A 71,021-nucleotide genomic window follows, 5' to 3' on the forward strand; every position below is an offset into this window, starting at 1 on the left:
ATAATAATAATAAAATAATAATAATAATATTAAGAAATACTTTTAATTTAATGGACTCAAAAGAAATATGTAACTCATAAACATCATTTACAATACACTATAAAATCTGTCGCCTCAAATGATTTTTTTTTCCTTTTTTTCCTTAAATTTATATTATTTTCCAGATATATTTAACTCTGTATTGGATGGCCTGTACAGCAGTCTGGAAACCTTTCTGTCAGTATATTAACTTAAATTGCAATCAATTCTAACCTATGTTTTTCGGAGTCCAGTAGTGTCCAGCCCTACAGTCAGAATTCATTTGTTCAAACTTAAGTCCTCATAGACAGACTGATGATCCAGTATACGATTAGACTCCAAGCCTGCACAAAAACATTGAGTCAGGTGGGATTTATGCAATGAGGGACATTTGCTGCATGACTCAGTAAGTTCTTAACTCTAGAAAACTTTCCTTTAGTTCAAATTCTTGCCTGTATTTTATGTAAGATCAAAGATGACCTCTGTAGATCCATTACAGAAAGTCAGACTCTGAGCCCAGAGGGAGGGCGAATGAAAGAATATATTTTTCAAAATAAGCCCTGCTAAAAATCAGTGATTGTGTGAGAAGAACTTTGATTCCACTGGGGGCGAGAGTAGAGGTGGGAGAAGAAGAAAAAACAGGAAGGAGGAAATTGGGAACAAAGGGATTTGCCGAATCCCCTGTGCAAGCATCAAGCAGCACCTCAACAACAGAAACAGGATGCTTCGGTCTGATGGGCCGTGAGACAGAGCACTGCTTCAGCCAGTTTCCTTTGAGCGGGAAACTATGAAGCAGGTGCACAGTAGAGCCTGTAGAATTCAACACAAGGGTGTGAAGAAGATCAGCCATGTCTTCCTCATCCATGCAGGCAGACAGTGATGTCAGGAGGCATTTGGATGCTTTGCGCCATGCTGGGGGTTTAAACGAAAGTACCCCTGAGAGCCATTTCTCCCTGATGCACTCCGTCTGCACTTTGTTTAAACTAATCAGCACAGGATAATGATGGGGATGATTGAGATGTGCATCATGGGACGGGCTGACCAAACTCTGTTCTGCAATAAACGGACATTATTTATTTTCTGCAGAGGTTAGAGAGAGGAAAGAGAATAGGAGAGACAGTGGAATCAGTTTAACTGCTCGTTGACTGCATCATAATTTGCTCACTACTACTATGCACTACAGTTATGTACTCCGCTAGAAGAATTATGTCAGTAATGGGACAAACACATCACAAAATAAAACTGCAATCTTGATACCACATGAGTTAAACAGTCTTTTAACCAGTTTCAAATTCAAGTTTCAAATGACAAGCACTTTGTTTGTTAACTATTAAGGACAATAATACTAAAAAAGAAAACTTTCTGTTGGCATATATATATATATATATATATATATATATATATATATATATATATACACACACACACACACACACACACAGTATATGTGTGTGTGTGCGCGTACATGCATGTGTGTGCGTTTTAAAATTTAAACAAAAACACTAACTATTGAAGGAAATAAAATTATAAAAGTTAATAAATAGAAAAATCTGTATATGTAAGTATTTTTATATGTAATTATTTACATATTTAAATCAAACTAATTGCAGATGAATATGTTTATACATACGCACACACTTTGCTTTCAGCAAAAATACAGTGAAAACATTATTAGTGTTTGATTACACTCTAAAAACTGCTGGGTTGAAAACAACCCAATTTGGGTTATTTTGACAACCCAGCGCTGGGTCAAAAAGGGACGAACCCAGCGCTGGGTTATTTTAACCCAACCAGTTGGGTTATCATATTTAACCCAGCCTGCTGGGTTGCCATTTTTTATGGTTTAAAATGACTATATTGCAGGGTTTCAAAAACCAGAGCGGGTGTTTTTTATCACTGTATTTCAGAAGGAAAACTACTGTATTTAGAAAATGTTCGATATCATTTCGCATGTGCTTGATAAGGCAGCGTTTGTGAGCTCAGCACCGCTCTGCAGCCGTTACCGGAGAAACCTACCTCTCCCGCTCTTAGCGCCTCCTGCTGGCAGAACATAAACTCGCAGAGTGCAGCCATGTGGGGAAACAATGCATTTCTACGTTAAAATTAACCCAAATTGAGCTAGGCATTAAACCTACAAATGTTGTTCATTTTAAATATCACTTTTACACACAAATAATAATTACCAAAAGGAAAATATTTATTAAAAACATGAGAAAAGTCAAAAAGTAACATGTTAGAAGAATTGCAGAAAAGGATGGCATTAACAGCTACATTACAGTTCATAAACAAAGCATTGAACATTTGATGAATATAACTCAAGATCAAATTGGACTTTGTTCAATTGTATATATTGTATAAAAATATACGAAAACACATACAATAAATTTACAATTAGTTAGGTTTTTTTCCAACTATTCTGGCATGACAGTACACAAATAAATCACAACATTAACTTTGATATTATAACATTTAACAGACGCATGTGTGTGTGTGTGTGTGTGTGTGTGAAAGAATGTGAGCAGGTGTATGAATGACAGAGTGTAAACTCTTCTACTAAACAACACAGAAAAAGCATTTAACTTTTTTTTTTTTTAACAAATTATACACTTACAGTTTGTTTCATAGTCCATTAATACAGATCATGCATCACGGTCAATTTTCATGATCTCTTTAGCATAACTGATGTAATCATGAAGAAACCCCATCAGCACAGCATGTGACATCTTCTACATCATCCAGGGCAGCGTCCTCCTTTAAAACCACCGCTGCATCAGTTTAGGGGAAAGAAGATTCTCCTCTCTGACCAGCATTCATCCCAGTCAACGTCTGTTCTTCATCAGTGGCCTAAGAGAAACACATGAAAAAATTAAACATTTAATTAAACTATCGATTTTCAGGTAGAGGTGTATTCACATCCGTAAGGATAGGTAAATAATCGGTTTTAAAGTTTCAACACTTTGTGTGCTTGTTTAATGTCTGTCTATCACAGCTCTCATGAAGTCTATAATGGCAGCACTAGTGTGAGGGCAGGTGATATTGTTTGAATAAATATTGCTTTCAGAAAGCTTCTTTACTGAAACATTAAAACAGTCATGACATTCACATACCTCACAAATGTTCATGTACGTGGAGGGCTGCTCTTCAAACCGTTAGTTCACCAAATAATTAAAATGTTCATAATTTACTCTCCCCATGTTTTTCCAGACTCATACAAAATCTGCTAATTTTTTGGAAAACGTATGAATATATTTAATATTCTCTTTTTGTGTCCTCCATTGCTGGTCTGGGAGACCAGTATTTTATTTTGAACATGTTTGCTATCATATAATTTAAGATGTATTCATATATAAATATCAGAATTTACTTCTACAATAACTCTATATTTACGAAGCTTGAAAATACTGATTATCTAAACTATAAATGGATTAACAAATATTATGAGAAAACTGAAAATATATTAATTTATGTTGTAAAGACAGACAAAAGTCTTATAGGTTTGGAATGACTTGAGGGCAAGTAAATTATTTTTTGTGTGAACTTTACCTCTAAGAGCGAAGACCAAGAATAATGACTCTCCAAATCAGACAAGACAACTCCAAACTTGGTTTGATTTCTGCAATAAAAAACACAGACATCAATGGTCTTAATGAAATGAGCACGTAATCACACTGTTGTTGCATCAAAATGTGAAGTAAACCGGCAGGAGACAACAGAAAAATTTATTTTCTAAAAATAACTTACATAAAATCTCAAAGGAATGATGCTCTCCCATGTCTCTTGCTTTTAACATCTACAAAAACAAAAAACAAACATTATTTTACTCTTAGTAAAACACAACAACAACTGATAACATGAAATTATGAAGTTTACTTGCCTTAAACGATCTTTCCCTCTCTTCAGAAGAAGCTGAGAAAACCACCTCCTCACAAAAGCACACTTGTGTGTCCTTAACTCCAGTTAGTTTGAGTTCTGCAAAGAGGGACATCAATGGTTTCAATAAAATATTAACATATACATACATATATATACATACATATATATACACACATACAGACAGACATACAGACATACATATATATATATATATATATAATCACACTGTTTTTGCATCAAAATGTGAAGTTAACAGGCAGGACACAACATAAACATTAATTTTCTAAAAAAAAAAAAGTAATAATAACTTAACTTACATCAGTCTCAAAAGAATGAAGTTATCTTGTCTCTGGATTGCAACATCTAAAAAAACACACACATTATTTTAGTCTTAGTAAAAATAAAGATAACTTGATGTTATTCTGAAGTTTACTCTCCTTAACCCGTCTGTCCCTCTCTTCAGAAGAACACCTCCTCATCCTCACACAGGTCTGTGACTCCTCACACAAACAGCTTCTGTGTCTTTAACTCTCAGCGCGAGGACAATGAAGACACAAGCTGGACAAGTCTGAAATATTACATGTAAAACATACTTTTAACAGTTACCACTTCAACAGCCTCAAAATAATTATGCTAGTCTTTACTACACAATGCCGTTTCCTTTAGGAGACAAACATACTTTCAGTTTAACCGCGAAAAAAAAGACAAATTCACATGAGCGTAACCGTGACCATAACCGTCTGTTAACGCCTCAAAAAGTACAGATAATGTTAAATCTTATGTAAATGACAAAATACATTCACAGACGTTATATTAAAAGTACATCCTCCATTCAGTACCGTTCCATGAGGCAGTTAAGACCTCCGTGTCTGAGGCGAAAACCGCGTCCGTTTTTTTTTTAAATATATATATATATAACGTTAAGCTCCTTTGTTTCCGCCTTTCATAAAACCTTCCGCCTTTCATACAACCGGGTAAACAATAAAAGATAACTTTACATTTTGAATATTTACTTACCATAGTCTTTCACTCGCTTCTCGCTTCTATCACGCTGAGAAAATGGCGGCTGCTCGCACTGGAGACGTACGATCTTGACGTGACGTGCGTGCTCTCCTTCACGTCCGCGTCCTCAACCCAGACCCGCTGGGTTAAACATTTTTTTTTTTAAACCTTATTTTCAACCCAAACTTGGGTTAAAACATCCCAAAGTCCTATCCAACGGCCTCAACCCAGCAGTTGGGTTGAAAAAACAACCCAGCGTTTTTTAGAGTGTAGGTAATTAATTAATTAATGTGATGCCAACAAAAAAATCATACCACAAAAATATAATTATTAATTTGGCTTAATTTAGTTTGTTGTACAAATGTTTAGATATTGTAACAAGCAAGGATTTACTATTCCAAATATCACACACTGAATATACAGTATTAATAAACTAAAAATTACCCACCTTGAACTTCCATCTCTCCATTCCATCCACATTTTCTCTTTGTCTTTCACTTTTTCTGATACTGTCACTACACTTCTCATTCCTGTATCCTCGATAAAGCTGAGTGTTGTGATAAAGCTAAAATTTGATTATTATAGAACATCAACTGTTGCAGAAGCCCCCCGGTCCTTTAGGTGTTTTGTAATACGGAGTTGTTATTTGTTCAGCTGTAATGGAAAAGAGGTTTTCAGTGATTTATGAGAGGGAGAGTAGCTGCTTTTGTTTTCTGCATTTCTTGGGGTTTGTATCATTGTTTTAAATCAGTGTGTGCTCCTGGAGATAGCTGCGACCACACAAGATTATATCTCAATGCAATGCCACTACACACGCTTTCAAATACTGCACTCTATTAATATCTGAAATACTGAGACCACCCATCCCATTTCTCTCTCTTCCAGTAATATTTTCCAGATATTAAAGTGATAAACCTAAATTAAACCTGCATGACTGGAGATTTAAAAAAAAAATCAATACCAAAATCAACTATTAACAAACTTGCATTAAAATCCATAATAAATTTAGAAGTGCTGGTGCAAAATTTTACATTTCAGGCAATCAATTCTGTCTGGACAGACTGCTTCCCTGTACTCTGTTACTGGAGAGCAGCTCAGGCAGGGAAAACTGATTTTGCTGTATTGGGTTCCTCCTCTAACTCGCAGCGGAAATTAGAGCAGTACCTCTACACTACTGTGGTTTAATAAAGCTTAGTTTATTAATTTTCAAAAGCCACTAGTGCTGAATATTACATTTATTTTTTTCAGACTAATATATACGTAATTATTATTCATACTCAATGGAAACATGAATCTCAATAGTTTTTTCAATGGTCTCAATAGTCTATGCATTAATTTCTTAACAGTGTATTAATTTCTCAATAGTGTAGTGTTTCCAGCAGCCAGCATACTGCTAAATTGTGGCCTGTTACTGGAGAATGACTCAGCCAAGGATTTGAAACTTTACATTTACATGCAGGTAAAAAAAAAAAAAAAAAAAAATGATACCTGTGAAAAGTGTTAATCAGCAATTGTTACTTTCAAATATTTCTACATGATTTAACCCAGACAGAATTGATTTGCTGGTGCAAATTAATGTATTAAGGTTGATTGTGATATTAAGTATCTGACTTGCATAAGAAACATTTTTGTTTTTAGATGTTACAATTTTTAAAGTTATCCTTTTTTAGTGTAATAGCTAAACATGAAATGAATAGCTCAGCCAAAAATGAAAATGTACTGAAAATTTACACAACATCAGTCCATCCAAAATGTAGTTGATGCTTCTTCATCAAAAAAGATATGGACAAATGATCCATTACATCAATTGCTCACCAATAGATCATCTGCCGTGAATGGGTGCCTGTCACGCTGCCAGTCTTTGTTTTCCTGGGTGTTCCCTAATGAGCTCACTTCCCCTTAGGCACTTCACCATAGGCACTTTAATTCCGCTAGTCTGGTTGTGTCTTCACAGTAATTGCACTCCAATTAGAATCGCACAGGTGTTGACAATACTCTGTCATTAGTTTCCCTATATAGAGCTGTCTTTCTCTGTTGTCTTCATGGAGTCCTTACCCTATGTGTCTCATGCTCTCGTTCCCCCGAGACTTCCTCTACCTTCTCATTCTTCCGAGTTCCCCGTTTCATCCGGTTCCCTCTTTTGGTTACGTTTGTCTCTCATGACTGTTTATTTTTGTAGTTACCCCTCTGTTTAAATAAAAACCCTTACCTGCATTTGGATCTACCCTCTCTTTGTGTTTTCCCAAACCCAACCGTGACAGAAGGACTCCATCATGCCTAGATCCAGCGGTGTGAGATTTCGAATCGGTTCCCCAGCCACCATGGAGGAACGGAGGGGGAGAGTCCGGAACTTAACCACCCTTCATCAAGAGGGAAGGGAGGTGGGGGCCTGGCGCAATTGTTTTGGACTTTGGCAGTCGGGTTAGGTTACAATGATGCAGCACTAAAGGATTGGTTTAATAATTGCCTGGATGATCCTTTACCTCAATGGGAGATGAAGGGGTTAGAGATCCTGGACTTTTGGGGGTTTACCAATTACCTGCACCATCGTGCTCAGTGGAATGCAACAACCACACCAGAGTTTCCAGACAAGGCTGCCAGCTCAGCCCCACAACCCAAGATGGCCACCAGCCCAGCCCCACAGCCCAAGATGGCCGCCAGCCTAGCGCCACAGCTCAAGATGGCCGCCAGCCCAGCACCACAGCACAAGATGGCCGACTCAACGCCACCGACTCTCCATCGTAGAGGGCGGAGGAGGAGACAGGCAGCTACTGTTCCTCAGGACCCGGAGAACGTTCCCGAGCGGGCGGCTGCCGTCCATGAGGCCATTCCCGATGTGGTGCCCGCTGCTGTTCCGGAGGCGGTGGCCGAGGCTGTTCCCGATGCGGTGCCCGCTGCTGTTCCGGAGACCGAGGCGGTGGCCGAGGCCGTTCCCGATGCGGTGCCCGCTAATGTTCCGGAGGCCGAGGCGGTGCCCGATGCAGTCTCCAAGGCGGTGCCCGATGCAGTTCCCGAGGCGGTGCCCGATGCTGTTTCCGAGGCCGAGGCTGTTCCCGAGAAGGTGCTCGATGCTGTTCGAGAGGCCGAGGCAATGCCCGATGCTGTTCCCGATGTGGTGCCCGCTGCGGTTCTGGAGGCCGAGGCGGTACCCGCTGCTGTTCCGGAGGCCGAGGCGGTGGCCGAGGCTGTTCCCGATGCGGTGCCCGCTGCTGTTCTGGAGGCCGAGGCGGTGCCCGCTGCTGTTCCGGAGGCCGAGGCGGTGACCGAAGCCGTTCCCGATGCGGTTCCCGTTGCTGTTCCGGAGGCCGGGGCGGTGGCCGAGGTCGTTCCCGATGCGGTGCCCGCTGCTGCTCCGGAGGCCGAGGCTGTTCCCGAGGCGGTGCCTGATGCAGTTCCCGAGGCGGTGCCCGATGCAGTTCCCGAGGCGGTGCCCGATGCTGTTCCCGAGGCGGTGCCCGCTAATGTTCCGGAGGCCGAGGCGGTGCCCGATGCAGTCTCCGAGGCGGTGCCCGATGCAGTTCCCGAGGCGGTGCCCGATGCTGTTTCCGAGGCCGAGGCTGTTCCCGAGAAGGTGCTCGATGCTGTTCGAGAGGCCGAGGCAATGCCCGATGCTGTTCCCGATGTGGTGCCCGCTGCGGTTCTGGAGGCCGAGGCGGTACCCGCTGCTGTTCCGGAGGCCGAGGCGGTGGCCGAGGCCGAGGCCGTTCCCGATGCGGTTCCCGTTGCTGTTCTGGAGGCCGAGGCGGTGCCCGCTGCTGTTCCGGAGGCCGAGGCGGTGACCGAAGCCGTTCCCGATGCGGTTCCCGTTGCTGTTCCGGAGGCCGAGGCGGTGCCCGATGCTGTTCCCGAGGAGGTGCCCGATGCAGTTTCCGAGCCGGTGCCCGATGCAGTTCCCGAGGCGGTGCCCGATGCTGTTCCCGAGGCGGTGCCCGATGCAGTTCCCGAGGCGGTGCCCGATGCAGTTCCCGAGGCGGTGCCCGATGCAGTTCCCGAGGCGGTGCCCGATGCAGTTCCCGAGGCGGTGCCCGATGCAGTTCCCGAGGCGGTGCCCGATGCAGTTCCCGAGGCGGTGCCCGATGCAGTTCCCGAGGCGGTGCCCGATGCAGTTCCCGAGGCGGTGCCCGATGCAGTTCCCGAGGCGGTGCCCGATGCTGTTCCCGAGGCGGTGCTCGATGTTGTTCCCGAGGCGGTGCTCGATGTTGTTCCCGAGGCGGTGCCCGATGCAGTTCCCGAGGCGATGCCCGAGGCGGTGCCCGATGCTGTTCCCGAGGCGGAGCCCGATGCTGTTCCCGAGGCGGAGCCCGATGCTGTTCCCGAGGCGGAGCCCGATGCTGTTCCCGAGGCGGAGCTCGATGTTGTTCCCGAGGCGGTGCCCGATGCAGTTCCCGAGGCGATGCCCGAGGCGGTGCCCGATGCAGTTCCCGAGGCGGTGCTCGATGCTGTTCCCGAGGCGGAGCCCGATGCTGTTCCCGAGGCGGAGCCCGATGCTGGTCCCGAGGCGGTGCCCGATGCTGGTCCCGAGGCGGTGCCCGATGCTGGTCCCGAGGCGGTGCCCGATGCTGGTCCCGAGGCGGTGCCCGATGCTGGTCCCGAGGCGGTGCCCGATGCTGGTCCCGAGGCGGAGCCCGATGCTGGTCCCGAGGCGGTGCCCGATGCTGGTCCCGAGGCGGTGCCCGATGCTGGTCCCGAGGCGGTGCCCGATGCTGGTCCCGAGGCGGTGCCCGATGCTGTTCCCGAGGCGGTGCCCGATGCTGTTCCCGAGGCGGTGCCCACAAGGCCGTGGTGGTCTTCTACTCCGCCCTGGGGGACTCTGGCGGTGACCACGAGGACGTGGTGGTCGTCCGCTCCACCCTGGGGGACTCGGGCGGTGACCACGAAGACGTGGTGGTCGTCAGCTCCGCTCTGGGGGACTCCGGCGGTGACCATGAGGACGTGGTGGTCTTCTGCTCCGCCCTGGTGGACTCCGGCCTCGACCACAAAGACGTGGTGGTCTTCCGCTCCGCCCTGGAGGGCTTTGACTTTGACCACAAGGCCGTGGTGGTTTTCCGCTCCGCCCTGGTGGACTCCGGCCTCGACCACAAAGATGTGGTGGTCATCTGCTCCGTCCTGGTGGACGCCTCAACATGCCCTTCATGGACTTATGTTTTGTGTTTTTTGAATTCTGTTTCTGTCTGTTCCTTTTTAGTTTAGTCTGGCCCTCCTTCCCTCCCCCTGAGCCTCCACCTGCCCGCCTTCCTCCTGGACTCCTTGTTTTGTGTTGCACCTTTCCATTCCTCCTGGTTGCTCCTGTCCCTGTTTTCTGTCCCTCCGTCCCTCCCCCTGGTCCGCCGCCGTTCCACCTCCCTCCTGCCTCTTTTTCTGTTGGGGTTTTCCTGGGTTTAGGTGGAGCATCTGGTAGCTGCTCCGTAGGGAGGGGGTAATGTCACGCTGCCAGTCTTTGTTTTCCTGGGTGTTCCCTAATGAGCTCACTTCCCCTTAGGCACTTCACCATAGGCACTTTAATTCCGCTAGTCTGGTTGTGTCTTCACAGTAATTGCACTCCAATTAGAATCGCACAGGTGTTGACAATACTCTGTCATTAGTTTCCCTATATAGAGCTGTCTTTCTCTGTTGTCTTCATGGAGTCCTTACCCTATGTGTCTCATGCTCTCGTTCCCCCGAGACTTCCTCTACCTTCTCATTCTTCCGAGTTCCCCGTTTCATCCGGTTCCCTCTTTTGGTTACGTTTGTCTCTCATGACTGTTTATTTTTGTAGTTACCCCTCTGTTTAAATAAAAACCCTTACCTGCATTTGGATCTACCCTCTCTTTGTGTTTTCCCAAACCCAACCGTGACAGAGCCGTCAGAATGAGAGTCCAAACAGCTGATAAAAACATCACAGTAATCCACACCAATCCAGTCCATTAATGAACATGTCATGATGTGAAAAGCTGCATGGTTTTAAGCAAATTCATCATTACGGCGTTTTTTTTTTTTTTTACTATTGCTCTATTCATATATATTTTTCCAGTCCTTCAAATTGCTTTTTTAAGTGAATCAGGCTTCCTCTTCTGAATCAGGAGAGAAATAGGCACAAATCAAACACTGTTTACAAGACAAAACAGACCAAAACAGTTCTAAACAAATATGTTGGTGGATTTTGATGCAAGAGGACAACATGTGATAGACCTTTTCACTTTTCGTGATGTTTTTATCAGCTTTTTGGGCTCTCGTTCTGACAGCACCCATTCACTGCAGAGGATCCATTGGTGAGCAAGTTGTGTAAAGCTAAATTTCTCCATACCTATTTTGATACATCTACATCTTAGATGGTCTGATTTTCAGCAAATTTTATTTTTTGGGTGAATTATTCCTTAAATGAATCGGACACAAGATTCATTCTGACTTTGGACTGGAGAACTGAACAGATCATTGTGATGACCCGCCGAAAAAAAAAACTGTGCCTTTCAGCTGTTTAGTGAAACAAAATACTCAGAAACTCACAAATTTTAAAGCCAGCAGGTGTTGCTGAGCAACTGAACTCTTGAGTAAAGCAAAAATGAATAAGAGCGAGAGCAAAGAAACTATGGCAAGTCACATGGAAAGGAGAAAGGGTGAGTGAGAGAAGATCAAGGAGGGCAAGTGAGATTAATGCAATCGTGAGGTGGTGTGGGAAGCTCAGGTGCTCGGCAGCTCATTAACACTAGAACACAACACGCTCATCTACTCTCAAAATAACACCACAAGCATGTATTCAGACCAGGAGCACTCAAACTTGTTTCAGCATCCCAGGCTTATTAGTATGTAAAAGTACAGAGTGAGCAGAATGAGCTGAACAGATGACGAGCAGAAGTAGAATTTGTGAGGAACAACACCTTCCCCTGATCATTAGCAATAGTAAACAGTTTTGTAGAGTCCTTTGTTAGATTCATGAATAATGCAAGTGAAATATGAAAGGGCAAATTACAATAACATAAACATGCAGAGACAGATTCAATGAAAGCTCATTTTCAAACACTTGACTTTGTTGTCTCACAGAAGGCTGTATGTGCAAATAAACGCGAGATGAGAATTTCTCCAAATTACCGTCCTCAAACAAGATGCTCTGCCAGTGATGAACTCAAATTGTTTGCCGAACATAATTTGCCCAGCAATGAGGATTTGCTGTGTGTGAACAAAATCATCCAACAGCCATTCCCATGTACGGCGGAAAACTTTCACAACTTTGATTTGTATTATTTCGTTAAATAGAGTAACAATAACTTTTCATAGGGGAATACAGCCCGGGATATGAGCCTTATGAGATCACCATTCTTCATATAGAAACTTTCATTCCTTTGCTGCATTGGTATTCATTAATATTAGCTTGAATTAGATTCTGTTGTCCTACCCAAGCTGCTAACTCTCATGGAAAGCTTTTACTTGCTCCACATGAGACCAGAGCAGGATCTAATTATGCTGTTGGCTGTATAATTACTGATGTGCCTAACATTTGCGAAAAGTGATTGAAATGCAGGTGGTTAAAAACTGCATTCATCCAACAAAAAGAAATTAATGGTTATTTATAACAATGGATGACCAGGTCTTTAAAGAATACCCACTGTGTCATACTGAAATATTATCTTGGCAGTAGGTGTGTTGAGTAACCACCTTTGCCTGAATGAATCTCACGTAGACTTCCCCCATGGAAATCAGTTCAACTTATGAGGGTGGTTTTGGAAGATGCTCGACATCCGTTTTGCATAAATCATTAACACTTTAGGATGCTGTATGTCAGTATATTCTGTCTCTGTCAGAACTGCATTGTATTATCAGCATAAAAATTTAAGTAAAAAGTTAAATTGAAAAAGTAACTGTGTATCTGCACTGTAGAAAATGACAGTGAATTTAACGGTAAAAGGCTGTAAAAATGCTACGGTAAAAACCTTAGATTTAAGGTTTACTACTTGTTTACTACGTATCTACTTAGGTAGATTCCCCTACTATAATATTAAAAACTGTATTGGACATTACAGGAAGTGAAAAATACCAAATAATTTACAGTGAATAACCATGAATTAACATTTCCAGAATCCCTGCATTATATTTCAGTGTTTTTTTTTTTTTTCATCACCACCTGAATTTGGTGGTTATCAGTGTATTACAAAGGTACAAAACATACTTCAGTACTTCAGTAGGTTGGTATATTAACACTACATCAGTTAATGAAATTACAGTACTAAACTGTAAATTTAAGTTAAAATCTTAAAAACCTAGATTGTTGCTACCGTATTCTTACAGTAAAATTCCGGCAACTTCAGCTGCCAGTTTTTTACTGTAAATTTTACATAATTTTGTTTTTACAGTGTGTACCTCTTTATTTTACGTATTTATTTTACCATTTTTATTTAACAACCTTCAACTACTAAAATTTGCTTTGCACTTTTATACAAATATATTAACATTCACTAAAATAATGCAGGTGGTAAACTGAAGGCCATGTGATTAAAGTTCATCAAAACTAACCTTTCCATGATCCATGACTTATAAACATATATACTGTAGGTGACATGCATCTCACAAAAATAATGCAATAAAAAAAAACACACAAAATAGCATGCACACTGTAAAAAAAAAAAAAAAAAAACACCTAATTTAATTTGAATTTCTAAACATTTCTACAATTTTAAGTTTTATTCTGACGTGACACAAAATAGTGGTATCCAAGCAGAGAGATGTTTACTTACTTTATAATTAGTCAATAAAACCATAATTTTCTTCCTTCAGACCAAGAACTTGCAGGAAAACAAGAGGCAGAATTTATCGCAGGAATCAATCACATCCAATCATAACTGATTATATCCAATATAGGATGGAGACAAGTGACAAGTGAAATATTTTACAGTCAATGGACCGAAAGGAGGCAAGCCTTCGCTGTAACTTTACCTGCGGGTGTCGCTGTTGGACAGTGTTACTTTATACAAAAAAATAGTGCCTTTTAAACTTTTAATATCATATATAGTCATATTTGCGCTGTTTAATTTTACATCCAATTTTTTGATAAGACACTGCTTCCCTTGCATCATCGGAGTTAAAACACCACTGTATGTATTTTACCGAGTTTGACGGTGAATTCCACTCAAAGTCGCAAATATTTGACAGTTAACAGGTAGCATTTTGCGTGCAAATTAATAGTGTAAAAATAGCGCCTTTGGGGGCTATTCATGCAGAAAGCGTTTTTCATCCCTTGCACTACATTTATTTTGTTTTTTCTAAGTAAACGCGCTAAACGGACGTGTTTGACCGCTGTTCTCGAGTCTCGCGTCTTTTACAGCAACCCCAGGCCCCGGACAAAAAGTATTCGTCTCACTCTTATCTTTGCTTCTGCTGCCATAAGGCACACATTCCCATTTGCAATTCCAGGTGGAACTTTTGCCGTGTACCTTTGCTCCATACACCAGAGACGACCGTGGCAACATGACCATTTAAGCTCAGATAACCAAAGTGTTGCGTACATTTGGAAATATGGCGTGTTGACTCCACAGTAAGCCGCGTGCACTCAGCAACGTTGCTCAACAAGTTAACGTTTGGAATAATCAAATGATGTCATATCCGTTGTGAAGGTCTCCGTGGTAGTGTCGGGTGGTCACTAGCTGCTGAATCCTCATGCGCGTGCGGTCGGAACTTTGGACAGTGCGCGCTCAGTATTGGCTGCACGAGGGAGCTGGCGCGGAGGAGCAGCACGGTAATGAATGTGGATCTATCCGCCCTGTTCTGTTCGGGCATCATCTGCCACGCCGAGGACGCGATATTAACGCCAGAAAAGTGCGATAGAGTCGTGACAGCATGATCCTTCTGTTCGGTGCGTTAAATCCCCTGCTTTTCCTCATCGTCTTCGGACTGTATCCATCCATGGTAAGTTGATGTGATGAGTGGCAAGCTTAAAGATTTCAGTATAACGCATTTCTTGATTTTGTTTCTGTGGGTATATCTGAAACAGACTGCATATGCTTTAGTGGGAAATAAATGATTTATTATTTAAAATCACAGCAAGTTGCCTACTGCAGCCTCAAAGATGTTATTTGGTCTAGAATTATTTAACATTTCATAGGGTCATCTAACACTGGAGTCCTCAGTATTATGCATCATATGAAATATGTACGTGTTGTAGGAAAATAAATCTATTGCATCTAAGTTCCACAGATAATAAACTTTGGTTTAGTCAAGCATGAAGCACCATTTGTCTTTCCAGATGTTTTGCAGTTTTGCTAGGAATGCATTGGTGAGTTATAAACAGATAAAGTGACATGCAGCAGATATTTATTACGCATTGAAAATGTGAATTTTGTCTATTTTTTTTTTATTTTTTTTTACATTGTTGGCAGTATGGATGCATACTTATGATATGATTTCACCAGCCAGTGAATATAATGGTGTAATGATAAATTCTGGTCCACTGCCCAGCACAGTAAATAAGCAGAATAACCTGTCACTGTAAAAATGATAAAGGAAGCAACATAAAGCAATATTATTAATTAAATATAATGTTTAAAATAATTAATCAAATGGGCTCCACAAAAGTGAATAATCAAAATGAGAAACTGCATAGAACGAACAATAGAATAAAAATTATGTTGTTGCAAAACAACTTACATTTTAATGAATAGTATTAAACATTTATTAATTAGATAAATTAACTAAGATATTTTTTATGATGCTGTATCAGATGAAAAGCAAATTGTTACCTTTGTTGGAAAGTCCCATGCTTGTCTAATGACAGCATCACATGAATACTCATTGCATACTGTAAACGTGACATAAATATTAATGGAGTACCTACAATGTAACTCACAGATGAAACCAGACAAGGTAACAGCACTGATCATTTTAAATCCAAACAAATGCACAAACCAACAAGTGATGACAAAAGCGACAACAGCATAAATAAAACTGCCAAAAGGTTAGACAATGCAACCATAATTATTCACGCCCCAGTGCACCCTGGGAAGGGTACGGATGGTACTGAAAGGAAATGCATTTAAATTTAAAATGGTTTATTTGCATTATATTGGATTGACTAGTTGATTATAACCTTAACAACTAAAAAGGTTAACCTAACTTTTGGCATTAAAATATTAATAAAATAAAAAGTATTATATAATAATAAATTATAAAATATAAATCCAATATGTAACAATAATAATATGTTATATTTAGTTTGCAAATAGCATTTTCATGAAAACAACTTTATCCCTTTTCATTAAGTGTATTTAAATAATACTGCAAGACGTTTTCATTTAAAGATACTTCTGCTGAAAAAAAAATCACTGTGGCAAGATGTAACAATTGCTAAAATGAGTGAGGGGATGTGCTTCATCTGTTTAGTCATAGGTGGACAGGAGCTGTCCACACTGCTGTAGTGCTGAAGTGGACTAATCGCATACAGACATAAGCCTGCATGGACTAGACAGTGAATTGCTTTTAGTCTGAAGCATTTGTTTAACCATGAAACAACTAAGCTAGTAGTTCTGTGCCGGCTGTTTGACCTCCCCATGTAAAGTCTACAAAAAGTTGACAGAAGGTCCATAAATAAACACATGCAAAAAAATAGCAAATACCCCATAGACCCCCAGCAAGAGGGTATTTGAGTTGTTTGACTATATATGAAACTGAATGAACGCTAGTGTAATGGGCTTCTAATTACATTGTTGTTGCTTGTGGGATGAGTGATTCATGATGATTAATTTGACATGCTGAAATGTGCTTTTTATGGTGACAAATTGCATTACACACCTACGGGATACAGCATTCCAGTGTCAGTGCAGGGATCCATAATAATACAAACCTTCACCTCATTTAGCATTCAGAGTTTAGTTTTATAGCATGACAGTTTTTGCGTGAGTTTCAATGGAAAAGTCAATTCAGTCATGTATTGATCCATCGTCATGACGTTTTTTAATGTGGTGTTGTGAATGTGGTGTTGTGAATCAGGGTTATTATAGTTCACAAAATACTAAAATTATTATCATTTTCATTACTTGAAATAAAGTAAATAAAATAAAATAAAGTAAAATATACAAAAACATATTTTATTTTAGCCAGTTGCCAAGGATCCATCTGGTCAATTTCATTTAGTTTAACTTGATCTACTAAAATAACTAAAACTAAAACTGACATAGTAATTCATTAAAACTATAATGAATTATTTAAAAAAGAATAACAAAAATGGCAAAAACACAACAAAATGGCAAAAAAATAAATAAATAAATAATAATCATAAATAAAACAAAAAACAAATGTAAATTATTAATGCATTATTCAATGATACTAAAATAACACTGTTGTGAATATCTTTCATGATCTGAACCAGAATACATCAAAATATTGATGTAGCCTATATGTGACATTCATAAAAGATTTCCAGAGCATAGCTGGCTTTATGAAATCTCAAGAGATATTTTTGCTGACTATCTTCTTTTCTAATCCGAACACTGCAAACAAAAACGAATGAATGAAAGTCACCGCATACCTTACACATGTATTTTCATTTGCCTTTGCAGCACCGATAACCATTGTACACACGCACATGATGAATGAAATAAACCATCACACCCTTACAATAAATAATAAATCTGCTACGCACGAACACTGCCACACCCTCACTTTGTATTCTACAGATTCCTCGCTGAGACTTTATAAAGATGGCTGATAATGAATTAAATCCTTTGGTTTATCTTTCTATGCCTCGATAGCTTTCAGAAGTGTACTCAGATATTGAGATATAGTCTAGAGGTCAGAGCACAAGAACGCAAGCGTGAGCAAGCCACAGAAAGGGAGAAAGAAAAAATAATTTCAGTTTCTCTAAGCAGCAGGGTAAGCCTTTTAATTTTCAAACAGGTGTCGTTGATATCAGCACTTGATACAAAGCACGGCAGAGACAAATACTAGCGAGAACAAAAGATTAGAGGACTGTTTTCTCTGCTTTGCATTTATCACAGTAGAAATATCATGAACCCATGTATTTAGTGTGAGCAACACACCCACAAATGTACAACTTTACATATTTTTTTCTTAAAACTTTTTTAAATCAACTATTTGAATTTAGTCATAAAAGTAACTGTTACATTATGATTTCCACCATCAGGACAGAAATGGGAGTCCATTTAAAAGATATGATCATCTGTACCTGTATGGTCAGTGTATATTCCTCCATGCTCCATAGTGATATATTTTAACTCTCCCTTTCTGTCTGGATGGCGTGCACAGTTTGTTTTTATCTTGACTTAAATGGAAAGTGACATAGTCTGTGTGACTGTAAAAGAATCCATCAGTTCATAACTGAAGTGCTTTGTTGAGATACTGCTGATGTTGAAATGTCCAGTACATGTATAACTGCCTTACACTGCATTTATCATAAATTACTCTATTTCAAAAAACATTGCAATTCAAAATAGAAGCAATTTTACGTTAAGACAGGCTGTCAGTCTGTGCAGTAATGGTGGGTATTTTTTCAGTCACTCTTAATGCAAGTTATGTAATTTCACCGGTTGGTGGTAACACGTGAGTGCCTTTCACTCAACCAATTTGTTCAAAACGGATTCATCCAGAAACATAACCCTTATAAGCAAGTTACTATTTACAAAAATAAATTCATTCAAAACACCTATTTATTCAGGAAAGAAGCAAGACTGCCTTTATGAGTGAGTGACTTGATTATACACTTAACATTTCATTCAAAAAACACCAGTTCATTTAGGAATGGAACTAGTGGCCATCTTTATGAGCAAGTCAACTGATTCACTCAAATGATTTGTTTAAAACACCAGTTCATTCAGGATCGATAGTATTGTGTCATTTTACTTTATATTATGCTATTTACTTAATATGGTATTATCTTACTTAAAGTGCCCCTATTATGCCTTTTCGGCTATTATCTTTCATGCAGTGTGTCATGTAGTTGTATTTGAACATAAACTATCTGCAAAGTTGTGAAGCAGACAGTGCACTATAAATTAAGTTATTGTGTGTCAAAAAAAAAGAAGAGTCGACTCTCAATCGCCTAAATGAGTCATCAGAAAATCAAATCTTATTCTGTTACGGCTCTACTTCACGAAGTAATACATTTGCATAATGTCTGCACACATTCTATATCGCCAACTTGCCTGCCCACAAACAGTTAAATTTCCATGTAGTTAACATGTTGAGAAGATGCTGTATCCTACGCTGTGAGAGTAAATTTGTTTTTTCACATCTCATAATTACCACAAACTTGTCATCACTTGACACTTAGCACTGAAACGTCCTGCTCCAGTCGTGGTTGCGAATCAGTCTCTTGTCAATCAGCCAGTTTAACCATTTCATCATCAGACTCCAGCTTAATTCACCACCAGAGGCCATCATCCATCACACAGACTCTCACACCACACAATATACCCTGGACTACATTTCCCAGCCGCCATTTCAATAATCACACCATACACCTGAGACCAATTATACACAGCTACAATCAATCAGACATGCTTTAATAGTATTGGACTTCCTCTCTCATACTGCCAACTTGTTCTGCGTTTCTCACTCTCCCAGTGTTAGCTGTGATATGGAGCCAGTCGATTTACCTAGTTTAGTCTAGTCTTTCCTTGCCTGTTTTCCCGTGTGTTGATCTTTGCCTTTGCGTTTTTTGATTACCCTGCCATCTTGCCATTTGGACTCTGTTTGCCCCTGCCTGGACTATTATCTGTGCCTGGATTATCTCTTTCTGTCTAGCCCTCTGGATATTGTTAGCTGATCAGAGACCCTTGCTTACCCTTAGATTATTCTTGTGTCTTGTCCATACCATACCTGTTTGCTACTGTTTCGACCCCGTCTGTGTTTCAAACATGTCAAGGAATAAAAGCTTGCATATGGATCCGTACCTCTCACGTCTCTGACACTTCGTTACAGAATACTCAGCCACACAAGGATCCAGCAGATTTCCAGTGGAACATTTGTCAGGTATGGACACAACAAGAATATTGTTTGCCCTTAAGCAAGGCACACAAGGTTTAGCCATCACTGACTATTCTGATTTAACAGACATTATTTTGATTGAGATTTTCTCTGATGGCATAAAGACCCCTTCGGTCTAAGATTAGACGTGAGGGTCCACGTTCATCACTCTGTCAGTTTTTTGACAATGCTTTGTTGTGTGTTGGCTCTTCATTTATTTTGGGTGTCGCGGAGGAGGACCGCAATACCACACTCACTCATGTAATGGCAGCCGCACTAGAGCAAGAGCACAAAATGGTAGCAACAGCAGAGCCCGATTGCAAAATGGCAGCCACACTGAAACCTCACGAGTCAGGTCAAGCCACCGCTGATCTTCAGAAGTCAAGTCACTGCTGACCTTCACAAGTCAGGTCAAGTCGCAACTGATCTTCCTGAAGCCAATCAAGTCACGATTGAGCTTCATGAGTCAAGGCAAGCCACAGCTGCTGGTCTAGAGTCTCATCACGCCTCTGGTGATCTTCCAGAGCCCCATCAGGTCTCAGCTGATCGTCCAGAACCTCGTGTCATCTCAGCCATTCTGCCAGAGCCTCACCACTTCACAGCTGATCTGCCAGAGCCTCGTCATGTCACGGCTGATCATTCAGAGTCCTTCCTCATCCTGTCTGTTGCACCCAGATATTCAAGGTCAGTCCTTCGGTATCCCAGTCTGGTGTCCAGTGTGAGGGATACACCGCTGGTATCGGCACGCATGCTGCAGAACCTCCTGAAGCGGCAGGGCTTGCTTCAGCTTCTTGCGTTGTGGTGGTGCCCAGCAATGAACTTTTAGCTGGTAATGTAGCGGGCGAAGGAATTGTTTCTGAGCTTTCCCTTTTCCCGGACGGGACTGCTGTAGAACTTCAAAAGGTGGCAGCATTTGCTTCTGAACCTCCAGAGGTGTCAATGGTATCGACCTGTGAACTCTTGTTCTGTCCTGCCACGGCTATGGAGGCCATCTACAAACTCTCGTTCTGTCCTGTCATTGCTATGGAGGCCGTTTATGAACTCTGTGTTCCCTGCCTCGGTCCCTGAGACTATGCATGCACTGCCAGTGTTGTCTGTCTTTCTGCTTTCTCTAGGCCCCAGTCTCTTCCATGGGTCCCAGTCCCATCTTCTCCGCCCTGGTGGGCTCCAGTTCCGTCTGCTCCTCTCTGCCCTGGTGGGAAAACACTCTATGTCCTCTGTGGTGTTGGTCATCAGCTACGCTCTGCTGGCCTGTTGCTCTGGCCTAGTGGTCTTCTGCTTTGTCTGCTCCTCGGTGGTAGTCGCATGCTCTATCTGCTCCGCCGTGGTGGTTCCCTGCTCTGCCCTGGAGGGCTCCTGCTCTGTCTGTTCTGCCGTGGAGGGCTTCTGCTCCATCTGCTCTACTGTGGTGGTCTGTTGCTCCATTTGCTCAGCCGTGGTGGTCTTATGTCCTGCTCTTGTGGTCTTCTGCTCCGCCAGGTTGGATCTTCTGACCTGTTTTGCTGGTCCTGCATCATTCCCAGGGTCTTACATTTTTACATGGACCTGGCCCTTCGTCCCTCCCCCTATTCCGCCTCCACTCCACCGCCCTCCTGGATTGTGTAATGTGTAGAGTGTCTTGAAGTCACTCCTTGGGCAGGGGCTCTGTCACAAATACGGTCTATGAACTGAGACCAAATACACATACCGCTACAATCAGACATGCTTTAATAGCATTGGACTTCCTCTTTCATACTGATGTCTTGTTATGCGTTTCTCCCTCTCCCAGTGTTAGCTGTGATATGGAGCCAGTCTATTTTCCTAGTTTAGACTAGTCTTTCCTTGCCTGTTTTCCCGTGTGTCGATCTCTGCATGTGTTTTTGGATTTCCCTGCTGTCTTGCCATTTGGACTCCATTTTCCCCTGCCTGGACTATTATCTGTGCCTGAATTATCTCTTTCTGTCTAGCCCTCTGGATATTGTTCACTGATCTGAGACCCTTGCGTGCCCTTGGAATACTGTATTCTTGTGTCTTGCCCATACCATACCTGTTTGCTACTGTTTCGACCCTGTCTATGTTTAGACCATGTCAAGGAAAAAAAGCTTGCATATGGATCCGCACGTCTCTGTCACTCCATTATACCAGGGCTGTCAACACAAGATGTGATGGTCTTTATGAGTGAGTCATCATTCATTCAATTGATTCATTCAAAACTCTAATTCATTCAGTAATGAAACTATTGGCTGCCTTTATGAAGAAGTCACCATTCACTCGTTTAAAACAGATTAATTCAGAATCAAAACAAGTGACCATCTTTATGAATGAGTAACTTATTAATTTACCAAATTCTTTAAAAGCACATATTGTTGTATAACAGCAATGTAAAACTTACAACACACACACAAAAAAATCTTATGGAGAAGATTTTTTTTTTTTTTTTAAGAAAATGAAAATATGTGGCAGCGGTAGGATAAAAAAATAAGAAGCAGAGGCGGTCAAGGGTGGTGACAGTAAAATCAGTGTGTGCACATGCATTGAGGACATTGGATGCCTCTGTCCTCAGCTTATCTTTATCTCCTCTCAAGTGAATCCACAAAACCTCCCCATCTTTTCTCCATCCTGTCTTTTCATTATCCCAATTCTTTCTTCCTGTATAGTTTTTGTTTATTTTTTAAGCCCTGCTTGTATTTGTGGATCCATTGAGTGCACAGTTACAAGTCTCATATCAACTCTCAGACTCGACTGTGCAAATTATACATCAAAGCTGGTAAATTGGATCAGTTACAGTGCAAGTGGATTACAGCGAAAGAACACTGGCATTATTGTGACTGACAGGTACACGCCCACTTTATGATGTCACAGGCAGTCGGGTCCAGTATTAGACAGATTTCCAATAGATAAAAGCGGGTTTATGATGTGGTCTCCTTGGCTTTTCAGTCCACCTAAGCAATTTATTTCATTCACCTCCTGAGAAACTGCTGTCTGGAGGAAATGGCATGCCTGCTTGACTGTTATAGTCCACACAAACTCTTTAATAGTTAGTAAGGCCTCCGTATGCTTCATGTACTGTAAATGACAATCATGGGTTTTAGCATTCGTGCCGTAGCCTTGTTGTTGGAGGTGATCTAAAGGCTGCACAAGAAGAAGAATTTACAACAACATTCCTTTGAATTCACCCAGTGGATAAAATCTGTCATATTTACCTGCCTACAGCACAATAGAATGAGTTCAATGATAAGTAAAAGGGACAGTTTATCGCAAAATAAAAAAATTCAGTCAGTTTCTCAACTTCATGTCAGTCCAAACCAGTTTGACTTTTTTCTGCCGTATCTTTCAAGCTTCAAAAAGGGCACAAAAGCACCATAAAATGCAATCCATATGACTTATGTGAAATATTTAGTCTTTTGAAGTTATGATAGCTTTGTGCATCCAATAGATGGAAATCTGCCCTAGTTTTCTTTGCCATTTTCATGAAAAGTAGCACTGTCCAATTCATAAACAAATCATTTTTTGATTTGGATCCTTTAATGAAACACCAGTTTTATTATGAATCGGACAGACATGTACATACGTGTAAAGTCCTGCCTGTTTTTTGCCCAGAGCTATTGAACGACTTAGGAAAACTTTGGAATAAGGCAATTAAGGAACATGGACCTCTCCAAAGTACTTTTAAGGTGCTTTTGTATGCTTTTTGAGGTATTAATTTCCCCTGTTCATTGTAACTGCATGGAACCGTCTTCTCTTTTGAGCGGAAGAAAGTCATACCGTCAAAGTCATGTGTCACACTGTTTTGAAAAGACATCAGGATGAATGAATGATGACAGAATTGTAATTTTTTTGGATGTATGTGTGTGTGTCTCTCCAGACAATTGGTCCCAAGGAAGGATGGCAGGTGTATAGTTCGGCACAGGATGCTGATGGACGCTGTATTTGCACTGTGGTCGCACCGGAACAAAACCTCTGCTCCAGGGATGCCAAGAGCAGACAGCTCCGACAGCTGCTTGAGAAGGTCTCATGCAGAAACACACACATTTTAGCACACTTCTTTATTTTTCTGATGTATATATATATGTGTGTGTGTGTGTGTGTGTGTGTGTGTGTGTGTGTGTGTGTGTGTGTGTGTACTTTAATGCTGTATATGTAACACTGCCATATTTACAGTACATATTACCTTTCAACAGTTTGGGGTCAATACTTTTATTTAGCAATAAATAAAATGCATTAAATTGACCAAGTGAAGTAAATACTTTTACATTAAAATACAAATAAATTAAAATAAATGCTGTTCTTTTGAACTTTCTATTCATCCAAAAATCATTAAAAAAAAATAATAATAAATAAAAAGTTTATTACGGTTTCCACAAATAGTAAGCAGCACTACTGTTTCCAACATTCCAACATAAAAATAAATCTTTCTTGAGAAGAAAATCAACATTACATTGATTTCTGAAGGATCATGTGACATTAAAGACTGGAGTAATGATGCTGAAAATTCAGCTTTGACAAGAATAAATTACAATTTAAAACATATTATAACTGAAAGTTCTTTCAAATTTTATTTTTTCAAAGTTTTACTGTTTAACTTTATTTTTGATCAAATAAATACAGCCTTGCTGAGCAAAATATTATTCTTACCTACCAAAAACTCTTACAGACCCCAACCCTTTGAACAGTAGTGCATATATATTTACTAAGAATCAAACTTACAACTCTAAAGTTATTTTTGCAACTTAATACTTAAGATATTTAATGTCATTAGAATGTTTCTGTCTTAATGTTCTCATACTCATTAAAGGGTGAAAAACGAACCAAATGGAACGATCTTTTGGAAACTTAATGGCCTAACAAGACAGCAATTTAAAATCATGATATTCACATTCTTTCTCAGTTTTATATCGCTAGCACATGCACTGGGAAAAAAAAAATATTCGAAACATTGCAAACCTAATAATAAAAGTTTTTTTTTCTCTCTGCATTTCTTCTCACTTACGTTTTTTTCAAACAACACACACACACACACACACACACACAGGCATCATTTGGCTAGTATACATTGTGTGGACAACTAATGTACTGTTTTGCCTCAGGGGCTCACACAGTTCAGGAGCTACTGTAGCCTGCCACTAGTACTGACATAAACAAACTGTCAGGATTAGAGATCTGTTTTGTTTTGCCCCAGTTTTTGTTCCCGTGTGTCCTTATTTGATCACGTTCCTGTCCTCATTTAGCTTGATTATGTTCCATTGATTGCTCTGTGTTTAAAAGTCCTAGTCTGTTCAGTTTGAGTTGGTCAGGTCTACTCGTTGTCTACGTGTGTTGGCTCAAGGGCCTATTGTGGATTATCTCGTGTGTTTCCTTGATTAAAGACAGTTCTGATTTACTCGTACTTCCTCAATAGCTTGACCTGACACAAACACACACACACACACACACACACACACTTGTCCTTTTGCTCTTTCTTTCTCTCAGTCTTTCAATCACACATTAAATATTCTTCTCCCCCATCGATTTTATCCTTTTTTATCCATCTCATTCCCACTTAGGAACATTAAACACACACACAAGGAAAAAAGAAAAAGCGCTGATGGATGCTTCAGCTGTGTTCACAAGAGGCTGATTTTATGCAGGTCATTAATACCTGATTTTATGATAAATGATACATGCCTCAATCCAGCGGGAGCCTGACTGCCGTTAATATTGATATGTACATTTATTAACGCCTCCATTTTCCCTATTGCCTGAAAAGAAAGTCAGGGCCTACAGAGGACGCCTCTCATTCATGATTCATGGATTTCCACATTTCTCGCGCCCCAGTCAAGGTAGCAAATCAGAACGTTTGACGGGGACAAACACAGTGAGATTGGAGCCATTGTTTACGTTTTTGTTGTTGTTGTTGTTGTTTTTAAATCAGTCCCTTTTTAAAGATTCATTAATTGTAGTCAGTTTTTCCATAACTTATGCAAAGAAACGTATCTTTGGAACATGCTTCCCATTACGTCTTACAGAGACCTGCCGAGGTTCAATGGATAGATCACACAATAATAAATTCATCTACTCACCCTTATGAAGCCCAAGTAATGTGAAAAATGGTGACCAGTTGTTGAAACTGTCTGTGGATTATCATTTTCTTGTGTTAAAAAGTAAAAAATATGTTCGAAGTCAGTAAGATTTTATTTTTTTTATTTTATTTTTATTTTATTTTTATTTTTTTTGGAAAAGAGGTGTCTTATGCTCAACAAGGTTGCATTTATTTAATACAGTAAAAACAATACAATTGTAAAATATTAACACAATTTAAAATAACTTTTCTATTTGAATATATTTTAAAATGTAATTTATTCCTGTGATGGCAAAGCTTAATTTACAGCAGCCATTTCTGCAGTCTTCATAGTCACATGATCCTTCAGAAATCGTTCTTAATATGCTGATTTACTCCTCAATTAATATTATTTTTATATTATTATTATCAATGTTGAATACAGTTATGCTGTTTTTTATTATGATTTTATTTATTACTATTATTTGTTTGTATGTATTTATTTACTTACTTTTTATTTATTTATTTATTTTACTACAACCCTCTGCCCCCTAGTTTTATCTAACTTGCTAACTTGTGGTCTTGTGACGCAGGTGCAGAACATGTCTCAATCAATTGAAGTCCTGAATCTGCGTACACAGCGCGATTTCCAGTATGTCATGAAAATGGAAAATCAAATGAAGGGGTTACGGACCAAGTTCCGTCAAATTGAAGAGGACAGGAAAACTACAATGGCTAGAAACTTTCAGGTACATTTTTATTAGGTTACAGAAGACCTGCTGCTGGAAATGCAAACATCAGCATTAGCCATGAATATTGTATGTGTTATGTCAAAAGGTGAAATGTATGTATAATAGAATTTTACTATAACTACATCATGAAATGCGATTATGGCTAAACACTGTTTATTGGGACCAACGTGCAAAGTGTAACAACATCTGTGTGGGTGTGTGTCCACAGGAGCTGAAAGATCGGATGGATGAACTCCAGCCATTGATTCCTGTGTTAGAGCAGTACAAAACAGACGCTAAGCTGATCTCACAGTTCAAAGAGGAAATCAGGAATCTGTCTGCCGTGCTGACGGGCATCCAGGAGGAGCTGGGAGCTTATGACTATGAGCAGCTCTATCAGAGAGTCCTCAGCTTGGACAGCCGTCTGCGAAACTGCATGAGTAAACTCAGTAAGTTAGTATAAACCACAGCATGTATAGTGAAAGCATTTTGTGAGGGAATTTTAAAGGGACCATATTCTACTACAGTGGAAAATGTTCAAAATATGTAATTGACCTCTGCTATGATTAATTTTAAGTTAATGACCAAGTGGCATATACATGTAGCTCATTTGAAAGCAGCTTGATGGAGATGGAAGTGAAGCAATATACATAATTTTACTGTAGTTGGACTGTCTTAAAGTGATGTCTCAGTTAAAAAATTTAATATTCTGCCTATATTTAGTTAGTTAATTGCAATTAAATAACAATGTGTTTTTAACAGTCCTCAAATGACACCTGGGATTCTGAAGATGATGTGCTAAAAAGCCTTATAATATTAATAAGTTGGTTAGGCAAATTCAACAGATGTTCCAATATGTTATTAATATCTCTGATAATTACATCCTAGCATTGAGAGTTGGATGCACTAAGCTAGTACATCATTAACAGTTGCTGTTGTTTTTCACACGCACTGAAAGCAACAGTCTTTAGAATCATGAAAATCATGAAAAAATAGAGTCATGAAATCGCTTCTACGGAATCAGCCATTCAAGAGAAGATGGTGATATTAAAATAAAGATTTTTTTTTTTCCCAGCATGTGGGAAATTAATGAAAATCACTGGCCCTGTGACTATAAAGACATCTGGAACGCGGTTTGGTGCATGGATGACCGACCCTCTAGCATCTCCAAGAAATAACCGGGTGAGTTCTGGAGTGGACAGCGCCACTTTCTTCAGTCTGATGAATGCTCTGCCATATACAGGACTTGATTTATCTTCTTCATCCCCAGGATTACTAACACCCACTTTCAACCAGGTGCAAAATAATTTAGTGTGCCGCTCATCTACATACTCTCACTCTGTAATATTCCCACAGGTTTGGTATATGGACACTTACACCAACAGCAAGGTGGTTCGAGAGTACAAAAGCATCGCAGACTTTATCTCCGGCCTGGAATCGCGAACCTATTACCTTCCCTTTAAATGGGCTGGAACCAACCATGTGGTCTACAACGGCTCTCTGTACTACAACAAGGAGCAGAGCAACATCATTGTCAAATACAGCTTCGAGTCTGGACGGGTTCTCGCCCAGCGTGCCTTGGAGTACGCCGGCTTCCACAATGTCTACCCCTACACCTGGGGAGGCTTCTCGGACATCGACCTGATGGCGGACGAGCTGGGTTTGTGGGCTGTATATGCCACCAATCAGAACGCAGGAAACATTGTGATTTCTCAGTTAGAACCGCAGACGCTGGAAGTTCTCCAGACGTGGAACACGGAATACTCCAAAAGGAACGCAGGCGAGTCCTTCATGATCTGCGGCACGCTCTACATTACAAATTCTCACCTGACCGGAGCCAAAGTGTATTATTCCTACAACACAAAGACCTCGACGTACGAGTACATTGACATCCCGTTCCACAACCAGTACTTTCACATCTCCATGCTCGACTACAATGCTCGAGAACGGGCACTTTACGCCTGGAACAATGGACATCAGGTCATTTTTAACGTCACGCTTTTTCATGTCATCAAAACCGAAGACGACTCCTAATGGGCTTATGGATAAAAGAAAGAAGGAAGATTCAGTTTAAATTTATGCTGATATTTTCTACTCGTTTATGGTTCTTTTCCCAATGTTAATGAGAATATATTGCCTTTACTCCACCATAGACTGATGTCTGAGTCAAACATCACCTTGCTGTGACTGATGACACATGAAGACTTGATGATGCAACGTCATAAACAGAATGATTTGACATTCTTTTATTTACCTGCTCATAGATGCTCTAAAAGTTGGGCCTTACTTGCAATATTTCACAACGTGAGCCACAGACGAATTGCTCTACTGCATGAATGTCTGATTCTTTCGCCATTTGTTATCCGTAACGTGGTCTTTGTATATCAGAAATTCCATTTTTCTTATCTAGTGACGTGTTTTTGGCGACTTGGATTTCTCAAGACTCTCCTGGTAATCTAATGCTGTGTCAAGTTTAGTTGTACAAACAGTAGAGCCCTGAATATGAACCTATGTAAACGGTTATAAAATGAATTGTCACTGTGAGAGGACATATTTTATATTAAATCTAGAACAAAACAATAAATCGACTCAAACCAAACCAAGCCACAAATCTATATCCATAAATGTAAACAACAGAACAGAAAATGGCTGTGTGCGACCGAACAATTCCACAGGGATTCAGCCTGAAATCAGGGGGTTATAATGAGGTCATTTGCTGATGATTGTGACAAGCCAGACGGCAGTAGCGTTTGAATGACTCTGAATGCTGTCCTTTGGCATTTTCAATCAAGATCAAGGGCACAGAAGCTGGGAGGGGATGATTTCAACTCCTCTCTGCAATTTCCTCTCGCTTCATGTCTGCTAGGGCTCTGGGAATTTAAATGCACTTTTACTACCATCAATTCTGCACTGGGAATAGATCACCCACAGGGATTTACAGTACTAATGCTGTTTCCTCTTATCATGAATATTTCTTGCGACATAGTCTTGTAACATATCTGCTAGCAGAAAGTTTAAATAGCTTTTTAGCTTTGATGTTTGTGGATTTCTTTTCCTTTCTTTTTTTCAAATTAAAGTGTAATTTGGAGAACTATTTATTTAAATCAAAAAATGCAGTAACTTTCCTATATTTCTACCACTGCAATACCTGTAAAACAGTTTTAGTTAAGGCAATGGAGTGTATTTTGCTTCACACTGCAACTTATTTAAAATTCCAGAGAATGTGCAAAAAAAGAAAAAAGGAAAACTTCTGTTACTATTTCTATTCTCCATCCTTTCACAGATATTTTTAGATCCATCTTACCTCTTCTGTAACCCACTCGAAACATTTCCCCTTCTAAAGCCCTTTTATATCAATCACATGAGACTTCAATTCACATACAGATGTTAAATTCACTGAGAGGTTCACTTTACTATTTTATAGTATTATGGAGCAATATCCATATTCAGACATTTAGTTCTAGCCTTACTTTGGACTTCATATTTGAAATTTGCTGAAAAGTGTAGTCACGTGAAAATTATTCTGATCTCTCCGAAATATCAAATTTGAGTTTGAATGAAAATCAATATCACAGAATTCAATCATCAAGAAATCAGAAAAACAGTCACACTTTAAATCTATTCTTCATCCAAGTAATTTGTTCAAGCTTTCTCTCTCCACTAACTAGTCGAGAAATGAAGGCTGAGTTTTAAAAATAATAACGCAAAATGAAAGGAACAAACTTCGGACTTTCCAGTGACTTTTAGAAACCGTTGTTATTTTATTGAGTTTTCTCAAACAAATTAAAAACACTGGGTCAATTATGTAATAAGAAGAATAATCTAACACCAATCTGGCTTTCGCACCTTTCCTGAAAGACATCTTTCTGCAGCTTGAGCTGATAGTATGTGTCTTTAATGCTGAACTGGCTTTTGTCTTATTCAGAAAGACACATTTTCGCAAATAGACTTCAGTTTTGCCTCGCTGATGTGTTACATTTGACTGCTTCAGTCACGGAAAATGAAAGAAAAACACTATAGTTTCAATATTTAATATATTTAATATTTAATATTCACAGATGAAAGTTTGGTATTTATGAAGTTACGTGCATTTCTTATGAATTACGAATTACGAATTCAAGCAGGATAAATGTCAAGCCTGTGCCTGAGTCTGTGCTTATATTTTCTAATTTACAATGTATTAAACCATATTTTAGATCTGACACATTTAAAAGGTGTGCAGTATTATTTATATTATATTAATTATGCGTTATATTATTCAAAAGAAATTGTGGTTTACTTTGCACCGGAGCATTAAAAGTGGTAGCCTATTTTAGAGGGGTAGGCTACATGGATTAATATGCAAAATGTCAATATTTTTATATATGATGCCTATATTTTAATTTATATTTTAAATATAAATATATATGACTAAACATAAACTCACAATTGGGTTTGTCAGTTTGTTTGAGTTATAGGTTATTTTCGTATTGGTCCATTTATTTTCTTTCTTTATTGTCTGTATAATAAGCTGCACTAAATTAACATCTTAAATCCACAGCCCTTAAAGGTATATTCATGAGACCATCATTTTGCTATTATTCCAAAAATCCCAACAGCTCTAGAGAGAATTCAACACAATTTTACGAAAAAAGGGTGAAAGCCAAGCCTAATGAAACATGTTCAATTTCTCACCGCATTATGAATGCAGAGCGGTATTTTCTGAACAACCTTTGATTATTTCCCCACACAAGCCTAGCATTCCAACATTGCTTTTCGCCATCTTGTCACTGGCCCAAACCAAAGCCAAGAGTTATTTAACCGGCACATCAACAGCAGCCAGCATTTCATTTCACATTGAAAAGAGTTTTTAAAAACCCCAGCTGATTTCCATATCAATCATGGTAACCTGTTATTTCTCTATGTACTTGAGTGTGCGTGTAGGTGTGATCCGTTTCTAACAGCTCCCCAGTGTTGTATTATTGGTATTCTTTATGATTTCTCCACTGCCGGTGTGTCGCCCAGTGCTATGTTAGGAAATCTAAAGTCCCCCTCAAAAAAGGCACATCGAATCTTTGTGAAGGATCTTTGAAATGGAGAGAGGTAAGTGCCTGAGGGAAAGGTCTTCCACTGCCATGAATTTCAATAAAGATGCTAAGGGAAAAGACACGGTACAATCAGCACAACCCCACAGTCCATTTCTGCCTAATCAGGTCACATCGATAATAACAGTGTCAGATTAATATTCTGTCCCTTGATGTCCAATTACTGCATATTCCACAAAAAAAAAAAATCCAATTATTATCCTTATCATTCTGGTTTCTTAACAGTCTTTACGTGCCAGCAGGCCACGTTCCTCACCCTTGAGTTTTCCGCCAGTGATTAGAATATGAGATTACGGTCATGAAAACACCACAGACTCACGGGTGACATAAAATGGACATGAATCAAGTTGGTGGATGACATTCTGATAATTTGTGGTCATCTGCTGGTGAAAATGCAAGCATGAAATCAATGAGGCCACCTTAAATGTGCTGTGTGCATACAAGGGTAGTTTCATAACCGAAATGAAACAAAGGCACAGGCAAATCAATCTTTCGATTGAAAGTTATGCAATACAACTGGACCTGTTTCTGAGGGAGCCAAAATATGGAAATCAAAAAGTCTGCCTTCATTGTTTAGCATTTCTCTGGTATGTTATGTTTGAGACATTAATCAAAATAGCCTTTTTAAACATTCTGAATAAAAAAATAAAATAAAAAATAAACTATATATATATATATATATATATATATATATATATATATATATATATATATATATATATTTTTTTTTTTTTTTTTCATAGACTATTGACATGGATCTATTCCACACCGTGTGGTGTCATATTGGTGGACTCCTCCAGGATAAAGGAGAAAAGTTGTGTCTGTATTCATGAAAACTGATTTCATCTTATTCACAGCCTTCCTAATGCACAACAAACGTGATGCGTCACTTTCCGGAGATAATTAATCATTCTGTTTGTTATTTACATTCTAGTTTAAATTAAATTGTCCTCATAAATCTTAGTTTCACTGCTTTTCCCTTCTGCTCCGAGTGAATGACTCCTTCCCTTTTGAAGCTTCATGAAGTTGTCAGAAGGATTTGTTTGTGTGGATTTCTCTTCTCAGGGGGTGTGGGTGATTGTGGGTTTTTCTGAAAATATGTCTTTTTTTAATCTGCTAGAATGGCTGGTCAACTAATAGTAAAACTAAGTGCTAAACATGTCTTTATATCTAGGCTGAGAAGCACTATAAATGCAAATTGAGGGAACAATGTAATATTTACATCAGAAGGTAGACTGAGCATGGCGCTTAATTGGAAAATTAATTGTTTCCGCATGATCAGTTCCAATCAAAGAGACACCATTTGATCAAGTGTTGTTTCAAAGGATTGCGATGCTTTTATACAGAAAATGAGTAGCAAAATATACAAACTTTATTTTATTTTTTAATAGGTGGTTGCTATTGTGTTATTGCAAATCTGATCACATAATTCAGCTGGTGAATGTGGATGTTTGTCTGAATTATCTATACACATACAGTAAGGCCAAACAAATGGATATTTATATGGTCTGTCACAAAAATGACTGCGTAAATACCTTTTCAGTGCTAATTCTTCCCTGTGTGCCTTTAGTAAATACTGACAGCAGAAGCTGTTAGCAAATCTGGCCCATAGACTGATGCTGGATAACTTGCAGTCATGGGACAACCAAAAAAAAGAAAAAAAAAAAAGAAACACATCAGTTGAACCTAGTTGGCTGGCTGTACTGAACACAATTCCCTTATCATCTCTTTGGCATTGACTTACATTTGAAGTTTGCTATAAAGGGATGCTTAAAATGTCATTGAGAATAATGAGTCCAGTGCCTGTCTCTGCCATCCAGGTGTACTGCCAGCAACTGTCTCCCTCCAAACCCATCACTCCCCTGTTGATCACTCTCATGGATCAGTCGAATAAGAGGCTCACTCAGCTTGAAGCTGAGACCACAACAAGGTCCCAAAAGAGGAAAAGATAAGAGAAGCCAAAAGAAATGTTGCAAGTAACAGAGAATAATTGTTGCAGCTGCAATAAAGTCACGAAATCCGAAACATGCATTTTTCTTGAAGATATTTATTATCGCACATGGTTGATCAATGATATACAGAAGTTCTTGCGCCTCTATAATTACTCTCAGCAGCAAGCAAATGTAACAACACATTGGAACTGGTTGATTCCAGACAGATGCAGTCCAAAGCCAAAATTAAATTGAAGGTTTTATTTGCTTGGTCAAATGAAACCAAAGAAAGCTCTGCTTCAAAAGACCATCACTGTTTGCCCTGACCTCTTATGATGAACATGATGAGATGAACATGCATGTTTGTGCAAGGACTGTGTTGTTTGCTGATTGAATGTGTTTAAAATGCATAGTGTCAAAATACAGTACGTGTTGTGGCCAAGGACAAGTTTACATGCAGTATATTGGTCAGTTCCCATCTCAAAAAGAGCCAATCAGTCAGGCGTCTACTTCAAGGGTTGACACCCCACAAAATAATGTCACTTGCACATTCTCTAGACATATTCATCATGTTAATGCAAGCTTGGGCTGTATCATGCCTGATCATGGATCTTATAGTCAAAGTAGCCACTGTTTTTAATTGGACATGACTGAGAAAGATACTGATGAAGCACAGTTCAGTTAATTTAGTTGGTATAAATATATATATATAAAAAAAAAAATATATATATATATATATATATATATATATAAACTCTCAGAAAAATTTATACATGCATGTAATCTATAAAAAAAGGGTCTGTAATATGATTATTTTAGAGCATTTTAAAATGTAATACAATCTAATTATAGGTACTAAATTTTTGGAATTGTTAATCAGATTACACACTAAAACAATTTTTAAAAGGTTAAATAAAAAAAGACTATTCCATTCCATAAAGCATCATCATAAATGTGCTGCGGAAGGAATTCAAATAAACATCGCTAATTTCAATATGTTGATTCAGACTCCTTGGAAATTAATTACCAGAGTCACTCACCTGTTTTTTTCAAAAGTGAACATTCTGTTTCATGTGGAAAATGTTTTTCGGCTCTGTAATTACTTTCCCCTCTATGCACAGACTTTAAACAAATTAACTTTTTGTTCCACAACGAAAAATAACATGTGAATGTGTCACAGAGCATGGTTCAATGCACGTCTTTCTTTGTAAATAACATCATGTAATCTTGCTTCTCGACCGAGAGAAACAGCCTGCGACATGATAGATGGGCCACAGAGATGAAAGATGCTTAATCACATAAGATGTTTTTAAAGTCTGGTGCATTTCAAGGACTAGATGTTCATTCGCTGCTATGGTAGATAAACCTAATCATGAGTCTATTTTGCTGAAGCAAAAGAAAAGCGGTAACTGAAAAGGAATGCAGTGGCAGCGGATCACTGTTCATCTGCTTTGTTTTTGTCATTTTAGTCCTCATCATACGGTCCTCTGGGATTGCTGTGCTCAGAGGAAAGGTCTGTAGGTCCGGCCTGACCTAACGCACTAGTGCCATGGTAACCGCAAGCGAGAGGGTGATGAAGGCTTACCGAAAGCTACGGGCATGATTTTCTTGAAACACAAACATAAAAAGATTTCAGTAGGACTCGGGCTGTCCAGGGCTGTCAGGCTGTCAACCATCACTTTCACGTAGCGCCCTGCTTTCCATGTGTTTGCCTGTCAGGTCATATGGTGCCCATACTATTTCAGAATACCAATTTTTCCTGCATTCATTTAATTAGATGTATTATACTTTTTGACCAAAATTTCAAACAGAATATTAATGAAATAAAATAAAAAAACATTGAACAAATCTGAAAAAATAAACACACAACACATATTTGACCTAAATAAAATACTTAAACACAAATTCTACATGATTCTTTAAAATGCGCTTTATTCTCTCCCTCTATCTTTGCCTCTGAATTCTTCTTCTTGTTTGTTTATTTTTGAATTTTTTTAATGTTTATTTATTTAATTAGTTCACGAGGTACACTTTCGAAATGAAATAGAAATTCACCGCATTTATTTTCTAAATGCATCGTATTGATCTTTTTATAATAAATTCATCCATGCATGTTAACTTTTTCCTTTTTTCTTTTTTGATAATCCATTTAACTCTATGAAAGAAGAGATCTCTAGTTATTTTCAGGCCACCTGTTGGTCGCTATCTACATCACCGTCTGGATAATGCACCTTATATTTTAAATGAGCTGGTTGTCAGTTTTTGAAAAATACATTGGGTTATTAAATAAAGACTGCAAGCTTTGATTGTGTAGATTTGGCTCAGTAAACAATCACCAGCATGCTATTGTTTTTCAGCCTTGGCTCTCCTCTTGATAATGATTAGCATAGCTAAGTTCAGCTGAGGTTATTTGCTCATATCTCTCTCATTCAGCACACAGCTCTGGCTGTGCCCCACCTCCACCAATCTGAGAGAGTCTGGAGCCCATCCAGACATTCAATATGCCAGGAGCAATGATGTACTCCGACATAGCAGGTGTGGAGAAGCTCTAGGTCTCTCTTGCTTTGAGTGAGGGATCCTGCCACGCTGTTAATAAGAGTTCGACTGTCATGGTTGACCAGGCTGGAACAAGCAATGACTTCATCATAAAACAGTGACTGACCGAGCCTTCAGAAAACGGGCCACAGAGAAAAATAGAACATAATGTCTCGCTATTCAAAAATATGAATGAATGAATGAATAAAACTAGGCTTGTAAACAGCTGACAGAATATCAAGCATGCACACATTTGAGTGCTCAGATCACCGCCTTCTCTAGCTTCAAGTAGCAAAACCTTTTGCACATTATTGAGAGTAATTAATATACATAAAGTGTCATTAGCTATTTATTTGAGTCTGCATTTAGACCTATTATTTTGCAGCAAAATATTTAAATCAACTAAACACTGTTGATAATACAGTATAGTGGCTTATATTTTAATTTTATTTGTTTAAGGAATAGTTCAGTCAAAAATACCAATTTGCTGTAAATGTACTCACCCTAAGGCCATCCAAGATGTAGATGAATGTTTCATAAAAGATTTAGGGAAATTCAGCATTAGATTATACTTGCTCACAATGGATCCTCTGCAGTGAATGGGTGCCGTCAGAATGAGAGTTTAAAAAGCTGATAAAAACATCACAATAATGCACACAACTTCAGTCCATCAAATAACATCAGTTAAAAGCTGCATGTTTGTAAGAAACAAATCAATATTAAAGACATTTTAACTTAAATCCATCACTTCTGGCCAAAATAGCAGTCCATAATTTCTCCAAATTTGTTCCGGAAAAGGAACTGGGCTGCCCTAAGAGTAATCCTTTCCATCAAATTTTCATTTTTAGGTGAACTATTTCTTTAAAATCATAAAGTCAAGAATACAAAAATGAAAAGGATCCATCATTTCATTTAAATGCAAGCAGGAATTTGATGTATTATTTTGTAGCTAAATATTTAAAGCAATTAAACTCTGTTTTTAAATGAATTAGGGTTAGGTTAGGTTAGGTTAGGTTAAGTTATGTTAGGGTTCAAATTTATTAGGGTTAATTCATTCACCCTAATGAATTTTATAAAATATCCCAAATGAATACTGCTCTCATTGTAAAAAAAAAAAAAAAAAAATTACATCATGTGATATTTGTGTACTTAAAAAATTCACTTCATCTTTTAATGGACTGAGTACAGTATATCTTTGCTAGCTATGTCTTCATCAGATATAACTGCCCATTATCCAAATATAATAACTATTATTATTATTATTATTATTATTATGTGAATGCATTTTATTTAGTATTCAACTGAACATGTTCTCTGTCTGGATCATTTTTGATGGTATGGAATCTATGGTTTGCTTTTAACTCTGAATGTTTTGCTTTTAATTCTAAATTGCTTGAGGGGTTCACTAACGGAGTATAGTTTGATCGTTGGAGCCAAAGAGATATGATGGCTCTCTTAACTGCAGATGTGCATTACAGCCGCTCTTTTAGAGCCCTTCTGGTTTTGCTTTGGCTACATCACAGAAGAACAGCTGACTAAACTCACCATTTTTCATCCTCATCATGTGGGGTATCTGCCTGCATGTAAAAGCTAATGGCCAGCCACACAGTGTCCCCAACTGTCACCCACCCCTGTTTTATCATACTGTGACTCGGGCACCTCTGGCAATAAATCTGATCACCACCAAAACACCAACAGCGCTCAACACATTTCACAGCATTGGGTGCCTCAGTGCAGCACATGACTGGTCGCTTTGCATGCAAATGCTAGTGCACAGAAGAAGGTGGCGCGCCTAGAGAGGACCGCAGCTTTCTCCATTGCTCAGTATGTTCACAAAAGGACCAAATGCCTGTGAGCACTTGTATGTGAAACCGCGAAGACAGATGTGAATGATTGGAAAAGATTCGGGAGTTTAAACACAAGGTGTGCGGGCAGAGTAATTGAGTAATAAATCACCGGAAGTCTGGCTGATGCAAGTTACTGAAATAAGAACGTCGACAAAGAGGCAAATATTTTATAAAGTTGCAAAAGTCTTTTCAACTTGCCAGAATTTAGTCAGACAAAGCCAGATAACAAAAAGGAGGTCGGTCTGTGATGCACGTCTTTATGTATTAGAAAACACTTGCCATAGTTTTTTCTCCCAAAAAAAAAAAAAAGTTAATTCACTCCTTTAACGACAGTATATTATCTTTCAGCCAAACAAAGGCACAAAAAAAATTCTAATCAATTGGACAGCCCAATTAAAAAAAAATGGAAATGGAGGAGAACATAAAATGAGTCCAGTAAATCTCCCTTAAAACAAGGAACACTAGAGGGATTTCCCTGCAGTGCCAGCTCAATAACATTAATTTACAAATTAAGTTAAGTCCCTTGTTCTGACGAAGGAAAACTGGCGTGAAGCACAACGGTTGCTTTTATTGCCATATCAGCTCTTTTTATTCACGTCGGTCTCGGTGACATTAAGAAGAGGCAGCAATTACCCTTCTTTGGGTCCTCCATGAAAATTTAATTTAGCGCTCCATCCACTGCAGCCAAAAACGCACATACCAGGAAACACTCAGCACCTCCGATCTATATGGATTTTCTCTAATGAGCCATCTTAAACGGCACAATGGAAAGCAGACAGATGGTGAGGGGAGCAAATGAACAGGTGTTGGTGGGTTCGGATGAAGCCTGTATGAGTTCAGGCAAAATTACTACAGAGATGTGAAACAAAACTCTGACACTTAACAAGCCATCAAAATCAGATATCAGAATAGAGCCAGAGATAGCAGACATCTCACCAAATTTAAAGGGAATATCAAAAGAACATGAAGGCTTAGGGATTTGCAACAAAGCCATGGGGTACAACAAACACCATCATAAATCATAAATATCCTAAATTACCCCAAGGCAGCACCAGCATAATACACGATCAAAACAGATAGCAAATGCTGAAAAAGCAATTAACAGATTGCACATTTTATTTTATTTTCTTCAATTCTCAGAGAAAATGGCCTTTCTATGTCAAATATAGCCTTTATTCAAAATGATGAAATTACTTATTGAAAATGCAAAGATTATAATTTCATCTTCATAAAAGTGTCATTATTAGAGGCTTTACATTTACTATTACATTGCAGGGTTGAGTTTTCTATTATTTAAGACAGTCAGGATAGATTTAAAATCTAAATTGATTCCTTACCTGGGCAACTGAAATTGGCAATGCCTTGATATGCTTTTTTGAGAGGCTATGCAGATAGCAAGCAGCAAAATAATAATGATAGTACTAAAAACTAATAATAATTTGAGATTAAGAATAATAATTTAAGTAGTCTTGCAGGTTCAAGGTCAAATTTGTTGGCTGAAATAATAATAAAAATAAATTTAAAATTAATTAAATTAATTTCTTCACAGTTCCTCCACAGGTGAAGGACCCAAGAGTTTAGTGTTCGGCTAATTAGCATAACAGAATTAGCCCCTGTTGTTGGTATAGTAGATACCATAATTAGACCATCTATTGTGCATTCAAAATTAAACAAACTAGTCCTGCACCAGTATAAGCTGACACTGAAATCAGAAATTTGAACTGATATCTCCAGGTAATATAGAGATGTCTTAGGTCCCCATATCTTCAGAACGCCACTTTCTAATTTCCTCCATGGGTGATGGGTGTCAACAATCACAGATGTTTTAACAATACTACAGCACCCTCTAGTGGCAAACTTAATAAGCACTACTTCATATCAAACGGTGTGATAAAATATATTTTCCTGCTTGTCTCCCTTGTTTCGAGTAAATCCACTAATACCTTCATATTTCACGCTATTTGTCAGTGAGACACTCGTGCAGTTGTTACACAGCCCTGTATCAAATAAACACTCTCCGGGCAGCGCTTGTGTGCTCATTTTGCCCTTGAACGCTGAAGAGAATCTCTCTGTCAGCCGACTTCCTGTTCACTTTCGCTGAAGTGGCCTGAGTGCCTTTGGCAATTCAGAGAGTCTCTTCATCTGAATTTCACAGCTCAGTGGCAGTGGGGTCAGAAATCCCGTGAGGGGGGTTTGCCTGTGTGGCTGAGCATCCACAGATGGGAAAAAGATAAGAAATAGAGGATCCCCATCACGATAGGAGAGCTAATCTGACCCTGAGGGCAATCTTAGAGAAGTCACCAGGACTCCTGATGAATAAAAATGATTCTATATATCTGTCTCTGATCTCTCTAACTGTCTGTCTCTCTGTCTGTCGATGGTTAGTATCCACAGAGGTTGCAGTTCCTTCAGAATGGCAGCAGATGCTGTCATGGGCACTGAACGTGGTCAGCACAGCAGATATGTGATCTCTCTGAAGAGCTGGAAGCTTCCTGAATACATGTCTTGCACTCAGAGATTGCTGGGCTAAGAGCAAGGGCCCTCTACCTCTGCACTACACTTGAACAAAGAGTCAAGCTTCAATCACCGTGTCTAAGTCACTTGGCTTGACTAGACTCTCTTGACAACAAAGACAGAAAAGGCTGTAAAGTACTGGTAAAACCTAAAATGCATCTCATCTCTTTTTAGGCTGCTTTGGCTGTTTATATATAAGAGTTTATTGTTCTAAAACAATCTCACGGCAATTTTTAATTGGTTTTTATGTTTTGCCAAATTGGTGGCTAATTTGTATTCACTTGTACAATCTCGTTCTATTATGTTTTCATGCAATATGCTTATATGATTTGGTGGTTATAGCTTCAGATGGATTCTCTTTATTTGGAATTTTTTTTTTTTTTTTTTTTTTTTTATCATGCATATTCATTTTTGTACAAATCAAATTGTACAGATTCATATGAAAAGGGCCATCTAGTAAAATACTTAAGACTTTAATCAAGTTTAATATTACTTTTTAGTGGGTGTTGTGAGAAGAATCCATTGAAACTTACCTTTTATACTAAAGAATTTAAAGATTTCATTTTAAAAATCTAACACTGATAGTCATAAACTGCGTAAATACTCATATGTATGAATATTCTCTCTAAACGAGAACTGATGAGCAGATAACCGACCGTTTCAAATATCTACAGATTTAGTTTTTGCATCTGAATTAAAGAAGATCATATTTCTTGCTATATCTGACACAAAATGCTGTGACATGTTGATGTTAACCACCTTGCCAATATGGCTCGTTAATCTCAAGTTAAAGACTAGACTGCTGATTATGAATCCCAATCATTCAGAGTAACAGCCCTTTAGATGACACAGGGGATCAAAACACTGCCCTGCTCTACATTTCACTCATTCATTTCAAGATGACTGAACATCACAACACATCCATGAGGGTGTCTTCTATTTTTAGCCCAGTGGACAGTGGAGGGCTTGCTTAGAAGCATTGATCTCCATTCGAACGAGCTCCAAACTGACTGATTGTTATTTACATTTCTAAAAAACAATCTTTAATCATCCATTCGCAATTTGAAAGGCCTATAGACAAATCTAAGACAAGACTGCAGGTTTTAGAAGTGTATGTGCTCTTTTCAGATAGAACGGGCAAGAGATTAAAAAGAGGAAAAAAAAAAAAGGCAGAGGCCGTAGGAGGGGTTGAGTGTGGGAGGGGAGATGGAGAGTGATGGAGGAGGGTTAGAATGGAGAATTAACACTGCCATTACCACAGGACAGGACGGAGCAGCCTGACCAACTCTGGGGGACTTTACATTACGTCAGACGAGGGCCCCCGGAATGAGCAGAACAATATTTTTTGAGGTAAGGCATCAAGGCATTAATTTACAAGATTACATGTTTTCATACAAACTTTTAACTGTGGGTGTGGAGGGCAATGAATTGTGTTAAATTGACTAAAAAGCCTCATTCTCATAGTCGAAAGGCAAAGAGGAGATCCTTTGTTTTGTGTGGGTTTATTGAGCTATACTTTGGAGACAAACTTTTTTTTGTTCCCAGAACATGGCTAAATCTGCCACAAACGTGTGGTTTAATCCTTTTTTTATTATTATTTTATATCCACACTGTATTTCAAAACATGTCGTCAGACCGTTGTTAGGCATTCTCATTAGGTTTAATCAAGATTATAAATTGAACAAATTCATGATTTAATCATGAAGATGAGTGACAGTAGAAGTGCTTACTATATGTTAAGCTAAATAAAAACAATCATAGCACATTTTAAGTTTGCTAAAAATTTGTCATATCAAATCATTAGTTCCTCAAATTGGGTTTCATACTGTAAGAGCAAATTTGCTGTACGCAGGTTTGCTTTAATTTTGCGCTTGCTGAACATAAACAAGTAAATATAATTCAGCACATAACCGACAGGCCTGTCATCTGTGGAGGATTGATGACTCTCTCAGGCATTTCCACTGTAACACCACCAGAGACTGCTGTGATATTGATTAACACACACACACTATATAATCTAACAACTTCAAAGTAAAATGTTCAAACATCAAACATTCAAATGTCCATTCAAAACTGTTTTCTGTAATCAATAAGTAAACAAAGAATGAAAGAACTGAAAAATCTCAAATAAAACAAAATCTTTCAGTGTAGATACAAAATGTTTTGAGTCTGGTACAGTCCTCATCATTACTGCTGTATTTACAGTACTGGGGGGATGGGTCTAGCAGAGGCAGGACGTCCTGTCAATAGCACTCAGAAATTCAGAGAGTGCTTTTATTGATTACTCTGTCTGATTGGAAGCAGGGCAGGTTTACTGCATGGTGTTTATACATGTATATAATGGTAAGTCACATATATCACTTTATAAGAAATGTAAAATTTACATGCAATAGATAAATGCCTTTTCAATAAATACCTGGCATAAAAAGTGTAAGTTTAGAAAACTCCCTGTTGAATTTAGACAAGTGGATCAGCATCAGATGCAACGTGTGCAAGTAGGACCTGAGACATCCCCATCTGCAGAATAACCTCAACCACTCCACTGGGATTCGTTCTTTAAGCTGAGCATTAGGCTAAGCCTGTGTGTCCATTAGACGATTATTACACTAGCCAGCATAAGAGCAGTTTCAGGTTGACAGCTCTGCTGAACTCCACAGTATATAGTGCTTTCAAGGCAAATTGCAGCAGAGCCAACTCACAGCATGTACTCTGTAGATCAACGCTGACGCCTTTTAATTAAGATTAAAAAGATCCCAGTGCTTTGGCTTTCAGAGCTCAGACTGGTCAGGAACAGGCAATGGTAGAGATTCAATGTTTGTTGTTGAAGTGAATACAATGGGCTAAATGGGGACAGAGCTGTCAAAACAGAAGCTGTGATCAATAAAAACAGACTCGACTGTGCCGTCCTCATTAGGTGCTCATGGGCCTCTCGGATACACTTGGAAACCTGTCAGAATGTAATAGCATGTTTTTTTTGCGATCACTCAAGCATGTTGCGAATTTTTCCTAAACTCCGCTTATTTCCTATTAATGTGAAAACTATGTTGACAGCAAAGGATTGTATTCCCTTTCTCAGTTGTCAGTTTTGTGTTGCATCTCTGAAGCAGAAAATTCTGAGAGAAGTGAAGGGAAAGCTTCATCCTGAGGCCAGATCTTCAGTAAATTAGCTTGATTTATGTTGACTGAATTAAAAAGTATATGCTTTGTAGTGTCTGTGCCGTGCGGCTATTGACCCAGCTGAATTTATGACTCTAATTTTCTAGGTCGAAATACTGGACTCAAAAACTAAAGAACAGCTCTGTTTTATTGACAAGGTAAGCAGATTTTACATCTTACAATCAATGACAGTGACTGCTGCACACGGCCAAAACTTAATGGTCAATTGTTGCATTTTCATTTTTAATGCAGGTTGAACCCCATTCAAGCGTAGGTGACATTAAGAGTTTGTTTCATAAGTCATGTAAGTTTTACCCCACAATGGCTTTGTACTGTAATTTTACCTAGTCAAATATGAAATATTGGTCACATTTTTCCTGGTCAGCCTGTCAAGCGTAATATTGAAATAATGAACGAATGACTCATAAACGAGTGCATGGATATTAAACAGGCCAACTGAATTGAGTTTAAATTGTTGTGTAATTTTACTCGTATATACATCTTATTTTTCAACTTAAAATTATGCCGTTTTTTTTTTTTTGTTTTTTTTTGTGCAAGACTTCTGGGTTATTAGCCACTGTAGGGAAATAATGAGAAAGAATAACAACGTGCAGTAAACAGTAAAATTTTGCACTACAGAACATACCAGTGTGTTCATAATTAAAATTGTACATTAAATTGTACAATATTAATTGTACATTAAATTGTACATTAATATTGTAAGGCACACTAGTTTGTAATATCAAGCAGCAAAAAAAAAAAAAAGTGTTTTGTACAGCTAAAAATACCTGGAAGTGACTCCGGAAGCCAGACACATTAAATTTACAGGAAGAACAAGGTGGATAGTAAAGCTTCCGCTAAAATAGTCAAGTAACAGTGTTCAGAACATTCAGAACCTATAGCAACAAGATGAATACTGTAACAATACTATAGTACTATTAATGCTGAAGCAATTTTCTGTAAAACTGATACCTTAGACACAAAATGGTGCCAATTGCTTTAAATGTTTTTTTCAGGGTCAGATGAAAAACCTGAAAGTAGCGCCGGTGTCATGAACAGACTGGTCTTATAGCGATTCTATTGGCTGAAAGGACTTTAAAAGGGTACTCTGTTCGGTACCTGATTAGATGAGCTGTGGACGAGATTGCTGTGGAGTGACGGTTAATATGAGGAAATCTCTGACTACTGAATCTTGCGATTGACCAATCATAATCAAGTATTCCAGAGCTCATGTAGCTAATAACGAACAATACTTACTTAGTTCTAAATGATTTTGTAGAACAGGTATTAATAAACGTAACGCTTATCAAATGTTACTAGTTTAGTATTATGTTTGTGTCTATATTATTCTTGAATTTAGCATTCATTTATCCTCAGTTTACTTGTATTACAGTGGGTTGTAGATCTTAATATCTGATACATAGTAATATTTGTATGATTTTTCTTTCTCACTGTCAGATCCCAAATGGTACCCAGCTAGACAAGCCCTGAGGCTGGACCCCAGTGAGTATGAGGACCTCATAATACATTTGTGTTCAATCAAAATGTCCTAACTAGACCTTGAAAACATTTGACTTCTCTCTGGAGACGTATGCAGGACTCAGTCCACTTGAACCCTGGCCCTTCGTTTTTTTTTTTTTATCTGCCAGTACTTTTGAGTGCAACACACACATCTTAAAATCCAGCAGCCAGTGCATAGAACCCCGTCCTTTTTTCATTTTTGTAATTTGTTACAGTTGTCACATTTCTTTGTGACAGTTTCAGTGTTACAGCTTAAATGTAAATCCTTGCTTTTTTCAGGAAAAGTGTCTTTTAAGATAACCAACAAAATATCTGAGGACTTGTTTATACCTTGGGTAGAAATGGAATCTGAGTTGAGGGATATTATTCATCTGTGCTACTTTTGAAAACGAACTTTGTAGAGAGGATGTTACACAAACATTGTGGATGTTCTCAGATGTGCCTTGATGTCTTGCTACCTCTTTTGAAGGCAGCATTTTTCAGGTTTCATAAAGCAAGATAAGTGCTACAGTATCAGCCGAGAGCTGCTTTAATGCAGCGGGACCCAAGCACTTATCTAAAACTTTAACTCTAACAATAACAAATCTAGTTCTGTGTTTGTGGTTTTTAGAAGGAAAGGCATTGAGAAATGATGACCTGCTACAGAATCTGCCGGTCGGGACCTCAGCGATCTTGTATTTCAGAGACCTTGGCCCACAACTGGGATGGACGATGGTAAGGGATTTTCAAAATGTTATTCTGACAGCATCAAACATACAATCTTTAAAAACGTCAATGATCTGCAGGTTTTTCTGGCGGAGTACATAGGTCCTCTTCTGATATATCTCCTCTTCTATTTCCGCGTCCCATACGTCTATAACCACAAATACACCCTCACCTCCAGCTCTCATCATGTGGTCAAGTACATTCTCACAAAAAAAAATAACTTTTTTGTTCCATGGAAGATTTTTTTAAATAATATTTTTTTTTGTTTTCTCTTCAGTCTGGCTTGTGCTTGTCACTCTTTCCACTATATCAAGAGGCTATTTGAAACAATCTTTGTGCATCGGTTTTCTAATGGCACGATGCCTCTGAGAGCCATTGTAAGGGTGAGTGTTTAGTGGATTGGTTTTCTACGGTGTCAATTACTGAAAAGTAATTTGTCTACTTCAGAAAAACAGCAAAACAATAATTTAATACAGTACAGTTATTTTCTGAGAAATCAGACAAGCTGAACAATACTATTATGATTGGGAAAATTGCAAGTGTCGAATCCTCAAAGCTGAAGCTTATTCTCCGAATTCACAGAATTGTGCATATTATTGGGGTTTTGCAGCATGGTTAGCATACTACATCAACCATCCTCTCTACACACCACCATGTGAGTACCAGCGGAGATAAATCTTTTTAATAATCAGTTTGATTATTAATTAAACTTATTTTTTTGTTTTGCAGCATATGGAAAGACACAAGTCAAATATGCACTAATTATCTTTGTGGTATGTGATGTTTTTGGTTTAATAAACATACTACAGTAAATATGTTACAGCATCAAAAAATCTGGAACCACTAAAAATCTAATATAACCTATTATTTTTGGACCGCATTCTGTGTTAAAGATAAATTAACAGGCATGATTGTTTGTATCCCAGTTTTGTGAGGCAGGTAATTTTTCAATCCACTGGTCACTGAACAGTTTTAAATGTGAAGGTGGGTATACAATATCAAATTTCTATGGCATTACTGTAGATCAGGATACTTGCGTATGACCCAATTTTTTGTTGTTTAAAGGTGCAAAATGTCGTAGGTACCCAAATCCATCTAAAAACCCTTTTACGTGGCTTTTCTTCTTTGTTTCATGTCCCAACTACACATATGAGGTAACAGCACCATTGTTATAATCTAATATATGACACTAAATCTGCCACCTCCAACCGGTCCATCAACTCTTTGCTTAAATTTGTCATCAGGTGGGTGCTTGGGTGGGCCTGTCCATCATGACCCAGTGTGTGCCAGGTAAATGCAATCAAACTTTGTGATTTTAATATATAAAATGAGCTTCAAATAAATGGTCATTAAAAATTTATATATATATTATTCTTATAGAAAAATGTCAAATGTGCTATATGTGAATTATTTTACATTTCTTTTTCTTTTTTTTCTTTTTTTTTTTTTTTGCAGTGGCTCTCTTCACATTTGTAGGTTTCATTCAAATGACCATCTGGGCCAAAGGAAAACACAAAACTTACACCCGGGAGTTTAAGGACTACCCAAACCTCCGCATGCCAATCCTCCCTTTCATCCTCTGACATTCACATAAACCAACTTCAGGTCAAAATCCAGAGATATTATGATTTCAGCTGAGAGAACTAGGAAACATCTGAACAGCTGCATGTAAATATAGCCGATTTATGGCCCCATCTGGGAACCATTAGGAAGTTAAATCCACTTTTCAACAATATCTGACGGTTATCATGTAAGATGATGTTCGAACATTGTTGTATTTACAATGGTATGCCACTTGAGATTTTAAATAAGCAGATTTGTAAGAATTTGTGTTGACAAAATATTTTTTTAATAATTTCCATAACTATCCATGTGCAATATACAGTACTCTACCTCTGTAAACCAACTACTTCAGCATGAAAGAAAAGTTTTTTCTTAAACAGGAAAACACTGAGTTACATTAATTGGCTACAACATTTATAAAAAAATATATATATTTATATGAAAATACTGAACTTTTGGTGTCAAATTTAAATAATTTGTTTTAACTAAAATCTCATTAACAGGTTCAAATAATAAAAAAAGTGATACTATTTAATAAATATCTCCAGATTTTATTTATGGCGAGGTTATTGCATTCCCTCTTGACAAAGTGACAGTGAGCAAGAACATTTTTAATAGTATTTTTTTGGAGTATCTTTACAGGCAAGCAAGAAATAAAGAAAAAACTAAAGCAAAATCAACTTTTAATTACAACTTAAAGTGTTGTTTGTATGCTACACTTTTCTAACTTGGCAAGAGTTATTAAAACATTGACTTGCAATGCATCACAATGCAATATGAAAACAAAATTATTGGTAAAAAAGTGACATTGACATAATAAAGTGCTACAGTATTCATAACTCAGTCCAGTTCTATTTGTATTTTGTTGTGTTTTGGTTGCATTTCTATATTTAAAAAAAAAAGCCAAGCAAAGAAGGTGTGTAAAGCCGTTACTGCGTAAACACTCAGAAGTTTCAAATTGAGTGTTTGGTAAAGAAGAAAGAAAATCATCTCCCCCTCATTTCATGACTCTTTTGTGTGGCCTGCCAGATGACTTCAATTGACCTGCTCAATGAAGATTTTAGGCTTTCATTTTCGCTGGAAAGACTCTCATGTCCCGCCGGGCACCGGCTGCCCTTGGGTGCAACACAATGGCATCATCTTCTCCGGATTGCTGGTTTGCAAAATTCACAAACACCTACAGGGAGTGAAACAAAGAGAGCAGACTACATAAAGAGCCAAACTGCCCTCGTCCCAGTGCATTTGTCACATGTAGGCTTGGAAACAAATGGTGGCGGTCACAAGATGGATGAATGCTTGTGGCAATCTGACCCTGAACTTGACTGTTGTATTCTGTGCTTGTCTAGTTTGGGATATCGGGTCCCAGAAGGAAGACAGTACCATAAAAAATACTGCTATACCTTATAATAGTTCTCCCTGTTTTGGACTACATAAAGGGAGTCATACATTTTCCAAGCTTCAATGTATTGCATAAGGAGATGCTGACAAATATTTGAAAATCTAAATGGTACAGGTTGATCTACTGTAGGCCAGCAGGGTCATATGAAATACCTGGTCCAGTGTTGTCTGGGACACCGAGTAATCTTCGATATTCAGCATTTCTTTGTTGGCCAAGACTAGCTGGAAGATTTTGGCCAGGGAGGAAGAAGCGATCTCATACTGTAGAGTATTATAGTGTTTCTCCCTCTGAATGCAGCCTGGAAACGTGCTCTCCATAAACGCTTCGGCCCGATTCAGATCTGGCACAGTGCCCGCTTTGGCTGCTCTGATTTTCATGGTGACCACATATCCATCACCAAACCTGCAGGGAAACCATTATGAGAGATGTTCAGAGAATAGAGATGCAAATACAAAATAATTGGCACTGCGGAAAATCTGTGCAACTGGACATTTTTTATATGAATATAAGTGGAAATTTGTGATTGTACTTGTATTTGAGGTGCTGGATTGTGCCAAGACACTTGAATGTTCCATTCACCATGATGGCCAGTCGTGTGCAGAGAGCTTCACATTCCTCCATGCTGTTCATAAAAAGAAAAGAAAAAAGGAAAAAAACATAAAAAAACTACTTTAAAAAAACACTACTAACTTAACTTTATTTAAATCAGCATTCATTTAGTTTTTGTAATGTGTCATGTTTTCGACTGAAAATATACTGAACTTGAAATTATGTATAGAGGGAATGTAGCTTGATTTGATAGGATGGTAAAAATAGGCTATTATATAATCGGCTCTTATTTTTCACCAACAAAAGATTTATTTAAAAAAAATTGAAATGACACTCTAAATTGTGCACAATATCACCAAATATATATAAGTAAATACAGCCAAATTTATCCCTATAGAAACGAGCTGACAAAAACACTTTTTCTAAAAGTGAAAATAAAATAAAAAGCTTTTCACCTAATGTTAAGGTGTATGTTAGTACGAAAACGAGTTTCTGCCACAGGAAAAACTAATTTAAAAGGTAATTGTTAATTTATCTCTCAATTCTGGCAATATAACTCATAATTCCTCACTTTATTCTCGCAATTGTGAGAAAAAAGTCACAATTGTGTGATAAAAAGTCACAATTATCTTTTTATTTTGTGGTGGAAACAAACAAAAAAAAAACTGCCAGATGTAAACTCAGAATTCAGATGAAAAAGTCAGAATTGAGAAGTTAGAATTCTGGGATTATATCTTCCAATTCTAACTTTTTTTTTTCTCAGACGTCTGTGGGAAATGTAAGATAAAAATGTAAGATTACCTTATTGTTTTATTATGTGGCTGAAACATACTTCCATTGGTTAGGATACAGTATTTATGATTAGCGGTATATAAAATTCACGTGTTTTGACGTGTTCTTGCCTGTGTGATGAAAGGACCACTGCCCTTCCACCCTGAATCACACTCATGATGGAGTTCCAGAGGAACCTCCGAGAGTGAGGATCCATCCCTGTAGTTGGCTCATCCTGGCACATGAAAAAAAAGCATACTAGTAACAATCATTATCTTATTCTGAGATAAATCGCACAGAAAGGCCCTTACTAGCAGCAGAAGAGCTGGACAGCCAATCATTGCAATAGCTGTCGCGAGTTTACGCTTGTTCCCACCACTGTATGTGCCGGCAGTGCAGCCTGCATACTCAAATAAACCCAGTTTCTGAATTCCCCATTCAGCCACCTGCATCAAAGAGAGATAGTGGTTTCTGTCAGAAATCCTCAGAGAGAAAGAAATAAGAAGAGATTAGAAAGTGGAATATGGTCTTACTCTGCTGATCTCAGATTCCGGGACTCCTCTGAGCCGAGCGTACAAGTGCAGATGTTCTCTTCCTGTTAGAAGATCATCTATGGCATCAAACTGAGGGCAGTAGCCCATGTTCTGGTGCACATCCAAAATGTTGGTAAGAATGCTGGAGCATCACAAGAAATCAACCAAGTTAATGACAAAAATCAAAATGTGTTGAAATCAAAATAAGTGGAAAGTGTGAAATTTGCTACATCAGTAGCAATACCAAACAAAACAGTAAAATCAGCAATGGTTTTCTAAATTCCTACTGGGTGTTTCTGTGCAGTTGTTAGGGAGTAATGAGTGGTTAGTGTGTTGCGCTATGCACTTGCTAGGCTCTTCTAAGCGATTGTTAGAGGAAAAATAACAATTGTTTCAAACTGTTTTCCTGCCCTTTAACCCCATACACTTTGGACAAAGTCCAATCAAACAGGTAGTCTCACCCCAAACTCAAACTATAAAGTTCTCAGTATAACAGTTGTGTTTAGGGGGAAAAAAAAACATTTATTTTCTACTTAGTGAAATTGATTTGTTAAGACTATGTTGCTACATAACTGATGGGATATTCGTTTTTATTCGTGTTGGTAGACCTGAACCGAATAATTCGTCAAAGATCCACACTTCAAAAATCTACCTGAAATAGTAGACCATCTGGGGATTTCTGGCATACACTTTTCAGCATTAAATAGTCTCACATACTATTTAGGATGGATAGAATGAACACAGAGTCAGTTCCCTTATGCTTTCAAAATACTTTGTTTGAATTCTCAGTAATTTTTGGTGCAAATCAAAGTTGTTAATGTTGGGATTCAACATTGGTTAGTTTGGTTCACGTCTTATAACTTTTCAAAATCCCCATGATAGAAAAAAATAAATCAAAAAATACTTCCAGAACCAAGACCACTGGAAAAGTAGACGGGAACTGTTGCACTCTACTCGTTGAACCAAAATGTGCCTCGGTACAAATTCTTCAGTTCTACCTAATTAGATAAAATGTTTGTTAGCCAGATAGCTATCTGAGTAGCTAGCACTGCTGTCTGTGCAAACTACCAAAACACTTGCTGAGTAGAGAATGTTCACTAAAGATCTGTCGTAACAGTGAGATCTTAACAGTGCTGTGTTAGCAAAACAAACCTGTAACCAGACACAACAGCTTCCCCTGAAGTCACATCAATGTCTCCTGTCAGCATTTTGAATGTGGTAGTTTTCCCAGCACCATTAACACCCAAAAGTCCAAAGCACTGTGGAACGGGAAAAGAGTTCACACAAAGCTCAGAAATCAGAATGGTGCTAAAGTCAAAGCTCAAGGTGCTCTTAACACAAAGACCAAATGTCTCAAATGTCTCCAGTGATTACCTGTCCTGGTGTCACTCCGACACATATCCTGTCAACCGCCGGCCTGATCGTTCCAGTATATGTCTATAAAGAGAAAAAAACACACTCACGATCTCTACTGTGGGAAACATTACACATCGTGCACCAGTATAAAGTGTACAGACTTGCCTTTGATAGGTCTTTTATCTGAAGGATGTCGCTAGAGCTTTTTCCTTTGTAAACCCTCTCTCTCTCTTTGGCCACATCCACATCTTCATCAGTTTCTGGCGGCTTCTTTAAATCTGCCATCCTGTTGAAAGAGACAGCATACTGTGTCTGTATGTGGGGACGCAACATTTCTACTGGAGTGACTCTTTTGAATGTATTTCTTCTCACCAGTGGTCCAGGAAGAATCGGTACTGTATCAACACGTTCAGGATGAAATAGACAAACCCTTCTATTGCCATGAATGTCAGATTCTTTCCCACAAAGTCCCAACTGAAGGGATCTGAAATGAAGTCCTCACCTGAGACATACATAAGAAGTTTCCCCAACATTTAAATTATTAGAATTATATAAACTATATAGCTATGCTGATCCATTTGGTTATCAAAAATAATTGTTGCTTTGAACTGCCAACAGATGTTATATTCCCATCATGCTGACATATAGATTAAAGCTCAGTGACTTTTATGGAGGCCAGATCACTGGGTCCAGACCTTGCCAGGGGCCAGGTTAGGGTTGGTCGCAACAGCCTACAATACAACCGACTGAAGTGCGAGGTGGGAACAGGAGCAGGACTCACCAAAGCGTGCATACACGTCCATCACGGCCTGGTTCATTGCCATGTCAATGAGCCCGCGGCCCAAACAGAAGTGAGGAAAGACAAGTAGAGCTTTCTTCAGCACCTGGTTACACTTATACAGAGCCTGCGAAAGCAGAGACAGATGGAGGATGAAATGTCAGCTTTACACTTCAACTTTTGGCCTTCTAAAATTCTAATTATGATATTAGTGGAATTGGGATAAGTAGAAAAATGTACACTACTGTACAATAAAATGAAGGCTGGAATGTTTTACCTCTGTACTGTCAAACAGGTCTAATATGAACGTGATTGCACTGCTGTTGATGCCAATGAAGAGGTTGATGCAGGACAGAGAGACGTACGCTGTGCTTGGCACGTCAAATACACAAGACATCGGATACATCATGGGAGTCACCGACCAACTATTTCATAATAAAAAAGACTGATTAGAATATGATAAAATATTCAAACCTTTCAGTGGGGTCTACTACAGTACTTATGACCCTTCATCTCTCATGCAGGTATTTACTGCTACAGCTACTGACACTTTTAGATTTTTGACCCACATATCTAATAAGACAGACTTCTAAATACATCTTGAAATGGCATTCTGCCAGAAGAAATGTAAAAGGATCAATGAAAGATGACATTTTTCCATTACCCATAAAGCATCAGCAGAGCTATCAGGGCTTGCAAGTTGCCAGGCGAGGTGTAGCATTTTTTGTCAAATGCAATAAAAATCCCCACAACCATCGCTGCACTGACAGCATAGTTTATCTGAAATGACAGGACATTAGCAAAACTGAATTAACAGACCATTCCAGAGAACATAAAACAATGCTATAGAATAAACACACTTATTATTCACTATAAAGGCACTTACTGGTCAAAATAACATGCTTCTGGATTATTAGTTATTATTATTACTTAAAGAGATTATATTTTCTAGCTGGGTAACATAGGTTTTGTTGAAAGTGCAAAAATGATTTGTGATAGTCTAAAAAACTAAATAAAAAAAACTAAACCAATTGTTAATATTTTGTATCGTATGTATTATTTTATAGTGTGTTCATATATGTATGACATGACATTTCTAGATGTATAATTTACAGTTTGTTGCATATTTTCAGAAAAATATAATGAAAAAAATAAAAAATAATAATTTATCACATTTTTGTCATAATTAAAATTAAAGAACAAATGAAATGGTACATAACATAACATAACACTTAATAAAAATTAAAAGATAAATATTTATACTATATATACTGATAACAAAATTTACTAAAAATGTAATTGTAGGACGCCTTTATACTGACCATGTCCCAAAAGAAATTAGCGATCCAGTACACCAGAGGACTGACCCCACTCACAAACTGCAAGTGTTTGGCCTGCGTCACTCTCTCCTGGATCAGATACAGCACAAAACTGGCAGGTACGAAGGACATTGCGAAAATCACACAGATAGCGACCACTGCATCCACTGAGGTGGTCAGTCTGAGAGAAAGAATGGGTGAACAATAAAGATATTTTACATGCATAAAGAGTAGACTGAAGTAAAACAACTGTGTGAAGTACTGTCAGGAGTCCACTCACACTGTGACCTCCGACAGCTGTTCCTTGGTCAGGTTTAGTGGATGATTGATGGCTGTGATGCCATACTCATTTAAATCGGCTCCAGGAGGCAGGTTGGCTCGAAGGATGGCGTTATTTGCCACGTTCATGAAGGCCACCATAGCGTGCCAGCCTTTGTTATTGAACCACACCTAGAGGAGATAACAAATGGGTTATTTATCTTAAATTGGGACGAGCCGAGCTCAGTACACTGCGACCGAAAGTGAAGCTGAAAGGAATCACACCTTGACATTGTTTTCAGTTTCCATATATCTCAAGAAAGTCCCAAACTCCTGCAGAGTAAGCTTCGAGTATCTTCCCTGCAAATGATCACAACAGTAAGTCTTTTAATTCTATTAGAAAAACTAAAAGCACTTTCCATTCAATACTTTGCTTCGATTACATCAATTCACAATGAAAGCAATCAGAAAATGTACCCCTGTAACATTAAGCAGACGTCCTAACTGAGCAGCTGCATCCTGGACGGTTTTAGGATCCACATCGAGAACAGGAAGTCGCCCTCCAACAGAAATGCCACCATACCTGAAAAAAAAAACACATACTGTCATTCTTCAACATGTTTAGACCACAGAAAGCACAGATTTGTTCTCTTAGTGTCCACTAGAGGGAGTCATTGTATTTTTTTGTCACCCATACCTTTGTTCATTCACCCAGTACTTGCTCTTCAAGCTGTACAACAAAAACACAAATAAGATGAATTCCTGGAAACATAAGAGCAAGTTAATGGATGAATAGTCACAAATGCGCCATAATACCTTGTCCGTATTAAGTTAGGGTAGGTCTTCACCAAATAATTAGAGATGTTCCTGCAAGTCAAATCCATCAACACGTCACCAGTGGATTGAATCCTCTGAAATGCAGGAAACACTATATCACTATACATAATATTAAAGACTTTATATTGTTGTATCCATAACTGAGAGACAAACCTGGGGAGGAGGAAGACCTCCAGCGCCTTCTGGACACACAGGTAACATTGTGAGTTTGTTGGGTGTCCTGCACTGGCAGCTGGGAGGCGGACTAATGTCCGTCCATTCTGGGTTACCCAACATCTCAGTGAAAGCTGGGTTAACCAGGGGCATCTCCCACTCTGTAGTTATGTTATTGCATGGATAGTTTCTGTGGAAAGCAAGAATGGACATGGTAAGCAGGACAAACACCTCTGGAGATTCATGTATATCATAAGAACGCATGTGCACGTACTCTAGAGGTTCATCCACCATACAGCGAGTCCCAAATCCAGGTCTGTTTAGAAGAACCTCACCAAAATACCTCATATCTGAGCTTTGAATCTGTTCATTGCTGCAAGAAATAGTAAGAAAAAAGACTGTTTTAACTGCTTAGTATTAAGTAAATAGACTTCATTACTGACGCTACACAGCAATACTGTTATTCTGACCTGGGCGAGGAAGTCTTTGCCGGATCGTGTGGTGTGATGGAACCTCTTAATGAGAAGAGCAAAAAACTGTTTCAAGACAAGAAAGATTCCCTTCACCTGATAGGATCCTCTGCCGTTTCTGCTGGGTGAATTTCCAGAGTTAGAATGGCCATTAGCATACACCGCCCGGTCTGTATCTGCATACATGATCAATGCAGTCAAAATCTAGATCCAAATTATTTGTTGAATTATTTCTATAATGTTTTGGTCAACTAATAAGAAATTTCCAATGAGACCAGGAGGCTTTTGTAGTATAATGCTAGTACAAGTTAAATAAAAGCATATAGACAAAACGGCAAAGAAAAAAAAAACATTTATTTACACTTTTACTTAATAAAATGTATAGGAACAAATTCATCAATTGGACAAATTTGTAATTCTCAATCTTTACAAATCTGTCCAATGAATGATTTTGACATACATCTTGAATTTATTTTGTGAAATACATATATTTTGTATATATATAAAAAAAAGCAAATAGCACTTCATGTGACAAAGGGTTAACTGGCACTATATGCACTATTTAGCATAGAGTATAGCGGTATGTTTGAGGACATCTCTCTACTTTGTCTTTTAACTCTGTGTTGTGTTTTAGCAGGCAGCCTTAGCTAGGATGAAGCATTATAAGCCTGACAGTCTAATATTAGTCATCACCTTCTTCTATTTTCACTTTCACTGTGTTCTCTCTATAGAGACTCGCAAGAGATTTCTGTTGCAGAACTCTGATGTCTAAGGGGTTCAACCACAAAAACAGACATCATAAATCACAACATACAACACTCACAAGATCTATAAACAGACACATATACACAATATCTGCATGTCTGAGATTGAATGACAGCTATTAGAATGAAATCTTACTAGACGTAGCGTTGATGTGAGCAGCCTCTCCATCAGCTGTGACTTTCAGAAATATCTTCAGGACACAAAAGAGACAAAATTTGATTTTAACGTGTTGTACAAAGTAAGATTATGGTGCTTTGTGCAATGCAATGCAATGCAATGCAATGCAATGCAATGCAATGCAATGAAATGAAATGAAATGAAATGAAATGAAATGAAATGAAATGAAATGAAATGCAATGCAATGCAATGCAATGAAATGCAATAAAATAAAATACCTCCTCCAGTGAAGTGTCTGACACTCCAAAGCTGCTCAGCCCCATGTCTGTCAGCGTCTCCTCTAGCTCTCTGAACAGGCTGGCGTAAGAACGATGTTTGAAGCCCTGGCTGGGCAATAGAAATGTGAGCTCCTGCCCTATGACCTCTATAAGCCTGGCCTCTGGGATGTGATGATGGACAAGGGCCGTGATGCTTTTAATGTCCCCTGAGAGAGTGAGATTACCTAAATGATGATCACTGCAGTTAGATTACACTGATCTAATATAAACAAACTATATCAGTGTTTTACCTTCCATCTTTCTTTCTGTGACTCTGGGCTGCTCTGTAGCGCTCTCTTTAAATTTGGTACAGAGTGAGCACTTACAGGAGCAGTCTTCTGTACAGTCACACTGAGCCTGTAAGAATCAGAGCAACCTTGTGAATCTAGCTGCCTTATATACTCTTTGTAATAGACGGTTAAAGTCTCACCTCCTTTGTGGACGGCTGATCTTTAATGCGCCGCACCAGAGTGAGGTAGAAACCAGCACCCAGGCAGTTCTTCAGGAAGAGAGGAGAGCCGCAGCAGTACAGACGACCCTGAGAGATGATGGCCACACGGTCACTGAGCAGGTCAGCTTCATCCATGTGATGTGTGGACAAGATCACCGTACGACCTAAATGACACACACCAGATACACAGACTTTTAGACCTTCACTTAAGAGTAGAAATGTAAAGGAACAAAGATACATTTAAATTAAATGTAAATAAATGTATGCATTTAGCAGACGCTTTTATCCAAAGCAACTTACAGTGCGTTCAGGCTAACAGTTTTTACCTAACATGTTCCCTGGGAAATGAACCCACAACCTTGCGCTGCTTATGGATGATGATTTAGTCTTGGAAGAATTAGATTAATCTAATTTCATTGATGGATGGACGGATGGATTGATTGGTTAATAAAAATATAAGAAAATAATAAATATATACAAAATATTTAATCTCTAATAAATTAAAATAATAAATACATAAAATGAAGACAAATCAACAGAACATACTAAATATAAAAAAACAAAATAACAGCAATTGCATATATGGATGATCTAAAATATCAATTTTTTTAAGTAATATATATGTAATAAGTAATATAAATGTCAATTGTAAATATATATATATCAAATTATTAAGACATATATGGATGGATATATAATATATGAAAAAAAAACTGGTAACACTTTATAATAACTGCACACTATTAATCATTAACTAAGCATTAGTAAACAGATAATTCATAATTTATAAAGCATTAATAGACAGTAATAATCAATTTATAAATACAGATATAAATGCTTTATTCTTGATTTAAAAGCATATCTATAATGTGTAATTTCATACTTTATTCATGATCAATTTATCATTTCTCAATGAAGTATAGCATTATTTACAAACCAGTTATTTAGGAGTTGCCAGTGATTCATAAGATCACAAGAAATGTAGTAAATTCAGGTAGTTATAAAGCATTTAGTAGTGGTCAGTTAATTATTTATGAGAGCTCATCTAAAGTGAGGACTAGTTATGCCTTGTAAAGCATTTATAAAGGATATTTAAAGGCTCAGTTATCAAAAACAGAAACAAACACAACACAGTGATACAGAACATAGAAATATTAACAGCCTTTAATCTCATTTGTAAAAGCTGTACAAGACATAAATAGTCCTCACTTTAGATGAGCTCACAAAAATAGTTAACTAACAACTACATATGTTTTATAACTACCTGAATTAACCCTGAATTATAGTAGAAATACATGTTAATAAACCATTGATTAACACTATAAGTAACTATTACTATATGTCTGAATAAAAATATGTATGAATGCACATTTAAATAGTTTATTAATCATTTACTTACAATTTCTAAACTCCTTAATAACTGGTTTGTAAATAATGCTATACTTAATTTAGAAATGATAAATTGATCATTAATAAAGTATGAAAAAAACAATTATTAAATACATTATAGATATGCTTTTAAATCAGGTATAAAGCATTTATATCTGTGTTTATAAACTGCTTATAAATGTCTATTAATGCTTTATAAATGATGAATTAACTGTTTCCTAATGCTTAACTAATGATTAATAACATACAGTTATTATAAAGTGTTACCAAAAAAACTAAAGACAAACAAATAAATAGAATAAACTAAATATATAAAATATATATAAAAAATAAAAACTGTGTATTATATATAATATAATAATATATATATACACACACAAAAAGGTATCATACTTTTATAAAATATACTAAAACAAAGAAATTGATGGATGGTCATGGAGAAATATGATTTATCCACATTTCCTAGGAGTGCATACCAGCACGGTATTTCAGCAGAAGGTCCCAGATGGAGCGTCTGGAATATGGATCCACTCCTGATGTGGGTTCATCCAGAAACACCACTTTAGCCCCACCAACAAAAGCCATGGCAACAGAAAGCTTCCTCTGCATACCACCTACACAAGAAGACAATATCCTCATGACATTTCTTACAAATCTCAACTAGTTCAGTCCGCTTACTGTCAAGTTTAGCAGAATAAACTACACTGAGACTGGTCTGCACAAGAAGGAATTGTTAAAAAGATATTTATGATCTAACCTGACAGGTTTTGAGCCTCCTCGTTCCTCTTGTGAGGGAGACCAAGATCTTCCAGCATATTTTCCACCTCCAGCTGGGCCTCAGGTAATGGCCGACCCTTCAGCAGAGAGTAAAACAAGATGTGCTCTGCTACCGTCATACTGCAGTAGAAAGAGAGATCAAAACAAATCAGCATTCTGACAGATTTTACTTTAGCAGGTGTATCAACATCCTTCAAAGTGAAATCACACGAACTGGGGAAAGATGATGTTATGTTGGGGACACATTCCCAGAGATTTACGAATGGCATCCATGTCGGTTCGGATGTCTTTCCCATAAACATACGCTGTGCCAGCGGTGGGAGGGAACATGCCGGTGAGAACAGACCTGTGGGAGAGAGGAGTAAACTTCCATATATAATATTCCCATAAACAAATAAAGATCCATTTGGATACATACATAGTAGTGGTTTTTCCTGCACCGTTGTGGCCAAGGAAAGCAGTGATCTGACCCTCGTAGAAGGTGATACTCAGACCATCCACAGCAGGTCTACAACTGCCACTGAACATCTTATACAGGTTCTCCACACAAACTCCAACCACCAAACCTGATGGCTCAGACTCGAAAAAGAGCCTCCCTGGAGACAAGAATCAGAGATTTAAAAGATATTAAGATATTACATGTTATACAGAATGTTATACAAAAGACATCTGAGATCCTTAGGAAATCAAATAACGTCACGTGGATTACAGATGTATAGTAAATGTGTGTAGATATTTTAAGCAACTGTTAAAAAGTCATTAAACTTTTACTAAATCTACTTAAAACATGACATAGATAGAGAGAGATTAAGTGCATAAATTAAAACTAACATATATATATATATATATATATATATATATATATATATACATACACAAACATTAAATATGTAAAATAAAAATAATATAAATTAAATAAATATGAATATAAAACAACACAAAACAAAGAAACCCTTAAATAACTGTTTTTCTTGATTAAAACCATGGTCAATTTTTGTTAGGAAACAGTGTGTCAACACACTGATTCGTGAGTCGAAAGGAATTTCATTGTCACAGTAATGGACTAAACATCTCTAATGTCTCTTATATCCATTAACCAACAATAAGACAAACAGAAACCAGCATTCCAACCTGTCAGCCAAGCAAACACACACAAGGCCGCCAGCTTACCACAAAGGGCACAGACAAAAGTGTATTTGTTCATCATGTGTGATTATACTAATGTACACGTGTGCTCGTGCACACATACCTGGCGCCACCTTATACAGTGTGCTTGAACTTAAGACAGAGCGCTGGCAAGTGCTGATGGATAACGCCAGTGAAACTAAGACTGCAGTAATTATTCCCATGGGGCTCCATCAGTTCAAAGCCAAAGAAACCTGGATGCCTGCGCTCTAGTCAAGCAGATAAGCCTGGTTAGCTCTCCGAATACATCTGATGGGATCTTTTCCAGGAGCAAGAAGAGAAACACCACCTTCCTGTTTGTTGTAATAGGTTCCTTGACAAAATACTGTTGAATTAGAGGTTTCCCCTGAAATTAAAGTCCACTGGATCACTGCCATTTCAAAAGAAATATTCTCCTACTTCACCCACAATATATATATGAATTTACAAGTAAAGTAAATGAGTCTGACTGTTTTTCCTCCATTTCTGTCACTTGATGGACTTTTGGTTCCTTGCCAGTCTCCTCTGGATTACTTAAGGTTATTGATTTGACGGCACTGGCAATATCAGATTGAGCTGAATAATGACGGTATTGTCTTATGTAGAGCTGCTTAATATCTGAATCAAATTAGTTTCATAATTGATTAATTTTGCAACATCAATAGTTAATTTAACATTTTACTTGCATGAACTGAACAGAATTTGGATTTGCCTCATGAGGCGATGAAGTTTGCATCTCTGATTCTGTTGTTTTCCTGTTTCTTTTCAATAGCATTTACAACCCACCTGATGAGTCTGTGCTTGTGCTTTTGTTGGTCTTCTCCTCTTCATCAAGCCTCTCTTGTTTTTTCTCTTCCTCTAGTTTCTCACGTATGTCTTTATGTTTGCAGGACCCTTGTGGCTCTGGAGGTTTTTCGGGTGCTATGTGGTTGGCTTGGTCATCAGAATGATTCACCAGATTATCAAAGGCAGGTTTCTCCACTGCTGGCTTTCCAGGATCTGTGTAAAGAAAGATTTGTTGATCAAAAAAGCTCATGCCGTCACTTATAATAAGACAAAAAGTCACTCACCCTGTTTTAGAGGCTCAGGTCGGTTCAACCAATAAGAAGGCTGGATGGGAAAGTAAAAAGGCCGACCAATACCATACTGCCCTGATGATAAACACAAGTTATGTCACTTACGATCCAATTAAATTTTATTATCAAATAAACCTGAATATACAGTAGTTTACCTGGGAAGACATTATCGAGGTACCATGCAAGAACACCATAAAGTACTGTATCCACTGCCATCATGATAATTGAGATGAAGAAGGAGAACTCGTCCCCCTCGAAAAGGCTGGTCTGGATGTTATCCCACTGTAGACCGAGACCTTGCTCCTCGTAACGGGATAGGTACTCCGTCCCAAAGCCAAAAGCCACCTGGGACATCAGACTCTGAATCACAATAAACAATCTTAAATGCACAATATCAAACATTATCACAGAGTTTTCTCAGTGAAAGAGAGCATTATCAAATTTATAATGTATATTGTATATTATTTGTTCAGATTCTATAGGGGAGTGTTATCATGTGACATACCGCCATGATTTTCATATCTTTGGTGATGCGGTCCTGCCAGGTGAAGCAGACGATATGCGGCAGGTACAGAGTGAAGAAAACGATTCCACTGCAGGCTGCCGCCAGGTTAGCCTTATTGAAAAAAACGCTCATGAGGAAGCACTGCATGATGGTTGCTGTGTTAAAAGTAAGCAGGAATAGGAAGAGGATGATAGGATTGCTGTAGTTCAGCACTTTTCCTCCCTGTGAGAAAACAAAGATGTTCTTTAATATTCAAGTACAAGTAACAGTGTTGGCTTATTGACAAAGCCGCATACTGATCTTCTATTTTAGATTACTCTTCTGCATAACGTGCTAAAAAACATGCTAGTTTTAATGCTAGCCAATTAAAACATGGGCTAAAACATGTTAGCATTGTGTTAAGACAAGCTAGTAATGTGCTCAAAGTTGTTATTAATGAGCTGAAACATGCAAATATAAGCGAACATCATCTCAAAACAGGTTTAAAACAGGTTAGCAACATGCTAAAGCATGTTAGCCACATATTAAAACAATTCTGGAAACGTAAAATCAAGTTATTGCTAGCTGTTTTTTCTTACTCCTGCTATATAATCATCAAACTTTAAACTTTAAGAGAAAGAAAATGTCAAGCTAGCTTCAAAGTTTGTCCTAGTTTATTCTTGTGATAGCAAATCTGAATCTTCAGCATCAAATCTTCCTTCATATATATTTCTGATTTGCTCCTCAATAAACATTTCTTGTTATTATTAGTGTTGAAAACAGTTGGACTGGCTAATATTTTTGTGGAAACGGCGATACTTTTTTTTTTTTTCTTTGATTAATGGAAAGAAAGAACACCAGTTATGTGAAAAGAAAGCTTTTGAAGGGGAGGCTATGGTTAAACTGTTAGATAATCAAATATAATTTATGATGGTTGCCACAAGAGGTGTATAGTATAGTGATCTAAAAATAGAAAATCTAACTTGTAAATTTTGCTAATAATACTTTACAGGGAGAGCACCCATTATAGTGGTGAGAGTTCATAGAACTGGAACCAACCACAATTCTACTGAAAGAAACACACACAACACACTCGTTTACTGATCTTATGTGATCTTGCTTGCTGGTTTTAAGGTGTTTTGCATTCTATCTCTTACCATGATAATTAGAGTAATCAGGGCAGTGCTGGAGGCCATCATGAAGAACGTGTCGATGAACCATGTGCACCAGAGCACACGGTTAGTGACGCCCATGGCCTTCAGAGTCTCTTTCAACCTCATCTCCTTCTCCAGCACAATACTCTTCACTGTCATAGAGACAGAATAGACCCAGGCCAACACCATGAAGATCGGAAAGCAGCGGTTCAGAGTTAGCATGAAACTGTGGCATGTGTTGTCAATGAGGAGAAGAAGGTAGATCATTGATTAGAGAAGACTAATTAGAGAAAACTAATTTATGTGTCTAAAACATGGATGCAACAATATTCAGATTCTTTCATATATCAGTATGCATCCCTATCTACAAATGTAAAAAATACTGAGTGTGAAACTCACAGATCATCCACATAACAGGGATAAGGCATCTGCTGGAGGTAGACTCCTAACGGACATTCCTTCCCTGTGTGGGTCTTTATTATTCCATGTTCTATCATGTCCTGCAGGTAGGCAAATCCTCCCCATATATACCGCAGATCATCCATGGGATCAGCTCTAGGCCCTGGATCCCAGTATCTGATCATAGGAGAGGATATACAGTATAAAACAAATACAAAGAAAATCAAGATCTGTGGAATGGCTCAGCACTAGTTACAGACAGACCTGTCTTTGATCTTGTTAGTTCGCTCCACGAGATCAATGTCCATGCGGATCTTGAATTTAACATGAGGGGGCACCTTGGTGGTCCAGGAGTACATGTCAACAAATACCAGCCCTGCCCAAAACTTGCTCTCCCCAAGAAGGTCCAGCGCTCGATGGGTCAACTGGTCCTCATCAGAAATAGGGGAGAACTTGTCCAGAACCAGACACTGCAAATACACGGGACATATGAATGATTGTATTTATAACTGGTTAAAAACAAAATCAACCTATTAATTCCGTGAATTAAATATTCCTGAAACAACCTGATGGAAAATTACTAACAAGATCTCGTTTACAGTTCAGTTCCAGGCTGTCAAACTCAGTCAGATCAAGCCGTTCCACTAGTTTAGATCTGCATCAGAATTCAGCACAAAACTACTATCTGAAAAGACTTAATTGAATTGTTTGCTGTTAAGATGGTGGGAGTCTATTTGATATTCTTGGAGACATTGTTCTCCATGTGGCTGGTATGCACTGCCATAAAACAGCCTGTGCTTCCTCTTTGTGTGGGCAGAGTAGACTGACAGCTGTATCGAATTGGACTCATTCGTTGGGTTTCTCTGTCACTTCTCAAGTCCTGTTAGCTGAGACAAGGACTAAACGGTTTAGATAGCAGAGTTCCTGCTCTCACTGGCACAGGCTGCCTTAAGCTCACCCTCATTTGTATTGAAGGCATTCCGCATTGAACCACCATTAAATAGCTCACCCACACTGGCAAACTCTCAGTGAGAAATTAAAACTTTTCTTTGTTCTACTTGACATCAGGTAGAGCCGGTTGAGAGGGACCGGCTGCTTTTCACCCTATGGCTTCTGAACTTGATAATTGTTCTAAAAAAAAAAAATTCAAGCATACTGCTGACTGCAGACTGGGCCGCATATACTGTATACTGCAAACTAATTATGTGTGTGTGTTTCGGGTCACTTTTTTTTTTTATTCAGCAGGGATGCATTCAATTGATCAAAAGAAAGAAAAAAAACATTTACAATGTTAGAAATAAATGCTGCTCTTTTAAATTTTCTATCCATCAAAGAGTTCTGAAAATGTCCATGGCTTCCACAAAAATATTAAGAAAAGCATAAGAATATTAAAACAATAAAAAAAAAAGAATCAGCATATTAGAATGATATCTAGAAGATCATGTGGCACCGAAGACTGGAGTAATGACTGCTGAAAATTCAGCTTTGCTCACAGGACTAAATTAAATTTTTAGATATATTAAAAAAATATTTTAAATTGTAATAATACTTCACATAATATTAGTGTTTTTACTGTATTTTGAATCAAATAAAACCAGCCCTAGTGAGCATAATAAGCATAAAAAAACGTACTCTAAACTTTTGAATGATAAAATAATATTCAACAATCTTCTATGTCATTTATATATTTATTATGTTTATATGATTATTATTTATATATAAAATATTTTTGCAAAATAGTTAGCAAGATTTCAAGCAGATGTATGTTTTTTTTTTATTTTTATGCATGAGTGATACCTCTCCGTATCGGTTTATAAGGCGAATAACTTTGTCAGTCATGTTAAAGATGTTCCGCCAGTCAAAGTTAGGCATGTCCTGGGCTCGATCCTCATCAGGGCCGTTGTGCAGGAAGTTAAGGATGTGTTGGCCAGTGAATGGAGTGTCTTTGAGGCCTTTGTTGATATAATCCATCACTGTGGGATTTCTGATGGAGTCCTGAGATATAATACAAAAATGTACAGGAACAGAAACCTTGCATGAAATATTCAGCTACAAGAGAAACAATCTCATGTTTCGGTGCCATCTTTTCAAAGAAAGTTTAAGACGCAGTGTTTACCCGAAGCATGTTCATCTGTACACCATCCTGAAAGAAGCTCCACACCTGTGGGCCCACCTCCTCCCAGGCCCGACCCATGTTCCTCAGTCTTTCTAACTCCTCAAAGGTGGTGTTTGCCTGAATAAACACACACAAACACACAAACGTACAAAGTCTAGATGCATTCAAATAAAAGCAGGCCAGAACAAATGAAACAAATCTGTTTGTTCAGCATTCAATGGCACAGTAACAATAAAGGGAGGACAATGCTCAGGTGGTGGCAAACGCATTGAGTTTGACCAGAGAATGACAGAATTCCCACCAGGAGCAGTTTACACAGTCCCACTGAGAGCCCTGCTGCATAAACAGAGAAACTGAAGCCCTCTAAAGCTGATCTGATGGGACCACAGCCATGGCCCATTGCCCAGGGCAAGCATGTCCACACCGGAGCTCTATCCCAGGGGCAAAGGCCTCACATCCCTCCTTCCCTTTCTCTTTTGCTCTTTCAATTTTAATTTCTTTCTTCTTTTTGTTTTTTGCTACTACTGAAAAAAAAGACCATGAAAAAAAAAGGAATATAATTTATTGCATTTAATTTCATTTTCACTTGCTTGGCTGGTGTCATGAAGTTATTTTTCATTATATATCAACTTTGCACCATGGCTGTAATACTATAGCAATACTTATTATAGTATAACATTTTAATACTTTAATTTAAAAAAGATGGATTGATCAAAAGTGGCAGATGTTATAAATACATTTATAATGATACAAAAGAAATGCTGTTTTATTGAACTTTCTATTGATCAAAGAATCCCCAAAAAAGTAACCACAATTTCTACAGAAATATTAAGCAGCAAAAGCTGTTTGAAGCATTGATGATGATAAGAATAGTAAGCATTATTAATTAATGAGTACCAGTAATTACTTATAATAAAAGATCATGAGACACTGAAGACTGTTAAGTCATCTTTGCCATCACAGGAATCATTTATATTTTGAAATATATTAAATTTAAAAAGTGCTCTTTTAAAGTGTAATAATATCTCACAAAATAGCAATATCTTACTGTATTTTTAATCAAATAAATGCAGCCTTGGTGAGCATACGAACATTTCAAAAACATATTTAAGAGATAATGCCAAACACACAAAAAAAGAGACTACTTCTCCAAAGCGATTTACATGGCATTTAACCTATATATTTCATTGGTTTGCTAGCGCCTTGGTGTTGCTAAAACCATTCTGTACTGTTTGAGATACAGGGAAGCTAAGGGTAAACTATTAGTGGTAAAAAATCTAACTAATTTACAAAGCATTCAGTCGAAAAAACCTGCAGTCCTGCTTACATAGGAATTTAAGGGTGCAAAATCCAATCAGCTGTGTTGTGTGTTCTAAAGTGCTCCTAAAGCTCATGTAGCCTCTATGATGTTTCGTCAGACCTGCATTATTTCCCCTCTGGCTAACCAGCTGAAAAGTCTGGTGCAACGTGCTGATTTCTCTGAGATTAGCTGTTGCATTAATACACTCATCTGCTGTTGTTCCAGGTGTGCATGTAGTCAAAAAAGAGCTTGTTCTCTTACGTTTTTAATGATCTGTCTGACAGCAGGGGAATCAGGAGCGTACAGGATTTTGCCCATCAGGAAAGGCTTGACTGAACTCCACACAATCCTTGTGACTGGATTGGACTCCAAATCCTTAATGAGGTCATTACAGAACGGAGCTAAAAGACATATGGAGTTATGAGAAACATGATAATATTCTCTTCTACATTTTTCGTATTCATCAGACGAAGTCTATGTACAGTACAGTACTCACTGGCCATGTGATCATAGTTGTACTTCCCCTCTCCCCTTGTGCTGTTGATGCCCAAAAAGGCTTTGTAGTTGTTGTCCTCGTACCAGTTGAAGGAGGTGACCCTGGAAAAGGCCCCTTCTGTGTAGCCACAGAACAAGCTGGAGATGGAAGCCAAGAGTTGGCTGAAAGATGGGGATTCATGGGACTGAAGCAGCGGAGAAACCACTTGCAACAGGTATTGAGAGCTTGGTCTTTCAAACAGCTGTTGAGAAAACAATAAGTTTTTAAAGGGATAGTTCACCCAAATATAAAAATTCTGTCATTAATTAATAACCCTCATGTCGTTACAAACCCGTAAACCTTTGTTCAGCGTTTGATAAGACACTCTTCATAAACATGTACCGTATTTTCCGGACTATAAGTCGCACTTTTTTTCATAGTTTGGCTGGTCCTGCAACTTATAGTCAGGTGCGACTTATTTATAAAAATTTACTTGAGATGAACATTGAGAAATGAAACAAGAGAAAACATTTCAGTCTACAGCCGCCAGAGGGTGAATGTTTTCAGTGGTTCTTTGTTATAAATAAATTCGACTTATAGTCCAGTGCGACTTACATATGTTTTTTTTCCTCATCATGACGTATTTTTGGACTGATGCGACTTATACTCAGGTGCGACTTATAGTCCGAAAAATACGGTATGTCTTTTACTTCACGAAAAAGAAGAAATTGTTATTTATTTTTTAATTTTTCTTTTTTGCGCACTAAAAGTATTCTATAGCTTCATAAAATTATGGTTGAATCACTGACGTCACATGGACTTCTTTAATTATGTTCTTACAACCTTGAAGTGTCAGTTATATTGCTGTCTATGGAGGGTCAGAAATTGCTTGGATTTCATCAAAAACACCTTAATCTGTACTCCAATACTGATGAAAGGCTAGAAATGCCCCTAATATATGGAATATGAATTACAAATCAGTCATGGAGTCAAAGAGCAAACCAAACCTTTTGGCACCAAACTAAAATCCCTCTGGGTGGGAAAGTCCATTAGCTTAAACTAAAACACATCAAAGCCTACAGATACAGGGCAGATAATCTAAGCCTCTGGTGTCCATTATACTACAGCAGGTGAAGAGAGAGAGAAAAAAGTATCTAGAGAATATCTATTGATTCATACAAACACCTTCAAAATGCATATTTGTTTCCACACAAGCTTATAAAAAGAATATTTTTGGAAACGGGAGACTTTTTAAGTTCCTAGAGATTTTCATCACGTAGGTCTCTGCACATCTGGCATGATGTGAACATGATGGAAAAGGAATTCGGAAAATGAGTAACTGGCGTCGGGATCCCTCTCAGCCGGGTGACAGACAAAAGACCAGCCACACTGACAGGAAGTCCCTAACTGTAGAGCTGCAGGCAAACTTGCTTCATTCAACCATCAGACACTGATGTCAACTGTCTGTGAGGTGTTTCCTTTCTTTTTCAGCAGGGTATAAAATGCCCTCACCCCTGTGAACTAACCAAATATGAACCTCAGGTTTATTTACTTGACAATCTGACTGAGGAGCAGCTGAAATTAGTTTTCCGCAGACACGGGAATGATATCTCCACATCCGTAGTATGCATGCGTAAAAACCCAGCTGGAGGAAACGTGATTTCCTGATTGCTAAAAATACAGCTGAACTTTTGAAGGGCCTCATACGCACCGCTTTCAGCTTCTCAGACACGGCAGGCAGAAGTCGGGCCCAGAAGTGCAGGTCGAGTCCATTGGAGTAGTTATCGAGAACTAGAGGAAGCTGTGAATGAGAAGAGAGAAAGTAAAGAGACCATCTATATTAGTCATATTGATCGATGCCATAGGTGGACAGATGTTCAGTCCATTCAATACATTCACAGTCCTAATATCATTACCAGCAAGTTTTTTAGGATTGTTTTTGTCAATTTTTTGAAAATACAATTTTTATTGTTTTTAATGTTTTGTCAGTCAACAACAAGTTCAAACTTTTAGAAAAATTAAGAGTCCTTTAAGTATAATAATAAAAATGCAATTTTTTACTGATTATTATAAAGTAAACGTAAGAATAACTTTTATATTGTTAGAAATATTTTGAGATGAACACTGGAAAAATTATATTAAAATGCGAATATCAAATATATCACATCAGGCTTATGACATTCCATATGTTGTAACGATCATTTGCAGACTTTTTTTTATTGTGTAAAGGTTAAATTATATTACACAATTATTCAATTATATATATATATATATATATATATATTAGGGTTAAGTAACAAAATATAATGGCGGAATTTTACAAGCAAGTGAACATAAGCAATAATAAACAAATAGTAATTAAAACAAAAAAAGATTGTTTTAGTTAGATTTATGTATAAAATATATGTATAAAATAAATGTTGAGTATAAAACTTTTAACATTTTAACTCTGTTCTAATCAATTTAGCTGAAGTTGCAAAGCAAGGTTTGGGAAATGCGTGTTGCTCATATCCTGTCTTCGGAGATGCAAAACTTCCAGAAATACAGTTCCCAGGAACTGTATCCAAGCTACTTTACAATGGATCAGGATGGACCAGATTCAGGAAATGGCATGTGTGTGTCACAGAAGCGACCTCAAACATCAGACATCCTTCCTATCAGTTTCGCTTAAGAACAAACTTCCAACATGTTTTATATTGTTCCAGCCATCAGTGTTTGTATGTAGGTCAATATAATAAGAGTAGCATTATGCTACTAACACAATGGTTTTGGATAAAAGACTACCAAGTGAATCCATAGTTATTTTGTTCATGTAAATATCTGTTCTGATGGGGAAGGATAAAGTTTGGTCTTCAATACTCTTCAGACTCTCTGTATTATTATTTAAAGCTCTCATATGAATTAGTCCAGCAGAATTGTGTTGACTGTAATCTAATTACTGAAATAGGCCAAGTCGCTTCACTCCACTGATCGGGTGACTCAGGATAACGCCCCTCTGTCCTCTCCCTACACTCATTCTCAAACCATTAACTATCAAGAAAGACCAGGAAGGGTGTGTGGGGGATTTTGTTATTAACTCTACACAAATTCAGGACCTTGGATCAAACAGGAAGTACAAAAACGAGCACTCACTGTTGCTATGATAATTCTTCCTGTTTTCAGTTTCATTTACAAA

The 71,021-nt window shown here is 38.2% G+C and overlaps 3 protein-coding genes and 2 long non-coding RNA genes across 6 annotated transcripts in view; 2 read left to right on the forward strand and 3 right to left on the reverse strand.

The window, feature by feature from the left end:
* Positions 1-1,708: 1,708 nt before the first annotated feature.
* Positions 1,709-3,814, reverse strand: LOC127946438 (uncharacterized). Its single transcript, XR_008151090.1, has 3 exons — positions 3,760-3,814; positions 3,562-3,631; positions 1,709-2,862 (listed from the first exon to the last, which is right to left on the reverse strand). It is a non-coding gene; the product is annotated as an uncharacterized LOC127946438 (long non-coding RNA).
* Positions 3,815-3,892: 78 nt separating this feature from the next.
* Positions 3,893-5,166, reverse strand: LOC127946439 (uncharacterized). Its single transcript, XR_008151091.1, has 3 exons — positions 4,909-5,166; positions 4,209-4,459; positions 3,893-3,987 (listed from the first exon to the last, which is right to left on the reverse strand). It is a non-coding gene; the product is annotated as an uncharacterized LOC127946439 (long non-coding RNA).
* A 9,160-nt stretch (positions 5,167-14,326) lies between these two features.
* Positions 14,327-29,182, forward strand: LOC127946023 (noelin-3). 2 transcript variants are annotated; one of them, XM_052542307.1, is made up of 6 exons: positions 14,327-14,766; positions 23,681-23,824; positions 26,446-26,601; positions 26,813-27,032; positions 27,659-27,765; positions 27,940-29,182. In XM_052542307.1, exons 1-6 carry the CDS (start codon positions 14,698-14,700, stop codon positions 28,615-28,617), a joined length of 1,374 nt encoding a protein of 457 aa, XP_052398267.1. In that variant the 5' UTR covers positions 14,327-14,697; the 3' UTR covers positions 28,618-29,182. The 2 variants fall into 2 exon arrangements, with proteins under 2 accessions (XP_052398267.1, XP_052398268.1); XM_052542308.1 differs by lacking the exon at positions 14,327-14,766 and adding an exon at positions 19,634-19,842.
* Positions 29,183-41,755: 12,573 nt separating this feature from the next.
* tecrl2a (trans-2,3-enoyl-CoA reductase-like 2a) lies at positions 41,756-48,282 on the forward strand. The gene is made up of 13 exons (XM_052541878.1): positions 41,756-41,844; positions 43,758-43,808; positions 43,903-43,954; positions 45,109-45,153; positions 45,782-45,885; positions 45,957-46,072; positions 46,154-46,259; positions 46,459-46,531; positions 46,606-46,649; positions 46,803-46,860; positions 46,942-47,030; positions 47,121-47,166; positions 47,332-48,282. Exons 1-13 carry the CDS (start codon positions 41,821-41,823, stop codon positions 47,457-47,459), a joined length of 936 nt encoding a protein of 311 aa, XP_052397838.1. The 5' UTR covers positions 41,756-41,820; the 3' UTR covers positions 47,460-48,282.
* Positions 47,970-71,021, reverse strand: part of LOC127946093 (retinal-specific phospholipid-transporting ATPase ABCA4-like) — a 27,665-nt gene continuing 4,613 nt past the window's right edge. Inside the window, exons 5-47 of the mRNA XM_052542406.1 lie at positions 69,558-69,647; positions 67,868-68,108; positions 67,633-67,772; positions 66,072-66,188; positions 65,753-65,950; positions 64,220-64,425; positions 63,956-64,132; positions 63,560-63,782; positions 62,424-62,645; positions 62,074-62,278; positions 61,913-61,993; positions 61,629-61,841; positions 60,097-60,274; positions 59,893-60,024; positions 59,659-59,798; positions 59,378-59,515; positions 57,492-57,676; positions 57,313-57,418; positions 57,023-57,228; positions 56,763-56,817; positions 56,556-56,630; positions 55,832-56,038; positions 55,667-55,790; positions 55,393-55,582; positions 55,219-55,313; positions 55,100-55,132; positions 54,880-54,985; positions 54,688-54,762; positions 54,425-54,594; positions 54,148-54,325; positions 53,490-53,605; positions 53,103-53,250; positions 52,829-52,952; positions 52,420-52,549; positions 52,213-52,333; positions 52,066-52,128; positions 51,844-51,950; positions 50,692-50,833; positions 50,470-50,604; positions 50,290-50,393; positions 49,368-49,460; positions 48,991-49,240; positions 47,970-48,616 (exon numbers count right to left, since the gene is read on the reverse strand). Of these exons, the coding sequence (XP_052398366.1) occupies positions 48,500-48,616; positions 48,991-49,240; positions 49,368-49,460; positions 50,290-50,393; positions 50,470-50,604; positions 50,692-50,833; positions 51,844-51,950; positions 52,066-52,128; positions 52,213-52,333; positions 52,420-52,549; positions 52,829-52,952; positions 53,103-53,250; positions 53,490-53,605; positions 54,148-54,325; positions 54,425-54,594; positions 54,688-54,762; positions 54,880-54,985; positions 55,100-55,132; positions 55,219-55,313; positions 55,393-55,582; positions 55,667-55,790; positions 55,832-56,038; positions 56,556-56,630; positions 56,763-56,817; positions 57,023-57,228; positions 57,313-57,418; positions 57,492-57,676; positions 59,378-59,515; positions 59,659-59,798; positions 59,893-60,024; positions 60,097-60,274; positions 61,629-61,841; positions 61,913-61,993; positions 62,074-62,278; positions 62,424-62,645; positions 63,560-63,782; positions 63,956-64,132; positions 64,220-64,425; positions 65,753-65,950; positions 66,072-66,188; positions 67,633-67,772; positions 67,868-68,108; positions 69,558-69,647 (6,156 nt within the window). The 3' untranslated portion in view covers positions 47,970-48,499. The remainder of the gene's footprint in view (positions 48,617-48,990; positions 49,241-49,367; positions 49,461-50,289; positions 50,394-50,469; positions 50,605-50,691; positions 50,834-51,843; positions 51,951-52,065; positions 52,129-52,212; positions 52,334-52,419; positions 52,550-52,828; positions 52,953-53,102; positions 53,251-53,489; positions 53,606-54,147; positions 54,326-54,424; positions 54,595-54,687; positions 54,763-54,879; positions 54,986-55,099; positions 55,133-55,218; positions 55,314-55,392; positions 55,583-55,666; positions 55,791-55,831; positions 56,039-56,555; positions 56,631-56,762; positions 56,818-57,022; positions 57,229-57,312; positions 57,419-57,491; positions 57,677-59,377; positions 59,516-59,658; positions 59,799-59,892; positions 60,025-60,096; positions 60,275-61,628; positions 61,842-61,912; positions 61,994-62,073; positions 62,279-62,423; positions 62,646-63,559; positions 63,783-63,955; positions 64,133-64,219; positions 64,426-65,752; positions 65,951-66,071; positions 66,189-67,632; positions 67,773-67,867; positions 68,109-69,557; positions 69,648-71,021) is intronic.

This window comes from Carassius gibelio, chromosome A24 (assembly GCF_023724105.1).
Source record: "Carassius gibelio isolate Cgi1373 ecotype wild population from Czech Republic chromosome A24, carGib1.2-hapl.c, whole genome shotgun sequence".
In the NCBI taxonomy this organism is placed as follows: domain Eukaryota; kingdom Metazoa; phylum Chordata; class Actinopteri; order Cypriniformes; family Cyprinidae; genus Carassius; species Carassius gibelio.

What these genes read in the sequence shown, in the direction of transcription:
- LOC127946023 (XM_052542307.1), top strand. Translation starts at nt 14,698, where the DNA reads ATGATCCTTCTGTTCGGTGCGTTAAATCCCCTGCTTTTCCTCATCGTC. An exon ending in AAACTGCATGAGTAAACTCA is followed by an intron (nt 27,033 to 27,658) that starts GTAAGTTAGTAT and finishes TTTTTTTCCCAG; the next exon opens with CATGTGGGAAATTAATGAAA. An exon ending in CATCTCCAAGAAATAACCGG is followed by an intron (nt 27,766 to 27,939) that starts GTGAGTTCTGGA and finishes ATATTCCCACAG; the next exon opens with GTTTGGTATATGGACACTTA.
- tecrl2a (XM_052541878.1), top strand. Translation starts at nt 41,821, where the DNA reads ATGAGCAGAACAATATTTTTTGAG. An exon ending in CTCTGAGAGCCATTGTAAGG is followed by an intron (nt 46,260 to 46,458) that starts GTGAGTGTTTAG and finishes CCGAATTCACAG; the next exon opens with AATTGTGCATATTATTGGGG. An exon ending in GAACAGTTTTAAATGTGAAG is followed by an intron (nt 46,861 to 46,941) that starts GTGGGTATACAA and finishes TGTTGTTTAAAG; the next exon opens with GTGCAAAATGTCGTAGGTAC.